The 72,089-nt window shown below is 41.6% G+C and overlaps 3 long non-coding RNA genes across 4 annotated transcripts; all 3 read left to right on the plus strand.

Annotated features, from left to right (window-relative positions):
- The first annotated feature begins 3,960 nt into the window (after window positions 1-3,960).
- Window positions 3,961-19,566, plus strand: LOC101135242 (uncharacterized). Of its 2 annotated transcripts, none has more exons than XR_008674470.2 (3): window positions 3,961-4,853; window positions 11,627-11,759; window positions 18,994-19,566. It is a non-coding gene; the product is annotated as an uncharacterized lncRNA (long non-coding RNA). The 2 variants fall into 2 exon arrangements; XR_008674468.2 differs by lacking the exon at window positions 18,994-19,566 and adding an exon at window positions 12,100-15,736.
- A 1,827-nt stretch (window positions 19,567-21,393) lies between these two features.
- On the plus strand, window positions 21,394-35,975 carry LOC134758779 (uncharacterized). Its single transcript, XR_010134389.1, has 4 exons — window positions 21,394-21,610; window positions 30,278-30,516; window positions 31,160-31,285; window positions 35,184-35,975. It is a non-coding gene; the product is annotated as an uncharacterized lncRNA (long non-coding RNA).
- Window positions 35,976-51,770: 15,795 nt separating this feature from the next.
- Window positions 51,771-58,514, plus strand: LOC134758325 (uncharacterized). The gene is made up of 3 exons (XR_010133385.1): window positions 51,771-51,890; window positions 56,143-56,257; window positions 58,023-58,514. It is a non-coding gene; the product is annotated as an uncharacterized lncRNA (long non-coding RNA).
- Window positions 58,515-72,089: the final 13,575 nt, after the last annotated feature.

A 72,089-nucleotide genomic window follows, 5' to 3' on the forward strand; every position in this document is an offset into this window, starting at 1 on the left:
TCATCAGAGCTGCCAATGACTTCCCTGTGACCATCTCCAAGAGGTTCTTAGCGCTCTAATCCTTTCTGAGTCATCTGCCACTTTGGATATCACTCCTTGGCATCTTTTTCTCACTTTGACTCTTAAAGAAATATCCTGTACCTACTGAACTTCTTTCCCTATGTTTTTATTTTATGTGTTTGCTCTCTGCCTCCCCACATCCCCAACTCCCTACTCCACACTGGAAGAGTCAGTACTTGGCACATCGTAGATGCTCAATAAATGTTTGTGAACTGATTTGAGCTGTGTTGTTGAAGTAGTTCCTCAACTCTGTCCCTTTGTATCATTTTCTTGATATTTGAGCCCTTGCTGCTCTGCCTGGAATCTCTGCTATGATGAAGCAAACCCTTCAACGTCTTCTCACTTATAGTTCATCTTTTTCTCTTTTTGAGCCTTGAAATTCATTTTATTTTATTTTGTATATTTTTTGAGACAGGATCCCACTCTGTTGCCCAGGCTGGAGTGCAGTGGTGCAATCATGGCTCCCTGCGGCTTCGACCTCCCAGGCTCAGGTGATCCTCCTGCCTCAGCCTCCCCGAGTAGCTGGGACTACAGGTATGCACCAACACACCTAGCTGATTTTATGTATGTTTTGTAGAGACAGGAGTTTGTCATGTTGCCCAGGCTGGTCTTGAACTCCTGGGCTCAAGCGATCCACCTACCTCAGCCTTCCAAAGTTTTGGGATTATAGGCATGAGCCAACACATCCAGCCTGAAATTCTTTGTAATTAAATTAACCTGTCCCAAGTTTCCAATTTTGGGAGGGAGGTATATTTTTAAGGTCTAAATTTCATTTTATTCAGGAAACAGGAATTAAGCCCCACCACACATCAAAACTACATACTATTATCCTAAAAATAACTCCTCTTCAGGCATGTAAGATGCATGTTAACAAGGGAATCATATTCTCTGAGTGGCAGAACCCAACATTTTAATATGCATTTTATGGGTGTGGTGGCACATGCGTGTAGTCCCAGCTACTCAGGAGGCCGAGGTAGGAGGATCACTTGAGCCCAAGAGTTCAAGGCTGTCGTGAACTATGATGGCACCTCTGCACTCTAGCCTGGGCAACAGAGCAAGATGCTGTCTCTTAAAAAATAAAAAATAAAGTTGATTTCTTTTTTTTCTTTTTTGAGATGGAGTCTTGCTCTTTCGCCCAGGCTGGAGTGCAATGGTACAATCTTGGCTCACTGCAACCTCCGCCTCCCGAGTTCAAGCAATTCTCCTGCCTCAGCCTCCTGAGTAGCTGGGATTACAGGCATGTGTCACCACGCCTGGCTAATTTTTGTATTTTTAGTAGAGACGAGGTTTCACCATGTTGGTCAGGCTGGTCTTGAACTCCTGACGTTGTGATCCACCCGCCTCAGCCTCCCAAAGTGCTGGGATTACAGGCATGAGCCATCGCGCCCCACCCAAAATTGATTTCTTAAAGACAGTGAAGTATGATAACTGTTGGTTTGATCTTGCCCTGAAGCCGAATTAAGATTTGACCTATGAGAATCAAGGACAATTAAAATATTAGCTTATAGCATAAAAAGAGAAGCAGACTTCCCCTTACATGCACACACATACACACACTCTCTTTCTGAAGTCAACTATACATAATTTTTAAGACATTACACATTGGATTGTTCCCACTATCACGCAATCTTGTAATGATCAGGACTGTCTTCTTTGTTACGTGTAGTAGGGATCAAGATACTTTTAGGGCCTCATGAAAATGTTTGATTTTAATTTATTTTAAAATCAGGGCCGGGTGCAGTGGCACACACCTGTAATCCCAGCACTTTGGGAGGCCAAGGTGGGAGGATTGCTTGAGTCCAGGAGTTCAAGACCAATTTGTGCAACATGGCAAAACTGCGTCTCTACAAAAAAAAAAAAAAAAAAAAAATTTGCATAGTGGTGCATGCCTGTAGTCCCAACTACTTGGGAGGCTGAGGTGGGAGGATCACTTGAGCCTGGGAAGTGGAGGTCACAGTTAGTCAAGATAGCTCCACTGCCCTCCAGCCTGGGTGACAGAGTGAGACCCTGTCTCAAAAAATAAATAAAATCAGAACAAAAAATATAATAATCACAAGTACATAAGAACAAATTCATATACTTTTCAATTTTATTTTTAATGAGGAAAGGAGCCCACAAAGACAAAAATACCCTCAGCATTTCCAGGCACCACAAGAGTCACGATGAGGCCCTAGTAAGGACGCCGATTCAGTTGAAGTTCATGTATTCATACTGAGTACTCCTGGAAATTTTCATATTTTAAATTTATATATTGCGCAAGACTTAGTCTTTGATTTTCTAGTTTTTTCTATTTATACTAACACCTCAGAGACCTAATACATTTCACGGCCTTTGTTTACTGTCTCTATTGTAATGACTTCCAAGTCCCTCTCTTCTCTATTCTTGTGTTGGAGTTCTAATTTTGTACTTCTAAGTGCCTGTTGGGTATTTCCACCTGTGTATCTCATCGCTGGCTCAGCCAACAAACACATCACTGAGCTCACCATCTTCCCCTGCTCTTCGGTTTTCTCTCTTCAATTTTCCTGTCTATTAGAGTTCCTGCTAACTCTGTAGTCATTAAAGAACCAACCACAAGCTTGTCTCCTTCTTCATCCCCTTATCTGAGGACCTGATTGAGCCTCTGGTCCCATGCCCACTGCCATCCCTATTGAAGTCTCACTGCCAGTCCCTCAGCCAAGCATCCTTACTTCTCATCGAGTTCCACATGCAGACTCCTGACTGACTTCTCTGCATTCCAGCTTCCTTGTGCGATACATTCCTGACCCTCCCCGAATTGATCTTTGTACTGCTTTCATCATTTTCCTCCTCTGCTCCATAATTCCTCCACACTTCAACCCAAACTCCTCACCCAGTTTAGAAAGCTCTGCTCACGTGGTTCCTCCCACTGTGGCCAATGCATCTCCCAACACATTAACACCCACCAGAGGTGATGATTAAGGAGTCCCTTCACTCACGAACTAGACTTGCTGTCTTAGTCTTTTGTTTCTGCTCTTTCATTCATTCATTTACTCCATTTTTGGGGTAATTACTCTGTCCCAGGCACAGACACCTTAAATGTTCCTCTATTACCTATTCCAACCCTGTACACCTTTCAAAGCTCAGGTCAACTTCCAATCCATGAAGCCCAGGTCTCCCTTCTATCACAAGTCTTTTTCCTCTGAACTCCTGGGAAGTTTAGAGACATTGTCAAACATTTAGGACTTAAACATGTGACGTGAGATTTCCTGACTGTGTCACGCATGCTCTCCAGTCTGACTTGTTTGAGTTTCTGCAAAGATCTTTACAGAAGATCTGTCTTCTTACCACTCAGCTGCAGCTGGCATCAAGCCCTGGCTGGACTAGTCATGCTAACCCCTTGGTTATTAATCATCGCCATGATTTTTCATGTGTTTACTATAGTATGATCCAGGCATTGACTATACTAGGCACTTTATGAGGTTGTTATTATCCTCCATTTTTTACAGATGAGGAAAGTGAGGCTCAGAGGGGTTAAGTGACTTCTACAGTTTTACATAGTTTGGAAGTGGCTGACTGAGAATTTGAATATAGGTCCGACATAATTCAAATATTGTGCTCTTGACCACTTAGCTAAATTAACTCTACTTTCTGATTGATTCACATATGTTGAAATCTACTCATTCTCCTCCTAGTGTCATTATGTTTTTTTTTTCTCTCCTTTATATTTTTAAGGCCTGCTGGTCTATCCTTTCCAGGATCTACAATTATGCTGGACCCACTAAGCTGTCCTAGAACATCATAGTAAATGTTCACCAGATATTAATTATTTGAGTGAGAATGGTTGTGAGCATTGGGTACTCCCCCAGCCAGTACCCTTCTCTCTTGCAGTAGTATATTTTGTAGATTAAATAAAACTCAAGATAAAAAAAATTAATAAATGATCAATGGAAACAGAAATTTGGAACATAAAAGTATTATTTCAAAATGAACACATTATATGTAAAAGCTCACAACCAGGAATTTCTTCAGTTGGGTTTGCAGCAATGTTATGTCACTAATACTATATTTCTCTCTATATGGCCAAACCTGTAAGGCCTTAATATCTGATTATGGAGCACATCTAGACTGTTAAAAAGCTTTCTATAATATTAATAAAAATCAAATAATAAATACAAATTAAATTGACTAATCATAGCAATTTCATTTTGAGAATGTTTTGTAGGCTGAAGGCAAATCCTTGAGATATTTTTGCAGAAGTGTCATTGCAAAACAGAATCTGCAGTAGAACTATGTCATCTTCTGGTTCTAAGTGTGCCCTCTCATTGCTGGCAGATGGCAAGTATTTATTTGCTTGCTAGCTCTTTAGTGGAACTGGTCTTCTGTTTCCACTGTTGCCTCCTGTGACACAAACTGCCACCTGTCTCCCAAGGTTCTTTCTTTGTAACAGAACCCTAGTTTTTGGCTGGACTCATTTCCCCAGTGGTAGAGGCTGCTGGCTGGTCATGTCATGAGCCCAGGTCTTCTTCTTGGGCACAACCAGATGCCATTTCTCAGCCTCCCTTGCAGTTATATGCAGCTGTGTGTTTGAGTTCTGGCCATTAGTGAGTGGAAGTGATGTGTCCCTTCTACTCACACTTCAGTAGTCCTGGCCTACAGAAACTCACGATGATTCTCTATACTCTTTATCTTTCCACAGCTTAATGCAGATAAGTAACAAGATCTTGGAAGACAAGTGTTGAAGGTGAAAGAGGCACAAGATAGAAGAAACCTGGGTCCTTAGATCCTTGCTTGGAGGAAAACCACCTGCCAATCCAGAACATCATTTTGGACTTCATGTGAGTGAGAAGTAATCCTGTATCATGTTTGAGCCATTAAGCGTATTTTAGTTGCTTGTTCTGATAGCTGTAAGTATCTTACTGACGTAGACATCATAAGTGAGAGACCATGTTTCCTCACCTCCCCTGCTAAGTGTAACCATGTAACTAAATTCTGGCCAATGAGATGTAAGCAGAAGTGTTTTGTATGACTTTGAAACAGGATGCTTCAAGGAAGCTGATTTGGACGGGATGGGAACACTTCTGTTGTCTTTTGTTCCCTTTCTTTTATAGTTCAGAACTCAGACAAAATGTCAGGAATTGCTCTGGCCATCTTGCACTTCTGTGAATGGAAGCCATTTTCTAGGACAATGGGGTAGGGTGATAGAGAAGACTAGGTTTCTGATGGATGTGGAGCTGTTGGGCCCATCTGGGACCCTTAACCCCATCCACAGTGCTTTTATATTGGAGGAATCTCTTGTTTAAGCCTCTATTTCATTTCTCATAGAGACACACGTTCTTTCTATAGGAGCAAAAGTGACCATTTTAAGATTTGAATCAAGTTATGCCACTTCTTGGCTATGAATCCCTTCATGACTTCCAGTTTACTTTAGAATTGAATTTATATTTCTACCATGGTTTATGAAGCCCTGCTTGATTTGTCTCCTGCCTACCCCAATGACCCCACCACAATTACACTGGCCTGCCTTCTGTTCTGCTGTAGTGACTGATCATTCACGTCCATGAGGCCCTCCTGAAGATGTTACCTTTTCAGGGAGGTTCTCTGACCTCCCATCTACAATGGGCTCTCCCAGCTTTCGTCTGTCTCACCACCGTGTTTACTTCCTACATGGCTCTGATCACAGTCTTTAATCATCTGGTTGATGTATTTATTCATTTGTTTGTCACTATCTCCCCAACTAAAATGTAAGCTCCGTGAGGCAAAGATGGTCTCCAGTACAACACAGTGCCTGCTGCATAGGAAGCACTCATTACATTATGAAAAATACAGCAAACATGTATGTACATTTGAATATATATAAACACTAGATGTATGTGCATGTGTACACATATATAGTTGACCTGTGACTAGTGCAGGAGTTGGGGGCGCTGACCCTCCATGCAGTCGAAAATCTGACTTTTAATATAACTTGGTTTTTGGATTTATAGTGTGTGGATTTCTTTTTAAAAACCTGGCCCTGATTATAAAGAGAGAAAAAGTGGAATTAAATTTAGCCATTATTAAGAATCCAACAAATCAAATATAAGTCACAGTGAATAATAAAATTTTGAGGTGAAAAAGAAAATTAGAACTGGAGATAGACATTATAGTGCCATCCCAGAAAATGGCAGTATCTAGCCCATGAGAGAGTTTCTTTCATATTTTTTTCATTACATGTACTAAACATAGTGATTGTTTTTTATCTTTTTAAAAAAATCTAGGCCAGGCACGGTGGCTCACGCCTGTAATCCCAGCACTTTGGGAGGCCAAAGTGGGCAGATCACAAGGTCATGAGATGGAGACCATCCTGGCTAACACGGTGAAACCCCATCTCTACTAAAAATACAAAAAATTAGACGGGCACGGTGGCAGGCACCTGTAGTTCCAGCTACTCAGGAGGTTGAGGCAGCACAATGGCGTGAACCCGGGAGGTGGAACTTGCAGTGAGCCGAGATCACGCCACTGCACTCCAGCCTAGACAATAGAACAAGACTCTGTCTCAAAAAAAGAGAGAGAAAAAATATCTAAATGATTATTTGCTCTCTGTTCAAAAATCACTCAGCCAAATAGAATTTCCTGCTGAAGGAAATTATGACATAAAAATTTTAAAATTACCCCACCACTTTTTTTTGTTTGTTTTTTATCTCTGTCAGTTTGTTACCTTTATTCCTGAAAGAAGGACTCAAGACTCATGTAATACTCTAAAATAGATATTAACAGGAAATGTTCCTAGACAATGTGGGTTTGCAAGAGAAACAAAGAATTTATTGTTGACTTGATTACTAGCTCAAAGTAATCAGAAATTCCATGAAAGACACTGCAAGTTGACCTCTTTTAAAACTACTTTCAAAAGCGGAGGTTGATTTGTATTTCTTAATCAGCATCTCAGAACAATGTACATTCTTTTTGTATAGTGTCATGGGCATCTGGGACTTTGGCTTGATCAACATCCACTTCCTCCTGTGATACCAAGACCCTAGTTTTCTTTTAAAGAACCACCCCTCCCTGACTCTCAGTCTTTGTTTTCTGGTGGGGTTGACTCTTACCCCTAACCCCAGGGGTGGGGCATGTGGTCCAAGTCTGGCCAATGAGAATTTTAACCATGCTGGTGATTCAAGAATGAGTATATGTTACATGCTGAGCTTATCAGAACCAACATTGTCAGCCACAGGGGTTATGCTAGAAGTATTGGAAAGGATAAATTCTCTTCTGGGGTGGTTAAACCTATAGAAAATTAGCCTGGAGCTTCTGGTGGACATCTTGTCAAAAAAATAGTGATTGCCTGCTTGAGAATGAAATCAAGAGAGAAGAAGGCAAAGCTAAAGCCTGGAGAATATTCCTGAAGACATTTTTCAAGGATCTGGAACCACCCTTGAACTTTTTTTTTTCTTTTTTTTAGAGACAGGGTCTTGTTCTGTTGCCTAAGCTAGAGTGCATTGGTGCAATCATGGCTGACTGCAGCCTCAACTCCTAGGCTCAAATGATTCTCCTGCCTCAGCCTCCCAAGTAGCTGGGACTACAGGCATGTGCCACTGTGCCCAGGGATTTTTTTTTTTTTTTTTTTTTTGTAGAGATGAGGTCATGTTATGTTGCCCAGGCTGGTCTTGAACTTCTGGCCTCAAGTGATCTTCCCACCTTGGTCTCCCAAAGTAAATGAATTACACGCATGAGCCACTGTGTTTAGCCTGAGCATTTTCAGGTACATAAACAAATATATTGCCCTTATTTGAGTTTCATTTCTCTCACTTGAAACTAAGAATCTTGACTATACACTTAATTTGTTACTAAATGAATTAGGATATAAAGATTTTTTTAAATTAGTTTGCTACAAAATTTTCTGTAATTGGAAGAAAGATGGCCATTCCTCCCCAAAGGAGCTCTTACAACTTGAATTCTTTTATCAGAAAATGCAGTTTCCTTTTGCCTATACACAATCTAAAGATTTTTTAGTATACTTCTTTAGTTGCCTAAATGTTCTTTATATGTTTGTCTTGTCCTTGCAGTTCATATTAGATATTATGTTACCAATGAGCAGGGACTATGATGAATGTGTCTTTAGAACACCCAATGAAGTGCCACTTGCCACAAGAAGCTAAGTCACAATCTGATGGCCAGAAAAGGCAATCATTCTTCCTACAGTTTTGTGCATAAACCTTCCTGCCTCTGTGCTGGGGACCACCTATGGGGAAAGGAAAACTTCTCTCTCGTGGCTCTCCTTTCCCAGGAAAACTTTAGCTCCTGTTGAGACCAACACCTTCCCTGGAGAATGCAGAGTGAAGGGATTAGGCCCATCACAATTTTCCATTCATGATGTTGGGTCAAGCAAGGCATCACACAGAATGAATAGAAACAGAAACAGCCCCACATGTGAAGTAGGAGCCATGCTGGAATGAACAAGGGCCGCGGTATGGGTGAGTTACACGGTACAGAGCACAGGGGCTGACTGCTTTGTGCTCTTCCAGGTGGGATCATTACTTGCCAGCCTTCCAGCTGATGCCAGTGGCAACAGCACGACAGGCTGAACTGGATTCTTTATGACTATGTATTCATTAGGGGGAAAAAGCACTTCCAATGCAAATGATTGAAATGGAAACAAGATGTGCACTCTGCTGCCTAAATGAAAGCTCTACCAGGTAGGCCATTCAAACTCAATTAAGAGTAGCAAAACAGGATCTATCAGGACAGTGGCTGTAACCCCTGTCACAGAGAATGGACAGTGAGCAGTCCAAATGGATTGGGGGGCACGAATGGCACCTGACTTACAGCAGGAGCTCAGCACTTTTACTCTCTTTGCCGCTTCACTGGAACAAGGAGAAAAAGACATTAGGATGAAGGATAATGTGTGATACACACATAAAGATGAAAGCGAGAGGGACACATGCAATGTCACTTATTGGAAGGACCACTTTAGGCTGCTCTGTCCTCTCTCCCCTGAAAACATGTTCCACATTGTTTTAACCATCTGTGGCCCACTCTGGAGCTCAAGGAACCCTGGCCTTTCTGCTTTATTGTGAGCACAGCCATATGAAACTGCAATCTGGCAGCTGAAGGGGAAAGTACTTTTACTGTCTCTGCTGAGAAAGGGTTTGGATGACTCGAATCCCCTGTTATGCGTGGAATTGTACCCTCTAGAAAGCTCTGTTGATGACCCAACCCACGGTACCTGTGAATGTGACCTTATTTGAAAATATGGTCTTATAAATGTAATCAAGCAAAGATGAGGTGATACTGAATTAGGGTGGGCCTCCGCCAACATGACTGGTGTCCTCATGAGAAGCAAGGAAGAGACATAAGGAGAACATGGTGTGACAATTGAGACAGAGATTGGAGTGATGCATCTACAAGCCAAAAAATGTCAAGGGCCGTGAGCCACACCAGAAGCTAAGAGAAAGGCATGGGACTGACCCTCCCCTAGAGCCATCAGAAAGAGCCTGACCCTGGCGGCACTTTGCTTTTGGACTTCTAGACTCCAGAATTATGAGAATAAATTTGTGTTGCTTTAAGCCACTCAGTTTGTGGTAATTTGTTATGACAGTTCTAAGAAACTAATCCACCCTGTTAAGAGTAAATGTCTGATGCAAAACTCACTACATGGATGAAAAGGCTGAGATATTCCGAAGAGTCATAATGAACTGTGCCGTCATCTACAAAGGAAGTGCAGCACGGCAACAACTCAAGATAGATCCTGGAGACGTGGCAGGACAGATGTGCCTACCAGACTAGGAGCACTTTCAGGACAGCGTCATGCCTTGTTCTCCTCCACATCCCTCCCTCTGTGCCTGAAAACCAGAAATGCTCAATTAAATGTTGAAAATGTCAATAAATTCATAGGAAAACTATCTCAGATAAGTCAATAACGTTATGTTATTTTATTTTTTTTTGAAACGGAGTCTTGCTTTGTCACCCAGGCTGGAGTGTAGTGGCACGATCTCAGCTCACGGCAACCTCTGCCTCCCAGGTTCAAGCGATTCTCCTGCCTCGCCCCCCTGAGTAGCTAGGATTATAGGCATGCACCACCACGTCCAGCTAATTTTTGTATTTTTAGTGGAGACAGAGTTTCACCATGTTGGTCAGGCTGGTCTCGAACTCCTGACCTCGTGATCCACCCACCTCAGCTTCCCAAATTGCTGGGATTACAGGTGTGAGCCACCGCACCCAGCCATGATTAACCTTATTTTATGATGTCATGTAAGTCCTTACCATCACCTTCCATGAAGACGTAACTGACAAAGACATCTGATTTGATGCTTTCATTGGAGAAACCCAGCCTTGGCCATTGAAGAGCACAACTTTGGGTTTCTTTGAGATTTAATCTGGTCCTTGGATTCCCAAATGGCAGACGTGACCAGTAACAGCTTTTTACAAATCTTCAAATCCCACTGACACTGGGATTCTGCCCCTCAGATGTGGCTGTGGTTTTTTCACTGGCAGGGCAGGATATGTTACTCTCCATTTAACATCGGCCCACCCAAAGTGTTAGTTAGCCTGCTGTTTCATACATGAATCCATCTGAAATGCCTCCGAGTCTCCAGGTGAAGGGTGCTGCCATCAGCAGCAGCCAATAAATGAAATAATACCAAATATAAAATCAGCCACATTGGTCTCCTGGAGGTAAATAGAGCACAGGGGCGTTTCATTTACTGAAAGGCCAGAATTGCGATACCTGTAAATGTTGAATGTGAATGTGTTTTATAAAGTGTAAAGGGCTGTAAAGAAGTCAGTTATTATGTTTATTATTGCTCCTGCTCTGTACACTTGATCAAATGACAAACCCAAAGGCTCACCTCTCTGGGCTCCGGTTTCCTTACTCAAATGAGGGAATTATGTTTAATATCCCAAGCTCCCAACTAAATCTTTTTTTTTTCCTTTGACTCTATGAATCTATCAGCAGGAACTTCCATCCAAATTCCTGAAATGTGGGAATATATTTGATGATGCTGTTTACATATAATATTAAATTATTTTGCATAAATTTTTCAGAATATGTTTTGTATAACATAGAAGATGAAGGGGGAAAAAGTAAAGTAAGATGGGAAAGTAGGCCATAAGGAAGGATAAGGAGAAACGCTTAAGAAAATCCACCTATTATAATAATTAAAATTCAGCTTACCTGGAAAGGGGAGGAGAGCATTTATGATTAACATGAATGTAGTCTGTGCTTATTGCAAAGTAAATTTTCGGAAAAAAAGGGCAAAATCTGATTATTTTAATCATCAGATTAAATGCAATTAGAAATCCCACCTACCTTTTAAAGTAAACACCAAACTTAGTATTTTACTACATAAAAGAAACAATTGAAATAATCCTAACTTCAGGTTATCGTTGCATGTAACAGAACACTATATTTGAAAATGATCCTCATTGAGTTTTTTGGATTCAACAACTTTTTCTGTGGCTAAAAATGTCCCTTGAGTTTCTGAAATCTGCTAGAATGCTGGGAAGAGCTGTGCAGAAATACCTCCAAAGGGTCAGAAAGTAATTTAGGATTTTTAATTCAATGGAATCAATCTTTCTTGTGTATGTTTACTTACTTTTTTAGACAATAGGCCAATGATTGTAGGGTTTGTTCTAGCCTTGAAACCAACTCTCTGCAGAGCAATTCCTGTTTCCACAAAGGGTGCATCAGGATGCATGGGACCCCCGGATCACAGGCCCCACGTGTGAACGAAGCAACACAGACCGTGGATAACGGAGACCTCTCTAGGGTGAGTTCTCTTGAGATGCAGGGCACGATCAACAGGACGAACAAGCCTAAAGATGACAAATGGGTATACTGGCCTGGGCTGGACGAAAGGAGGCAATAGGGCTAAAAACACAGAACCAAACGTGTCATTTCTCTCCACAACTTCCTTTTGATCTCAAATATCGTGTGTTCTCACTTATAAGTGGGAGCTAAACAATGGGTACACTTGGGCATGAAGATGGAGATCATAGACACTGTGGATTCCAAAGTAGGGGAGAATGGGAGAGGGGCAAGGGTTCAAAAATTACCTGTTAGGTACTATGTTCACTATCTTTTTTTTCTTCTTCTTCTTCTTTTTTGAGACGGAGTCTCGCTTTGTCGCCCAGCCTGGAGTGCAATGGCGCGATCCCGGCTCACTGCAACCTCTGCCCACCAGGTTCAAGTGATTCTCCTGCCTCAGCCTCCTCAGTAGCTGGGACTACAGGCCTGCGCCACCACGCCTGGCTAATTTTTGTATTTTTAGTAGAGACAGGGTTTCGCCATGTTGGGCAGGCTGATCTCAAACTCCTGACCTCAAGTGATCCGCCCACCTCGGCCTCCCAAAGTGCTGGGATTACACATGAGAGCCACCGCACCTGGCCTATGTTCACCATCTGGGTAACAAGTACACTAGAAGCCCAATCCCACTGTTATGCAATATGCCCATGCCTATGTACATGTACCCCCTGAAAACATGCATATGTACCCCCGAATCTAAAATAAAATAAAATAGAGATGTAGAAAAGAATAATTTAAAAAATATTTTGAGAAATGTATAACAAGAGCCATAAAAGTGTTTATATTCCCTTGTCCTAGTAATTCTGCTTGTGGATATTTATCTTAACAAAATCATCAGAAATGTGTAGAATGATTAATGGATAAGCATGTTCACTGAAGCATTCCTTAGACTATAGGAAAATTTGGGAAAAAAAACCCAATATACAAAAAATGAGGAAACACTTAAATTAATCATAGTCCATTCAGATGATGGAATGCTGTGTAGATATGTAAAAATCATATTTTCAGAGATGGCTGTTGATCAATGAAAATGCCCAATCTATAACATTCCATGAAAAAGACAGATATACAGCCATATATTCCATACAATTATAATTTTAAATATGTATGAATGTGTGTGTATATATAATATATGTGAAAAAATTGGAAAGAAATACACTAAAATGTTAACTCATTATCTCTAAGTGGCAGGATTATGAGATTACAGGTGATTGTTTCTGGTTCTTTGTATTTTTTAGTATTTTTTTTATTTTTTTGAGATGGATTCTCACTCTGTTGCCCAGGCTGGAGTGCAGTGGCATGATCTCAGCTCACTGCAACCTCTGCCTCCCAGGTTCAAGCGATTCTCCTGCCTCAACCTCCCGAGTAGCTGGGACTACAGGTGCGCACCACCGTGCCCAGATAATTTTGCTATTTTTAGTGGAGATGGGTTTCATCATGTTGGCCAGGATGGTCTCGATCTCTTGACCTCATGATCCACCCTGCTTGGCCTCCCAAACTGTTGGGATTACAGGCATGAGCCACCGCGCCTGGCCTATATTTTAGTGTTCTAAGATTTTTCTACAATGACTCTGTATTGCTTTTAATGTCAAAAATCTCAATAATTTTGAAGGTTATGGTATTTATGTACTTTTTTTAAAAATGATGAATGTTCTCCCTAAATCAGAAATGTGGACACTGTGTTTTGGCTTTAGTGTAGTGAGGTGGAGTATTATGATTAAATACTGTGTTTTCAAGCATTAATGACTCAAAGAGCAGGTACTTACAGAGCACCTATTATTTCCATCAACCAATGTTATTGAGCACTTACTCAATAAGTGTTGGCCTCTGACTTTACGCCTAAGAGTCAGGAGACCACAAAAAAGCAACAATGTCAGGTCTGCAAGGTGAAGGCAAGAAGCTCATGTTCTAGGTACTTGTGACTGTCCTGTAATGCTAAAGAATGAACCATTACCAAAGATTTGGCAAACTCACCCAAGCTTATTCCTAAGGAGTCTAACCTTTGCCCAAGTATCTAGGACTCAGGCCCACCTGCTTAGCCTGGTCTCACTGAAGTGTGGAGGCGAAGCATTTGCAGCTTCATCATCTTCCATTTTGTCTCATAAGGAAATTGTGTTAGTCCAAGAGGCTTGGTGTGTTACAGGGTTGTACAGCTTAGTGCTTTCTTAGCATTCTGTTTAAGTGCTGACAACTTGATATTTTCGTCAATGGTTGCTATATTTCTCCAATGTTAGGTTGACAGGCTAATAATTTCAGAAGTCAATTTCTCCTCTCTCTCTCTTCTCCCAGTTTACATATTTCTATTTTCCAATTCCTTTATCTGCATTTTGTACATACCTCAAAATAGTGGAAGGCAAGGCCTCTAGGATCACTTGGCCCAATCCCCATATAATTGGATCCTTAGGGCTTGCTATATCTTTAAAGAAATTGAGGTCACCTTTTGTCACCAAGAATTAAGCACCTGTTGTGTGACTGATGGAGATCTGTACACAGAGCACATTGCCCAGGGCAGGGGTGATTTGGTTACAGGCAGCCTCTCGATGTATGATAAAAGTTGGGATCAGGTTGTAAACATTTTGCTCACTGTAGCAGAAAGCTCTCTGTGAACGGAGAGCTGTCTAAACAGGGTGGTTGGCCACAGAAGCTGCCCAGGGATGCACCTCCTTTCCACATTAGCCCATGGCCTTTCCAGCCCTGAAATCTGAGTTGCATGTGAGTCACTTAGACAGGCCATCTGTCAATTATTAAGCGACATCAGTGGGCCCAGCAATTCCATTCTGCGTAGTGCAAAGGTCCTCCACGCATTCCAGGTCTATACCATCAAAGTGGCTATTTTTCTCAACCTATCCCTGCCCTTTAAGAAAATGGGGGTCATTTATTTCCAGGGATCACTATTTACACCCCATTGGCAGGTAGTGGAGCCCAGTGGTTAATAAACAACCTTGTTTTAAATCCCATCTCTGTTGTTTGCAAGCTGTGTGTCTTTCAGAAACTTTACTTAAATTTCTTGAGCATCAGTTTCCTCACAAGGGTGTGGTCAAGTGATAATCAAGTATTTGTACTTTAACCCTGTACCTGGCTGATAGCAAGCCCTCAGAGAAGAATTAACTAAGAGTTTTTATACATTCCCTCCAGTACAATGTTCCTAACATACAAGGGGCATATGTGTGTATTATGAGTGGGAAGAAGGAAGGAAGGATGCAATTGATAAGGCTTGCATTCAACATTGCTGTAGTCAAACTCTCTTTCCTTAGGAAGATCTGGATGTGCCAACATTTCTTATATATCATATGTGGAGGTGACTTAGGTTTTTCTTTCAGTATTTCATGATTTGAAAGAGCATTTGGTGATAATGAGCAGGTTTTGAAGTCTGTGAACTAAACTAAAAGTAAAAATAAATGGGACGTTGAAATTTTGTTTGTGCCTTAAGGGAACTCCCTTTTACCCTCCCACTATGTTGATGATGTCATGTTTGTTCTAACATATCATCTAACAATTCCCTCCATTCATTTTTTTCTCCTTATTTCTTTTCCTTTCAAGTGACAGTATCTTCAACAATCGTTCGGCTGTTCAGAAACTTAAAAATCATGAGACGATTCTTAAAGGATAGGAACTAACATTGATCACACAGCGTGTAATCCCACATCTATATACTGGCAAATGGTGGCACAAACACCATAAAATCTCAGCTTGCTTTGTAGCCATTCTGGATTGCTGAGTTCTAGGCAAGTAAGAGCTGGTTGTTCAAAGCACCAAAAGAAAGAAAGGAAGGAAGGAAAGAAGGGAGGTGGGCAGAGAGGGAGGGAAGAAGGAAGGAGAAGGAGGGAGGGAGAGAGAGAGAAATAAAAAGAAAGAAAGAAAGAAAGAAAGAAACAAGAAACAAAGAAAGAAAGAAGAAAGAAAGAAGAAAAAGAGAGAAAGAAAGAAAAAGAAAGAGAAAAAAGAGGGGGAGAGAGAAGGAGGGAGGGAGGGAGAAAGGAAGGAAGGAAGGGAAGGAAAGAAAGAAAGAGAAAAAGGGAGAGTGAGAGAGGGAGGAAGGAAGGAAGGGAGGGAGGGAGGGAGGGAGGAAAAGAAAGAAAGAAAGAAAAGAAAAAGAAAGAAAGAAAAGGAATGGAGGGAGGAAGGGAAGAAAGAAGGAACAAAAGAAAAGATTTTGGCAGAACACTTTCTAAAATGTAATTCAACCACCCCTGCTTTCTTAAAGAGTGGAGGAACTTTATTTAACTTATTTTTTTCTTTTTTTGGTTGTAACGTTATCACAAAAAGAACGATTTCACTGCTATCAGATAAAAAATAATAGGTTTAGGCCATGGTTGGGGGGAGAGAGAAAGAGAAGTGAGAGAGAAAGACACACACACACACACACACACACACACACACACACACACACAGAGAGAGAGAAAGAGAGAGAGAGAGATATTTGCCTGCACACCTGAGAGGTCCCAAATTACTGTGCCTTTTGGAATTCTTGTGCCTGTCTGTTTTTTACATTTTTTTTTCTGTTGCTCTCTTCTTTGGGCCATCAGCAGTTACTTCTTGTTAGTGTGCAAGACTATGCAAAGCCTTCTCCCTAATGCTGATTTTCTATTTCTAAATTGCTGTGGGCATAGAGAAACTCACACTGGTTAAGGATATGTGTGCAATAAACATAAATGCTTTTCAAGTCAGGAACTGAGGGCTGGTTCTTCTCTGAGAAAAGCATAAGAAAAGCGTCTCTCAAGTGTTGTTTTATTTTTTAAAAAATTCATTGTTTCTAAGCTATTTTCTAGATATGTGAGGCTAGCAATGGCTCAGTTCTATGTAAATAAAAATATATATTAAGTATTGTCAACCTACCCGCCCCACCCCTGGCAGAGATTGCTTACTCAAATGCTTACATTCAGATGATATATATCTTTCTTGCCCTGAAGTTTCGAAAATTTTAATAGCTCCATGGATTGAACTGACATGAGAGAAAAATGTTTCAAGTCTCTTTTAGAATTTTTATGCTCATAAAAATGTTCCCAGTGTATCAAAGGCAAGTTTGATCTCAGAGAAGTCATATCCTCCAAAATCTATCTCAGGTGCTACCTCCCTATTGATGACACTTTCCTCTTTTCCCAATTGGTTTATAAAACTCATTTTCCAAGTGGGCAAAGGACATGAATAGACACATCTCAAAAGAATACATGCAAGTGGCCAACACACATATGAGAAAATACTCAATATCACTAATCATCAGAGAAATGCAAATTAAAACCACAATGAGATACCATCTCACACCAGTGAGAATGGCTATTAAAAAGTCAATAGGCTGGGGGTGGTGCCTCAAGCCTGTAATCCCAGCACTTCGGGAGGCCAAGGTGGGCGGATCACGAGATCAGGAGTTCAAGACCAGCCTGACCAATATGGTGAAACCCCGTCTCTACTAAAAATACAAAAATTAGCCAGGCCTGGTGGCGTGTGCCTGTAGTCCCAACCACTCGGGAGGCCGAGGCAGAAGAATCACTTGAACCTGGGAGGTGGAGGTTGCAGTGAGCTGAGATCACACCACTGCACTGCAGCCTGGGAGACAGAGCGAGACTACGTCTCAAAAGAAAAAAAAAATCAATAAATTTCAGCTCCTGGCAAGGATGTGGAGAGAAAGGAATGCTTATACACTGTTATTGGGAATGTAAATTAGTTCAACCCCTATGGAAAACAGTATGGAGATTTCTCAAATAACTAAAAATAGAACTACCATTTGACCCAGCAACCCCACTACTGGGTAACTACCCAAAGGAACAGAAATCGTTAAGTCAAAAAGATACCTGCACTCAGATGTTTATAGTTGCACTAGTCACAATAGCAAAGAGGATGGAATCAACCTAAATGCCCATTCCTGGTGGGCTGGATAAAGAAAATGTGGTACCATGGAATATTATGCAGCCCTAAAAAAGAATAAAATCATGTCCTTTGCAACAATATGGATGCAGCTGGATGCCATTATCCTAAGTGAATTAACATAGAAACAGAAAACCAAATGTCATGTTCTCACTTAGAAATGAGAGCTAAACAATAGGCATACGTGGACATAGAGACAGAAACAGTAGACACTGGGGATTCCAGAAGGGGAGACAAAGGGAGTGGGGTAAGGGCTGAAAAACTACCTATTGGGTACTATGTTCACTATTGGGGTGATGGATTCAATAGCAGCCCAAACCCCAGCATTATGCAATATACCCTTCTAACATACCTGCACAAGTATACCCTGAGTCTAAAATTTTTTTTCAGTTAATTTTTAAAAAACTCATTTTCCATGACTGGTCATTTCTGTTTAAGATTCTGTTGGTCAAAACTGCTATCTAGGCAGTTGCCAGTCCTTCAGGATTTCCAAGCAGAAACCATAATGAGTATTAAAAATCAGTGGGCTGGGAGCTCTAAGTCCCCAAACACATTCACAGTTAACCATGTGATGTTCCTCATTGACAACACACAAGCAGAGGCAAGCTGCGGGGTGCCGCCCGACCAGAGCAGATTGCAGCCAGGCTGGCCTTCCTGAAAGATACACACACTGGTCCCTGGACCCTGGGACGCCCCCGCTCCCCCGACTGTTTATGTTTGCTGTCACACACTGAACAATCACGCGGTACACTTCACAGTCAGCAAGTTTATCTTGAGTTAAAGTTTGACCAGTAGAAACCAAGTTGTGTTTACCCCCATTCTACAGCAAGTCATGTGCAAATAGCACCTGTGAACATTTTTCAGCACACATTCTGTACCCCCTCCATGGTTCTCATGGCAATGAATGTTGCGGGGAAAGCCAGTAAGTGTCAAAGCTTTGGCAAATGTTAAAATCCTCTGCGGAAATTGTTCACAATCACTGACATCAGGGTGCATGGGTCATGACCATCTTCGTCGTTAGAGCACATTCCCTCTTCCCCAAAATGCAAACTCAACCCAATAACCCTTCTACTAAACAGACTAGAAACTCTGAATGCTGTGACAAATATTTTCTCACTGTAATAAGAATACTCTACACTTACATGTTTTTTTAATTGTTAGAATTTAAAAGGATTTTATAGACTGGATTTCACAATACTTTCCAACTGTTGTATTTCATATTTATGCATTGGTCACAATGTGTTAAGCACTATTCTAAGTGCTTTCAAATATTATTAATTCATTTATTCCTCCTAACAACTTTGTAAGATAAGTACTATTATTACCCCATTTTACAGATCTGCAAACTGAGGCACAAAGAGATTCAGTAATTTGTCCAAGGTTACATGCATTGCTAGTAAGTGGTAGAGCCAGTGAGCTGAACCCAGGCCCAGACAAAAGCAAGTATATACCCATTTTCCACGCTGCCTTACTACGTAAATGTAAGTATTGGTAATACTGTCTCTTTTTTTCCAAATAAATTGAAGAGAAGCTGATTTTTTAAATATTTACTATATTAGTTTGCTAGGGCTACTATAACAGAGTACCCTAGACTCAGTGGCTTAAACAATAGAAACTTATTTTCTCACAATTCTGGCGGCTAGATGTCTGAGATCAAGGTGCCATCAGGGTTGGTTTCTCTTGAGGCCTTTCTCTTTGCCTTATAGATGGCCACCTTCACCAGTTCACCTTACACGGATTTCACCCTGAGTGCATCTGTATCCTAATTTCCTCTCCTTAAAAAACACCAGTCATATAGGATTAGCGCTCACAGCAATGACCTCATTTGAACTTAATTACCTCTTTAAGACCCTGTCTCCAAATAGAGTCCCATTCTGAGGTTAGTGGGGTTAGGGGTTCAACATATGAATTTTGGGGGACACAATTCACTATAACATCTACTACATGGTCATAATGTGCTAGCTACTATATGAAATGTCAAAATGTTGAGCTCCAAGTTCTTTAAGAAGGCACAGTATTCATTGTGGACATTTATTTGAATGACAAAGTTGACACGGCTCTTGTTTCTTTCTAGAAGGTTGACTTGTCCATGCTCTCCAATTTGAAGTGGGTACTATGACCGAGGCATAGTGCTTGCCATTGTTTTACCTTGACTTCCTCACTTCGTACACCAAGGGTGAGAAACTATTCATCTCTCTCTATCGTCTGTGTTTCATCTCTCTCTCTCTTTATCATCTGTCTTTCATCCATGTAGCTATTTATGTATCTACTGATCTGTCTAACTATCTATATGTCAATTAGTCATCTCAATGGACCACAAATTAAGGAATGAAGTAGTCGTCTTGTTAGTATGTGTGTCTTGGGCATGTCTTTAACAAGACTCCATTTTAGCTTTCTCATTATAAAATGTGTCTCTTAAGCCAACTGTAGAAAGTAAGACTTAGTATAAAGGGAAGGAGCTTTATGGCAGGAAATCTAAGGTAAGCCATCTTTTATGACTAGAAGTAAATCCCTGGGTACAGGGAAAAATCAGAGATGTGGAAATAATAGGCGTGTGTATATGTAAGTATGAGATATTCATCTCACAGCGCCTGTCATGTAGGAGGTGATTTAAAATTATTAAAGGAAGGAAAACAGTATCCTGTCCCAGTTTTTTCCAACAAATGTCATAAACAGATACCTGCAATGATTTAGGTCCCTACAATGATTAAGCACATGTAACACTATAATTTTACTTCTCATATAAAAGCAAATATTATCCTGCCTCTCCTACTTCTAATTCCCCAAGGAGAGCATGTCCTTCTTAACTGTGTTCATCACTTCTGCAATTACTGTGAATGTGGAAGTGCTATTTAAATAAATTTTAGAGCATTATACGAGTGTTACCATGAATGTTAGCCACTCCTTTCCCTTCTTTTGGTTTTGAATCCCAGGAAACTAAAAACAAAATTGGACACTAGTGAAATGAAGTTGCCAGGATAATGCTGAGTAAACTATGGCAATCCTTTGTTAACCCTAGTGTTGTAATAATGAGGTTCAGCATTTGTTTTTTAAAATTTCAAAATCTGTGATCTTTTAGCAGATGTTGGGCTCAGTTCAGTATCCTTCACAGTGATGACTTTCCTTTCCTGTAGGTTATGCATGCCATGATTGAGGAACTGCCTGTGTTCTACCCTTCAATGAATGGATAGAAATGTAGATCCAGAAAAAAAATGTGCCCTTAAGTTCCTCAATATTTTGGGAAGTTGCCAAGTGGTTACTGTAGTAGATTACGGCATTGTTTGCAATTATTTGTCCTTTCTCCTTTAAAAGGGTTATATATCCCTGCCTTAGACCCCTTATAAGTAAGTGTACTTCCCTGTCCCTATCAGGCTTGCTCATGTGGTTTTCATTGGCCAATGACATATGAGTATACAAGGTATATGCCACTTAGGAGCAGAAGCTTTAAATGTGATCATGTGGTTCCACTTGGTCTCTTGCTCTTCTGCCCTGTTCCAAGAGAAAAGCATTTTCCAGATAGGAGCTGCTCCTTCAGCTGCATCCTGGGATGAGAAAACACATGGGACAGAGCCATAGCAGACTCATAGCCTACGTGTATCATGAGCAAGAAATACATTGATGATGTAACAACTGAGATTTTGGGGGATTGTTTGTTATGCAGTGAAGCTGACTAATACAGTTACACAAGATTTTGCTGAGATTTGCACAAATAAAACAAGGGAGGATGTGAGTGCAAGAAGATGTTATACTTCACAGTAAGGGCTGGTTTCTAAACATGAAAGAACACATAGCTTATGTAACATGACATTTGTTGGAGAATATGCCCTAGAAAATCATGATATCACAGATATATACTAAATATCTGAAGGAGATTATGGAGAAAACATTTCCAGCAGAGGAGTTCTTTAATATAGACAGAGCTTGTTTCAGAATTGGTATCTTCCTGAATATTTGGTTTGTGTATATATTTTTACATATATATGTGTAATTACTCAAACATAGTATCATTTAAAATTTTTATTCTCTAAACCCCATTTTTAATGAGTTCTTGATCTTGCCAACTAAGGTTCTGTTAATATTTTTCAGAAGTGTACGATAGGTTACAGATTATAGCTCTGCACGCCAGTAGGTTTAGTAATAAGTGTTTATTGAATGTAAATACTACGAGGAGAAAACTGGAGCACCATGATAAAACTTGAGCTTAGAATAGTACCTGGTATAGAGTAGATGCTAAAAAATACTTATTGATTGACTGAGTAAATTACAATACTGTAGAGTTTAGGTAAGATAAGGGGTAACTTTGTCCTGAGGTTTGTTTGCTGTTTATTTAATTATGAATTCTCTCCCTTCTCATTCCATAAACACTCTGGGTCAACTCACTCTGGAGGATGTGCCTCATACAAGTCACTTTCTTTTTCTTTGTTTTCCTACACAGAAAGTGGGAATCGTAAGAGTGAGAAGAAAATGTTTAAAATGTTTGGAGAACTTTTGCGCTTTATAACTGTATTCCCTTGCCCCTTTTCCCCGCTTGTTGAGTATTTGTGGCTTATTGCTGTTGTCTCTGTGATTGATTCAGAGTCCACTCTGATGGCTCCTGTTCTGCTCTCTACCTTATGCTGTGCTGGGCATGCCTATGAGTGGAAGACCCCAATTCATGGTCTCGAAAGCTGTGTTGGAGGACAATGAATGGGGAGAATGTAGTCTTGGAAATTTGGAAATAGGTGGGATCCAAAGAGCACCCCAATATAGCATTTGCTTATTGTTCATAAAAATAGTTGTTGAATGCATGATTATATACTTTTTGAGACTGTAGAGATGCTTGTAGGAAGAGCAGCTGAACACCTGGCGAGGATAGCGATTATTTGCATGTGTCCAGCTGTGTGCCTGTGCCAGGGCTAAGTCTCCTAGGAAACCAGAGTATCACCACATTGTGAACCTGATGTCATGACGGTGGCAAACAGTTTAGTTTCCTGCCTCCACCAGAGTGAGGGCATACTTGGTGTTAGTACATTTCATAAATGTAACATTTTAGGTATTAAATAGATTTTAATTAAATAAATTATATATTTCTGAAATTAAATAATTAACAATAATAAACCTCCTCATTTACCCTCAAATATTGAGGTAGTAAGAGAAGAGTAATCATTTAGGTTTATGCCTTTCTGGGTATCAGTATTTAAGAGCACCCAGGAATAGCTGAAGTTGTCTTTTCTCTGTCTGAACCCCCTCCAGTAACTTGCGTGCCCTGCAAAGGCAGAAATTACACATGCCTGGTTCACTGCTGGGTCCTCAGTTACTACCTGGGTTCCTTCTTGTTACAGGCACTAATACAGACTCGATGACTGCTTGATGAGCTGTACTGAGAGGGCCCAAAGCCATGACAGGCCCAGCCCACATCACTGCTTGGCAGGAGCCGCTCCTAAGTCAGTGCTGCCCTGGGGAATCTGAGAAAACACCTAAGTGGATAAATTAGTACATTTCCGGCCAAAGGGCCTCTCTGAAATCTCACATAAATTAGTTGCAGAAAAAGAGCACTTAAGGTGACTCATGCCTGTAATCCCAACACCTTGGGAGGCCGAGCCAGGTGGATCTCTTGAGGTCAGGAGTTCAAGACCAGCCTGGCCAACATGGCAAAACCCTGTCTCTACTAAAAATACAAAAATTAGCCAGGCGTGGTGATGTGCGCCTGTAGTCCCAGCTACTTGGGAGGCTGAGACAGGAGAATCACTTGAGCCCAGGAGGTGGAGGTTGTGGTGAGCAGAGATCACACCACTGCACTCTAGCCTGGGTGACAGAGCAAGATTCTGTCTCAAAAAAAAAAGAGAACATTTGATATTTAATGTTAAACATGGACAGATATCTATAATATTAATAAGACCTTCCATTTGTTGAGCAATACTATGTTTTAAACACTGACATTGATTCATTTAATGCTCACAGCCACTCTATGAGGTCTTGTGGTAGGCTGTCTCTGCGATGGCCCCTGTTGATCCTCACCTCCTAGCATTCACTTCCTTGTATAATCTCTTCTCCTTGAGTGTGGACTGGATTCATATACTTGTCTTGAATGAGTAGAGTATGTCAAAATAATAGGATGTCCCCTTCAAGATCAGATTGTAAAAAGTCTGTGGCTTCTGTCTTTGGTGCTCCAGCTGCCATGCCATGAGCCACCCTGTAGAGAGGTCTATATGACAAAGCACTGAGGGAGACCCCCAGCCAACAGCCAGGGAGAAAGTGGAACCCTCAGTCCGACCGACTCCATTGGATGCAATCCTGTTGGCAACCACGTGCATGGACTTGGAAGAGGATCCTGCCCCAGTCACACCTTCAGATGGGACTGTAGCCTCAGACAGTAGTTGGACTGCAACCTCATGAGATATTTTGAGCCACAAGCTCCTGGCTGAGTCGTGCTTGGCTTCATAACCCACAGAAGTCGTGGCTAATACATGTTTACTGGTTCAAGCTGCTAAGTTTTGGGATAATTTATCATACAGCAATAGATAACGAATATAGGTAGGTACAGGTATTATTTGCATTTTACAGAAGAGGAAACTGAGGTTTAGAGAGGATGGAAATGATGGAGCCAGGATGTGGACCTTCAAATATGACTCCAAGGACTGCACAATTGATAACAAGAATCAGTTTTGGATAACGTTAAGCATATTACTGTTGTTCAGTCCAGGTTGGTACTGTGCAGAAACTACATGCTTCCAGACTCTAGAAAAGCTAATATGAGCAGAAAAAAGGATGGTTTCCTCCCAAGCCAGGTAAAGATTTTAAAAGATACACAAGAAAAAAATTATAGATCATACAGGCAACAACAGAGCATTAACATTCCATTTCTAACAAAGATGATCTTAGTATTAGAGTTCTCCAGAGAGACAAGACCAATAGGAGATAGATGGATGGATAGATGGATGGATGGATAGATGATAGATAGATAGATAGATAGATAGATAGATAGATAGATAGATAGATAAAGAGAGGATTATTAGGGGAATTGGCTCATATGATTATGGAGGCAGAGAAGTCCCATGACAAGCCGCCCACAAACTGCATGCCTGTAGTATGGCTCAGTCCAAAAGCCTCAGAACCAGAGAAGCCAATGGTGCAACTCTGAGTCTGAGGCCAAAGGCCTGAGAACCCAGGGTGTCCTGGAGTCTAAAGGCTGAAAAGCCTGGAGTTCTGATATCCAAGGGCAACAGAAACAGGGTGTCCCAGGTCCAGGAGAAAGAAAGAAAGATTTCTCCTTTCCTCTGCCTTGTTGTTCTATGTGGGCCCCCAGCTGATTGGATGGTGCCCGCCTACATTGAGGGCAGATCTTTCCCACTCGGTCCACTGACTCACATGCCAGTCTCCTCTGGAAACACCCTCACAGACACACCCAGATTTGAGGCTTTACCAGCTCTCTAGGTATTCCTTAATCCAGTTAAGACCTAAAATTAACTATCACAGCTTCCCTGCCTTCCAGTCCACCACTCAAAAATAACCATTCTCAGCAGTTCCTTCTGTTCTCTATTGCCTCAAAATTATGCAAAACACAGCAAATGTGGATGTACATTTGCATATATAAAAATATTATGTGTGTGTGTGTGTGTGTGTGTACGCATATACATGTACAGTTGACTCTAGAGCAACATGAGGGTTAGGGGCACCAATCCCCCAACACAGTTGAAAATCTGCATATAACTCTTGACTCCCCTAAAACATAACTACCAAAAGCCTATTGTTGATCAGAAGCCTTACCAATAACACAGTCAAGCAACACCTATTTTGTATGTTATATGTCTTAGATTCTGTATTCTTAGAAAAAAGTAAGCTAGAGAAAAGAAAATGTTATTAAGAAAATCATAAGGAAGAGAAAATATACTTACTATGTGTCAAGTGGAAGTGGATCATCCTAAAGGTCCTCATCCTCATTGTGTTCATGTTGAGCAGGCTGAGCAGTGGGGAGGAAGAGGAGGGATTGATCTTGCTGTCTCAGGGGTAGCAGAGGTAGAAGAAAATCTGTGTATAGTGGACCTGCACAGTTCAAGCCCATGTTGTTCAAGGGCCAATTGTGTACACAACACCACACACACGCGCACACACACACACACACGAATGTGCACAAAAATTTGGGATCATGGTTATTTCTATTATTTATTGCTGCATAACAAATCACCCCCAAACATAGTGGTCTAAAACAGTAGCAAGTGTTTCCCGGCTAATTTTTTTGTATTTTTAGTAGAGACGGGGTTTCACCATGTTAACCGGGATGGTCTCGATCTCCTGACCTGGTGATCTGCCTGCCTCCACCTCCCAAAGTGCTGGGATGTGTTTTGGTATAATTTTGTCAAGGTAGTAGTAGTCTAAATTCAAGCAGTGGAATTCCTGGATCAAAGGGAACATACATTGAAAATTACAATTGCTATTGTTAAATTGCTCTCAGATGAGTCTATTAGTATTAGCAACATGACCACCAGTTAACAGTCCCCATAACAATATTTGTGAGTTCCTTTCTCCATATATCTTCACAGGCACTAATTATTTTTGCCAATTAGGTGAACACTTTATAATTTTTGCCAATTAGGTGAACAATGGCATCCTGTTACGATTTGGATATGCATTCTTAATTTGAAGTAAATGTGCTTATCACACATTTGTGTGACTTTCCTTATAAGCTGCCCATTCATATTCTTTGCCCAATTTTTAATTTATTGATTCGTGCCAGCTTGTCTTTATTGGTTTGTACCAGCTTTTTATAATTTAAGAAAATTAACCCTGTGTTTCTCATATATGTTGCAAGTATTTGCCCTGATTGTCACATTTTTAAAGGTAATTTTGTCATACAAAAGTATGTATACTTTTATGGCATTAAATTTATAATTTTTTAAATCTGTGGCTTCTACACTAGAAAGGACTTTGCTATACAGAGATGATCAATAAACACACCCGTGATTTTTTAAATCTTATGGTTTCAAATTTTACCTTTAAATTTTTTATACACATGGAATTTATTGGGGGAAAGAGTATGGTAAGAACGAGCTTAATTTATTTTTTTAAGTGGCTAGCCACTGGTTCCAACACCGTTTGTTGAATAGCCCTTCTTTTCACCTCTTACAAGCAGCCTTTACTACTTTCACCTGATCCACACTCATCAAGTGTCTACTGCCTACCCCTTTGGGTAGATGATGACAATGACCTAGAATTAGGGCAGAAGCTACTGTTCCTGTAAAGAGAAGGCCCTTTATATAACTTCTTACCACAAGCATGTACATGCCCTACCTTAGAGGCTAAGCTGATCTGTCCACTCACCCCCACCCCCAGCCTCTCTCAGATAATTTTCCTTATGCATATTTGGCAATTCTTGCCCATTTGTCTTGTTTTTTTTTTTTTTTTTTTTGAGACAGAGTCTTGCTCTGTTGCCCAGGCTGGAGTGCAATTGCGATAGCACGATCTCGACTTACTGCAACCTCTGGCTCCCGGGTTCAAGCAATTCTCCTGCCTTGGCCTCCCAAGTTGCTGGGATTACAGGTGCCTGCCACCATGCCCGTCTAATTTTTTTTGTAATTTTAGTAGAGACAGAGTTTTGCCATCTTAGCCAGGCTGGTCTCAAACTCCTGACCTTAGGTGATCTGCCTGCCTTGGCCTCTCAAAGTGCTAGAATTACAGGCATGAGCCACAGCACCCGGCCAGCATGATCATTTTTGGGTCAGTGCTCTAGGCACAACCACTCTGTAAGTCACTTTCACAAAGTGTTCTTCAAGATTATTCATTTTCTCCTCAATAGATGCAGAAAAAGCACTTGACAGTGTTCAACATTCTTTCTTGATTAAAAAGTCTCAACGCTTTAGGTATAGAAGGAAATTTCCTCAACATAATAAAGGCTGTTTATGAAAATCCTAGAGATAGCAACATAAGCAGTGGGAAAAATGGAAAGCTTTTCCTCTAAGATCCAGTACAAGGCAAGGATGCCCGTTCTTGCCACTTCTATTCAACATAGTATTGAAAGTACTACCCAGAGCAGTCAGATAAGAAAAAAATATGAAGGGCATCTAAATCAGAAAAGAAGTAAAATTATCCCTTTTTATCGGTGACATGATCCTATATGTAGAAAACCCTAACAACTTCAAACACACACAAAAAACCTGTTTAAACTAATAAACGAATTCAGTAAAGTTGGAGAATACAAAATCAACATACAAAAATCAGTACCTTTCTTCACAACAATAATGACTTATCCAAAAAATAAAGAAAACAATTTCACTAATAACATTAAAAAGAATAAAATAATTAGGAATAAATTTAACCAAGTAGCTGAAAGACCTGTACACTGAAAATTATAAAACATTGATAAAAGAAATTTAAGATGACACAAATAATGGAAAGAGATCCCATATTCATGGACAGAAAGAATTAATATTGTTAAAATGTTCATAGTACACAAAGCAGTATGAAGATTCAAAGCCATCCTTGTCAATATTCCAATGACATTTTTTACAGAACTAGAGAAATCAGTTCTAAAATCTGTATGGAATCACAGAAGACCCCAATAGCCAAAGTTATTAAGAAAGAAAAACAAAGTTGAAGGCATCATACTTGGTGATTTTTAAATTTTACTACAAATCTATAGTAATCAAAACAGTATGGTATTGACATAAAAACAGACATATAAACCAACAGAACAGAATAGACAGTCCAGAAATAAACCCAAACATATTCAATCAACTAATTTTTGACAAGAGCACCAAGAAGGTACCATGGAGAAATCAGTCTCTTTAGTAAATCGTGTTGGGAATGCAAGATATCCACATGAGAATGAATGAAATTAGACCTTATCTTACAATAGACACAAAAATCAACTTAAAATAGATTAAGATGTAAGTTAAGACCTGAAACCATGCAACTCCTAGAAGAAAACAGGAGGAAAGTTCCTTGGCATTGGCCTTGGCAATGATTTTTTTTAATATTACATCAAAACCTCAGGCAACAAAAGCAAAAATAAATAAGTGGGACTATATCAAATAAAAATTTTTCCACACAGCAAGGAAAACAATCAACAAAATGAAAAGAATAGAGCCTATGGATTGTGAGAGAATATTTGTGTACCATATATTAGTAATTGCGGTTTTTGCCATTACTTTTAATGGCAAAAGCCACAATTCCTTTTGCACCAACATGATATTTGATACAGGGTTAATACACAAAATATATAAGGAACTCACACAACTCAAAAGCAACAACAAGAACAAATAACCCAGTTAAAACATGGGCAAAGCACCTGAACAGACATTTCTCCAAAGAAGACACAAAAATGGCCAGCAGGTGTATGAAAAGGTGCTCAGCATCACTAATTATTGGAGTAATGCAAATCAAAACCACAATGTGATATCACCTGACATCCATCAAGATGACTATTACCAAAAAGAAGAGATGACAAGTGTTGGAGAGGGTGCGGAGAAAAGGGAACCCTTATACATTGTTGGTAGGAATATAAATCGGGACAGTCATTATGGAAAAAATTGCAGGGGTTTCTCAAAAAAAAACTAAAAATAGAGCTACCTATCATATGACTCAGCAATCTCTGTGCTGGATATATGCGCAAAGGAAATTAAATCAGTACCTTACAGAGATACCTGCTCTCCCATGTTCACAATAGCCAAGATATTGAAGCAACCTAAGTGTCCATCAACTGACGGATGGATAAAGAAATTGTTCATCACAGGGATTTGGTAAAAGCAGCTTCCCCGTGTTAGCACAACTTATTGAGGGATTGTAAAGGTCAGCCAAAGGAAAGGATACAATCATGGTCTAACTCAGACCACAGACCAGTATGGCTTGAACATTTTCCTTAATCAGTATGCTTTTATGCACATACATACACACACACACACACATATGCACATATATATACATATAGTGGAATATTACACAGCCTTTAAAAAGTAGATATTGCCATTTTTGACAACATGGATGAACCTGGAGGACATTATGTTAAATGAAATAAGCCAGCCACAGAAAGAAAAATACTGTGATTCATCTTATATGTGGAATCTAAAAAAGAAGTTAAATAAGTAGAAAAGAGACAGTAGAATGGCTGTTACTGGGGATGGGAGAGGGAGAAATGGGGAGAGGTCAAAGGGTGCAAATGTAGGATAAATAAATCTAAAGGTATGGTGTACAGCATAGTTAATAATATTATATTGTATACTGGAAATTCGTGAAGAGAGTAGATTTTAGGTGTTCTTATCATACACACACAAAAAATAACTATGCGAGATGATGAATATGTTAATTTGCTTGACTGTAGTAACGATTTCACTCTGTATATATATGTCAAAACATCATGTTGTATGCCTTAAATATAGACAATTTTGTTAAAAAGGGAAAAACTACCAATGAATAAAATGGAATTTTTAAAACACCATTTGTCTCTGTAGAGTTGAATCGCTGTAGGAGTTGTTATTGACGTGACCCTTCTCTTTGTGAAGGCACATGGCACTTTGCACTGTGTCATGAATCCTTTTGGTTTGGTGGAGTGGGTACCCCCAACCTCTATTTATGTGACAAAAGTTAGGATTATACTGAAGGTCCCTTTACCTCATGGTTGTTTTTGTTTTTTTCAATTGCCTAATCTAGGCTGCTTGGAAAAAGTTACGTTGGTGCCGGGATTCAGCCCTTGCCTGGACAGAGGTGGCCGCTAGAGTCATTAGCATGGACACTGGCACCAGTGACTACATAGGTCCCAGGATCGTAGCCAGCGACCTGGGGTGCCTCCGGAGACCACTTGAGAGGTGCAGAGACTGTGGGCCAGCCCCTCATTCTTGTCTGAGACAGTAATGCCCTCCCCACTCAGTAATTATGCACAGCTAGCAGAGGTGGGAGCTGGGTTCTCCCACACCCTGCAGCAAATCGGAAATCCCAGGGTGAGGACAGGAGGATAGAGTTGTTGTGCCAGCTCAGCACCCACTCCTCTTGTGTGCCCAGGCAGGCTGCTGAGAACCTCCAGCATTCTGGGCTGGGTAAGAACTCAGATTTCCACCTGAGGTTGGAGAAGCTTCAGAGTTCAGCCCCTGACCAGCAGAGTCCTGGGAGAGAGGGCAGTGCTTGCAGATAAAATCTCAGCCAATGGGGCTGTGCAGGTGGCCCCAAGGCCTCTGGCTCCACAGATAAGAATCAGAAGCACAGCCACCTCAATTAGAAAGCAATTTGAGTTATCACGCTAATTAAAGGGGTCTGCAGGCACAAGACCTGACTAGATCTAGATCCCTAACGTTAACAAAAATCAGATGGTTGAGAATAAGAATTTCACATAAATAGAAATATGAAAGTATGATGTGCAACTGAGAAGTTGCCATGATTTTTTCTTTTCAGGCTGTGGATAATTTCCATCATCAGATACATTATTTCTGACGGGGGAGGGGTGGGGGTGTGTGAATAGGGCCACTGACTTTTTTGTTCATTTAAAATCACTATAATTTGCTGAAGAAGGTTGAATGACTCCTACATTTTTTAAGGCAGCTCTGAAATGAATGGCTTCATTTAATCACAAAAGAAGGAATACCAGCAAGACCACCCAGGCCCCAGCTCCGGTTTTGCCTGAAGAATTTGGCCGCATCTCCCTTTTTGAAGGCAGAGTTTCATCTTGTAAGTATAAGATTCCTTTGTTTCTTTAATGATCCTAAAGCACTGGTGTCATCTGAGGGAAATAAACTTTTGGGTAACAACAGCAGCCATCACTGGGGGCTTTCCGTGTAAGAGGACCACACTGAAGTCACAGGCTATGAAACTGTCCTATAAGAGGCAGGTGAGGCTCCCTGGGCAGGTAACAGGTGGGGAAGAGGCATCCAGGCACATGTCATGCTGTGGTTCACAAAAGGTGCGACCACCACTATCTACAAGAGGCTGACAAAAACTATTTTGCAAAAAGAGAACCATGACTGTTTGGATCTTGAAAAGTTTGAGGTCCTCCTCCCCTCCCCAGGCGGCCATGAGCATCTGAGGCCGGCGCCTGTGGCAAGACGTAGCAATGAGCCACCAGGTCCCTAAGGTACTACGTTGCATTTCTCAATCTACTTTGTTTAGTTTGGGGAAAACATTTTTTCGGTCCTGAAAAAAAAATCACTGTGGTTTCTCTCCTACTCCCGCCCTCTGTAATCGCCACTTGCAAGAGTTTCACCATTTTCCCAGAAAACCAAAAAAATGAGGATGCTGGGCAGACATTCTTTGTTTCTTTTCTTCCATCTCCCTCTGCCCCAGGCCGTCTCGTCTGCCCACTGTCCCTACACCTCCTTCCTTCACGCTGGGCTCGCCTCTTTCTCCTTACCAGATTTCCTTTTCGGAATCCAGCTCAACCCTCACCTTGGTAAATAACGCCTCACTAGACTTAGAGGTAGCCCGGGTCCTTCTGCCCATTCGGTGCCAGCACACCCTTGGCCCCATCACAGGCTCAGGCTCAGCCAGCTGCGGGCAGTTCACTGCTTCCTCTCTGCAGCACCCCCTGGTCATCCTGCTTGATGTTTCCCTTCTCCCTGTGGGCACTTGTAGCTTATCAACTCACTCATCAACCAACAGCTCCTGAGCTCCCACTAAGGATCAATTGCACTGTGCAATATTATTTTGTACCCGCCCTTTTGGAAGCCTTCTAACGTCATTTCACATGCATAGGCACGCAGGCTTCTCTCCTCCACCACATGTTGTCAACTGACCTATTCCTGTCCTTTCTACTCCCTTTACCAGGGTGGTGTCAGGAGTGAGTAGCACATTAGTCAAAGCCCCTGGATTCTCTTAAACAGTTCTGCTACTGACTCACTATGTGAGTGTAGACAAGTCACTTCCCTTTCTCAGCCCTAACTTCTCCAGCCATAACATGCTCTCTGTAGTCTGGAAAGAACACAGCTAGAATGAATGGGATGTCCTCTATACACAGGGCAACTCCATAATTCATTGTCCAGCTTTCACTTTCGAGAACAACAGGGGGTGTTTTCATGTGTATAACAGGACAGGCTTAAACAGGTTTGTACCTGGCAAACCCAGGGTGTACGGGGCATGCCAGTTTCTGGGATCTCAGGTAAAAATGGGGATAGGAGCAGGCATTCCTCAGCTTATCACCTCCTAGTTCACAGAGATAGAACATCAGCAGCTTGCTGTAGTCTGAGCTATTAGGTTTGCTCTAGGGAAGGAGGCAAGAAATTCAGTCTATCTTTCATACATTTCCAACCTGTGTGCAAAAACAATCAGACATAACTCTCCAACACCCACAGGGTGATCTGAGACATGGTGGGTAAAGATGAGCAAAACTGTTAGAGCAACAAAGAAGGCTCTTATCTGTGCATTATAAGTCCCAGCCTCAAACATGCCATGCCATGCCATGCCCCTCTGAAATTTAAACCACCCTGATACCAAGCACTTGCCTATTTCGGGTGTCTAAAATAACACCTGGCCAAGTCAATTAAGTTGGGCCCAGAGGAAGAGCTAACAGGACCCCAGCATGGCTCTAAGGGGTCTTAGTAACTTCTGAGAATTCAGAAGTGGAAGTGTTTGCATATAAGAGCTACATCTGGGCCTGCAGCTCTCAGGGCCCTTGACTTAATTCCTTCTGGGGAGGAATATCCAGGCAGGAATAGAGAACCAGGATGTAGCATGCAACCACAATGAGGAATCAGCAGAAACAGAGCCACCCATGCTTGGCTCAGAAACCAGATACCAGGCGCTAGGCAGGAATTCGCCCCTGGGAAGCTGTTGCTTAATCCTCTAGTTCCTCAGGCTCCTGGCCTCCTTGACAAAGGCCAAGCCAAACAGGGATCCCAGGTGAGGCCAGGCGGCCCAGCCAGTGCCAGCTCATTCAGGATTAGACTAGGGCTGGGAGGAGCCCAGGCAAACCTTCAGGATGTCAGGCACTGAACAGAATCCCAGAGGTAGGCAAGTTTCTGCAGCTCCAATAATCCAGTGGAAAAGTGCTAATTTCCCAAAGGCCTTTCATCACAAGGCCCAAGTAGTCTTTGGCCCGAGTCTAGCTAGAACCACTGGGATCTGGGATGAAACTGAGCAATTGCAGGTCTTGCTGGTTAGTGAAGAGAGGTTTGGCTACAACTGGGTCCCAGTTGACCGGGTCACAAGGATCAGCCAGTTTCTAGGTGCAGAGTTGGGATCCACGGCCTTTGCCCCTAAGCAGCCCCACTGATACCTCCAAGGAACTGTTTTAGTATAAAAGGGAGGGGGAAGGGAAAAGTTTATTCCATTATCGAAGGTGGAGGGTAGGGAGAAGAAGAACAGGAGATGGTTGTCTGAGTGTATTTATTTTCTTCTAAAATGTAAACTGAACTGGAAATGCCTACAGAAACACACAGGCACTTTGATCATCAGCCCACTGGGTGGGCAACATGTCTAATCTCTGCTCTGCCCTGCACATTGCAGGCACTTGACAGCTGTATAACAACATCTCCACCGTGGTGGTGGCCACATTTATTGGCTTTGTGACATTCATCAGGGCTTCCTTCTTATTAAAAATGCATGGGCTGCAGCTATTTGGAAGGACACCAGATATATTGACTCTAGGTAGAAAATATTTCTCCTTTCTCCAGGAACCCAAATGGAGCACCCCAGATCTTGGGGAATACAGAGAAGTGAGTGGGCAGAGAGTCTGTGGTGGCAGAGGTGGGACACAGAGCCGAGCTGTCCCCAGGTTAGGTGTCTCAGATGAAGGAAGTCCCCCAGACTGCATTTCCTCCTGGAGTGATTCTGCCGTTATTGACTGTGATGGTAAAGAACTGACTGTGTATTTTCCATTTATTTACTCCTATATATTCTCCACTTCAATGCAGGGAGGTAAGATTAGGGAGTTGGCCCATTTCGTCCCTTTGATTTCTTGTCACTCAGCCCCAAATGCAGAAGCTCAGTGGACAAGCTGCTCCCAGGGAATGACAAACAGCTTGAACATTTCAACGGACTAAAAGTTGATGGTGGCAGGTGAGAGAGGCCAGTGGGGGAGGAAAGAACCGGTCCTGAGGAGGCTCCTCCTCAATTCTGTTCAGTTTTTAAAACTGGAGTTTTTTCCTCTTAGTTCCTTCCCTTGGCCTTGAGGCTGTCCCAGTAGACACAGGGAGGTTGGGGCAGGGCTGGAGCCCTGCGGATGCTCTGATGAGTGAGAATGAGTCACCCGCTCAGGCCTCTTTCTGCTTAAGCAGAGGTAAAGGCCCAGCTTTGTAGTAGCCGGAGTGTGAGGATCCCTCGCACTGATCTGCGTACAATGGGCCGCCGGCAGGCCCAGAGACCCTCAAGTCTCATCCCCAGTGGTCTACCGAGCTGTGCACGGCCAGCTTCCCTGAATTCACTCCAAAGTCCCAGCCAAGCCCCCTCTATGTATTACAGGTAGTTAGGCATGAAAGGGGCAGGAGAGAGGTCTCTCCATCACCCACTAGAAATCTCGGGTGATGATTCGGCAATGATCGCATCGCCTCTCTAAAAATGACAATTCCACCGCACCAGAAGAGACCATTTCCTGATGGTCCGCACCTGTTAACATCAAAATGTTAATCGAATGCAGGCCCCAGGGAGAAGCAACTTCCTGGGCATGCGTGTTAAGAGACAAAAAAATGATGACGTTTGATGACCACTCCACCAGAAAAGAGAAGAAAGCCTGAGGGGCCTGCGTGGACCTCCCTAAACACACTGCGCATGCCCCATTCCAAATGGTATGGCGAGCACTGCGCATGCGGGAAACCCACCCTGTAAGGGAAGAATCCTGGGAAAGAGGCAAGCCTATGAAGTCCCTGGATCAAGGTTAAAGACCCTCTTTTTTACTGTCTTCTTGTGCTCTCTTTTCTCTCTTGGACCTTCAGGCGCCTGCTTGGGTCTCTTTCAAGCGAATTTTGCTTTCTTTCCTGTTCTAAAGCCTTTTAACTAAACTTCCACTCCTGCTCTGAAACTTGCTCTCTTTTTCTGCCTTAACGCCCCTCAGTCGAATTCTTTCTTCTAAGGAGGCAAGGACTGAAGCTGCTGTGGACCCATAGGGATTCGCCGTTGGTAACTCGGGGTAACTCGGGTCTCTTCCACTGCTGACATATGTAGCAAGTCCTGTCTTCAGGTTGGCAGGCACCACGGCTGACACCACATGCGCAGAGAGAGGGGAAAGACCAAGAAGTGACTCATGACATCACCCTCGTCTCTGGAAGACAAGATGTTGGTCTCCTCAGGTGCCCTGCAGTCTTCAGTGTTGGCTGCAGCCACAGCCCCTGCAATGCAGACCAGGATGAGGGAAAGCCGCTGGAAGAGGCCTACAGCATTTTTTATTAGTAAATCCAGAGAACGTGTTATATAAAGTGTAAGACAACCACCATTGCATGCATTTATTCATTCACTCATTCAGTAAGGAATTTTCCATTTCTTTATAAATGAGTAAAAGGTACAGGCTGGGTGGCCTTGGCCAGTATCCGATTAATGAAAGACAGATTTGAATAAAAATGTGTAAGGTCTCAAATACCAGGTTACTTACTGCTTTAGATGGTATTCAGAGGGGAGCCATTGAAAGTTTATAATGAGAAGGAAAACAAACATGATTTTCTGGTTCCTAATACTTTCCCATGGACAGTAACAATTTGCCTACAGATTGAGCAAACCATGGTGTTCTGTAAGATGCCTGGATTGTTCTGAGCACCAGGACGCTGGCTGCAAGGTGCGGGGCCCTTCGTCCACCGGGGTCTGTCCTGGTTCCTGGGCGAGCTGTGGCAGGGTCTTTCTGGCGGTCCACCCAGTGCCCTGTGGCAGGCGATCAGGAAGCAGAGGCAGAGCAGCTGGGGGAGGACTGGGATGACTGAACCTCTCCTGCTTAGGTTCAGGGGCCCTCCCTTCAAGGTGCGGCCTGTGTGAGACACGGATCCACAGCCTGGTAACCAAAACTGGCACACCCAGCACAGTCACCTCCGCGGCAGCACATGACCTACATCAGCCAGTCAGCAGCTCTTACTGGGGAGCTCCTAGGTCCAAGTGCATGTGCAGCATGACGGGGAGGGGGGCTTACCTACATTGAATTAGCAAAGTGAGATATACACACATGAGAAGTTCCAGAAGTAGCAAAGGATCATGGATGGTTGCAGAAGCTGAGTGGGGTGGAAGGAAGGACTTGGAGAGGAGATGGCACTGGAGCTGGGGGTTGAGGGAGAACTAGAGTGAAATTAGGAAACACGAAGAGGAGAGGGTGTTTTGGGCACGGTGATAAAAAAGGAGTGGGAGAACACATGTGAGGTATGCTCCGGAGAAGTGAACACTCACTATGGCAGAGCCCATTTTGGGGGCGGGTGCCGTTCATTTGCCATTAAGGTGGCAAAGCTAGGTTTAAACCAGCCTTTCGATGTTTCTGAAAGTGAGGCTGAAGGTTTGGACAGTCTTCAGAGAAGAACCATGGAAAGTTTTTGGCAAAGAAACCAGATTCAGTGAGACGGTGTGGATGGAGAATTCAGTCTGTGCCAGGGATTGTGTTAGGGACTGGGGGTTCGACCGTGTTAAGACACGGTCTCTGTCTTTAGAGAGTATCTAACTGGGGGAATATGACACATAAGAAACAGATATTTTTGGTTTAACGTGATAAGGGCTGTGGTAAAAATATTCAGAGCAAGTCGTTGCAGCTTATGAGAAGGGCAGGACACCTGGTTGTGTGGAACACAGGGAGGGAAGAGGAGGGAGTCAAGTGTGAAAGTCAGTGTACACAATGGGAGGGTTTGTACCTTCTGAGGGCGAGAGACGGGGAAGAGATGTGGACCAGATTTGGACTCCAGCCTGGGCAGTGGCAGGGAGGATGCCGGAGCGATTCAGGAGGTGGATGAACCAGGTGAGGGTGGGAGAGAGTGGGAAGTGGTCGTTAATAGAGGTGGAGGAGTCCAGCAGCCCTCTGACGAGTGGACAGGAAGGTACTAGAAGGTAAAGACACCCATCAGGAATGAAGGAACCTGGTACAAAGTGAGAAAAGCTGGAATGGAGAAGGAACAAGACAAATAGGCTCTTGGAATGGTTCAGCTGCCTTGCTGAGAGTGGTCTGTGAAAGCGGGGATCTTACTGCAGTGAGGTTTCTCTTTTAAATAAGTCTGCTTCTTCTTTCTGTTACATCAAAAGAAGAAGAAAATTCCTCAAAACCTCCCAAAGACCACCACTGCTAACACTTTGGAAATATTTCCTTCAGATCATTTTTCCTACATCGATTTGTGTTTGGTTTTAACATGGTTCTAATCACACTGTGGATCCTGCTGCCTTTAACATCCTAGCGTGTATATTTCTCTGCATGTTAAATTTATCCTGGCTATGACAGATGTTCATGTTTTCATGTAGATTTACGTGAAGATGCTCACTTTGCCACTTTTTGTTTCTTGCTTCACAGTAAACTTTGAAAATGTTGCTCCGTTCCCTTCCTTCCCTCCCATATCCCCCTCACTCACTCACCTCACTCACTCACCTCACTCACCTCACTCACCTCACTCATCTCATTCACTCACCTCACTCATCTCATTCACTCACCTACCTCATTCACTCACCTCGCTCACTCACCTCATTCACCCACCTCATTCACCCACTTCACTCACCTCACTCACCTCACTCACTCACCTCACTCACCTCAGTGACTCACCCCATTCACTCACTCACCTCGCTCACTCACCTCATTCACCCACCTCATTCACCCACCTCACTCACCTCACTCACCTCGCTCACTCACCTTGCTCGCTCGCTCACTCACCTCACTCACCTTGCTCACTCACTCACCTTGCTCACTCACCTCACTCGCTTGCTCACTCACCTCACTCGCCTCACTCGCTTGCTCACTCACCTCACTCACTCACCTCACTCACCTCACTCACTCACCTCACCTCAGTGACTCACCCCATTCACTCACTCACCTCGCTCACTCACCTCATTCACCCACCTCACTCACCTCACTCACCTCACTCACCTCACTCACCTCAGTGACTCACCCCACTCACTCACCTCGCTCACTCACCTTGCTCGCTCGCTCACTCACCTCACTCACCTTGCTCACTCACTCACCTCACTCGCTTGCTCACTCACCTCACTCACCTCACTCGCTTGCTCACTCACCTCACTCACTCACCTCACCTCACTCACTCACCTCACTCACCTCGCTCACTCACCTCACTCACCTCACTCACCTCGCTCACTCACCTCACTCGCTAGCTCGCTCACTCACTCGCCCCTGAACTTCTTTCTTTCCTTCCTTCTTCTTTTTTTTTTTTTTTTTGGAGATGGAGTTTCGCTCTTGTCACCCAGGCTGAAAAGCAGTGGCGCAATCTCTGCTCACTGCAACCCCCGCCTCCCAGGTTCAAGCGATTCTCCTGCCTCAGCCTCCCGTGTAGCTGGGATTAGAGGCGCCCACCACCACGCCTGGCTAATTTTTGTATTTCTAGTAGAGACGGGGTTTCACCATGTTGGCAGGCTGGTCTCGAACCCCTGACCTCAGGTGATCTGCCCGCCTCGGCCTCCCAAAGTGCTACAGGCATGAGCCACCGCACCCGGCCTCTTTCCTTCTTTCTTATAGTTCCGAGTTCTCTTCTTACTGCCTTCCTTCATTTCCAGGGTCATGAATAGACATTTTCTTTCAAATCAGCAAGTTTCTTTTTAAGACATACACCAGAGAATATCTCTAAGGCCTAAACTCTCAGAGGTTTCAAGTCACCTGCTGGGCAGAGGAAGGATTTCTGGTGATGGAGGCCTCACTCCAAGGGGCGAGGGACTGGCGGCTGATGACTCCAAGGCAGGGACACTTGTCAAGATGAAGAGGAGGGGAAGGTGAGACTGGGCCCAGGCAGATAAAGGTGTTTCCTGGATTTTTCAAGGCCATAGAGCTCAGAAAGAGGGGACTATAGCACATTCCATTTAGAGGGGGAAAAAATGTATGGTGTATCAACTAACCCACTGGCCCACATTTGGGAGGAGTTTTAATATTAAAGAGCAGGGCCGGGCGCGGTGGCTCATGCCTGTAGCACTTTGGGAGGCTGATGCCTGTAATCCCAGCACTTTGGGAGGCCGAGGAGGGCGGATCACGAGGTCAGGAGATCGAGCCCATCTTGGCCAACATGGTGAAACCCTGTCTCTACTAAAAATACAAAAATTAGCCAGGCATGGTGGCGGGTGCTAATCACAGCTACTTGGGAGGCTGAGGCAGGAGAATCGCTTGAAACTGGGAGGCGGAGGTTGCAGTGAGCTGAGATTGTGCCACTGCACTCCAGCCTGGTGACATAGCAAGACTCTGTCTCAAAAAAATAAAATAAAATAAAATAATATTAAAAAGCAGGAGTTCCCAACCCTGCTCTAAAATACCTGTAGGTCCATGGCCTGTTAGGAACAAAGCCACATAGCAGGAGGTGAACGGCAGGCAAGCAAGCAAAGCTTCATCTGTATTTACAGCCGCTCCCCATCACTCCCATTACTGCCTGAGCTCTGCCTCCTGTCAGAACTGCTGCAGCATTAGATTCTCATAGGAGCTTGAACCCTGTCGTGAACTGCACATGCGAGGGATCTAGGTTGCTCCTTATGAGAATCTAATGCCTGACGATCTGTCACTGTCTCCCATCACCCCCAGATGGGACCATCTAGTTCCAGGAAAACAAGCTGAGTGAGGATTCCCACTGATTCTATACTATGGTGAGCTGTATAATTATCTCCTTATATATTACAATGTAATAATAATAGAAATAAAGTGCACAATAAATGTAATGCACTTGAATCATCCCGAAACCATTCCACCCCCCAACCGTGGAAAAATTATTTTCCACGAAACCAGTCCCTGGTGCCAAAAAGGTGGGGACCACTGGGATGGAGTGTTTCCAGTGACGCTTCCTAAGAACCAGTTTGTTCTTCCTTTGCTTCCTACCTAATAGGTACACACAGCCTATCTCTCTCTCTCTCCCCCACAACCCTGTGTCTCTCTCTCTGTCTCTCTCTCACACACACATACTTTCTTTTTCTTTATCTCTGTGTGTGTGTCTCTCTCTCTGTTTCTCTCTCTCCTTGGCTCTCTTTCTCTCTTAACCCAGTGAAATTTCCAAAGGAGCCTTTGTTCAGTACACATGATAACAGGTTTCCTTTGTCCCATATGCCTGCCACTGTGCCCAGCCCTTGTATGTGTATTTCTCACAACACTTCCAGGAGGAAGATACCATCATTATGCACAGAAAGGATACCTCGCTTGTCCACAGTCACACAACCAGTCAGTGTCAGAGGCTGGATTAGAACTCAGATCATCCGCCTCCAAAGTCCATTCTTTTAACCACTGTGCCATACTATGATCTCGCTATATTATATTCTTTCAACTTCATAGTTTTCAAAGAGAAGATAGAATCACAGTGGGATTTTATTGCAGAGACAAACATTATGTTCAAAGTTCTTTTGACCTGAATGTAGATGATGTACCAAAGACTGACAATTTCTTGCAGTTCAGTCATTGAGTGACTGCTTTATCCAGCCAGGCAAGGAGTAACCCAGGAAAACGTTTTGCCTTTTCCTAAGCTGTCTGGAGAACAGCTAGGCCTTTGCCTTAACAGTGTAGCCTGGCCTTAGTGATGTTGAGGCTTTGTGTTCATCTGACCTCCATGACCAAGGGCCTCAGAGTGAGGACAATGTGTTCCACTGGCTTGATCTAATGAGAATATCATTGCCTGTGCCTGGTGTGTTGGGGCAGTCCACCCCCTCATCCCCCAGTGTCCCCATTCCTGTCTCTGTACTGACTAGCAGAGTAAGGAATCTATAGAGTACAGAACTCTAGCTGGAAGACGAAATCGCCAGTGTTGATTTCTAAAGCTCCCTTTTGTGCAGCTTGCTTCTGTGAGGATCTTGAAAGACTTTCACTCTGCAGCAGCCAGGACTGGAGTCCACTCACCCCCACTAGCCACATGCTTCCTGCCCCAAATGTCAAGGTTTTCATTTGACCATGGTATAATGAGCTGTATAAAATTAAAAACAGCTAAATACCACCTTATTTACAGTAATTTTCTATTTTCTGTGCTCATCACCGAAACCTCTCCTCAACAACGCCAACCTCCATATCATACCAATCACCACTGAGAAGCCCAATCACTACAACCACTAACCACAACATAAATCAACGTGAGGACCTGAGAGCTCGCTTGCTCCCACTCTGTCCCTAGCCCAGCCTGGTTTTTCCATCACATGCTTCTTAGGCAGCAGGGAGCTGAGGCAGGGGGAACATTTAGTTCCTTTTTCAAAGACTGGGGACACTTAAAAATATCTCCAAGTAAGCAACCAGCATTCAGAGGATGCTTATTTACACTTTGTAGGAGCCTGGTGTTGGGACTCTGGCTCCTGGATGGCCTCAAACCTGCCCTTGGGCTTGGCTGAGGCTGGTCTGGGAGTACCATTTGCAAATGGCTCTTGCTTCACGGTTGCATCTCCATCTGGGTAAACAACCTAGAGACAGCCCTGGCTCTTCTTAAGGCTGTCTGTTATGGACTGAACTGTGTCCCCCTCAGATTTGCTTGTTAAATTCCTGACCCCAGTACACCTCAGAATGTGACTGTATATAGAAATACGGCATGTAAAGCAGTCATGACGGTTAAATAAAGTCATATGAATTGGCTCTAGTTCAAATGTGACTGGTATCCTTCTAAGAAAAGGAAGAGACACCAGAGCTCACTCTCTTTCCACGCACACAATGGCCATGTGAGCACACTGTGAGAAGATGCCATCTGCAAGCCAAGAAGAGAGGCCTTGGGAGAAACCAAACCTGCTGACACCTTGATCTTGGACTTCCAGCCTCAAGAACTGTGAGAAAATAAATTTCTGCTGTTTATTCCACCCAATTTGTGGCATTTTGTTATGGCAGCCCAAGCCAACTAAGATGCCATCCATGTAATTTCTTCTTGTATGGCAAGGTCTTAACATGAGACATGAATGAATCAATGGCCATTTCTATGCAGAAATTTAAAAGCATTCTTGAGTTCTCATGGGGAGATTTAAATTCTCCATATATGAACCCCTCTAGCCTGTACTTTCTTATAGGAAAATTCTCTGTGAGATTGGAATATTCCAGAAGTTAACCAAAAGGATCTTAATTTACACTCTATCTCCTATTCCTCACATTCCTAGTACTGTTAATTACTCTCCTTCTTCAACCTCTGCTCCATCCCTTTGGCAAGCCCATGCATTTAGTAGATGTTTATTGAGTGCTTCTCTAGGCCAGCTTAGGCTTTAGGCACTGGAGGTACGGGAATGAAGAAAACAGATAAGGCATGTGCTCTCATGTGGCTTCCATCCTAGCAGAGGAAAACAGAAATAAAAATCAATCAATCAATCAATAAATAAGGACTATGTCAGATAGTGAAAAGCTATTCAGGAATTTTAAATACAGCAATGCAAGAATGACTGAGAGCCTGCTTTGGTTAGGCAGACAGGAACTCTGTCCTTTCCAAATAAAAACCATTCTACTCCCTCTTCTCTTCTTTCCATCACCATAACTACCCCTTGAGTGCAAGCTCCTGGGCTGGGCTCCTGCAAAAGCATTCTAATTGACCTCTCTGCCACCTCCTTTGCACCACTGCAGTTCATTTTCCACATAGCAGCTAGGGAAATACGTAAAAAACAAAGCTGGTTTTCATTATTCACAATAGCTGTTGCTTCAAACCCTGAATTCTGGAATACTGAAGCATTGCTCCTAGGGGAAACACAGGGTTAGGTTCCTATGAGCCTCTGATCACCCATCAGTACATAACTTTGTTTTATGTGTATTTCTGTGTAAAGACACCTCATTTAATATGTATTGTTGACTCATTAACATTGAATTCATGGCTAACAGCACAATAACTCATGCCTGAGCAAAACTTATCTGACATACATATTTTCTACATAAGGCATTTTCTGGCCTTCCCGTGCTTATGAACACTAGACAGCACTTCAGCACTAGTCTGCAGTGGGGGCAGGAAAAGTGGACATTTTAAGCAACAAAATCACCAACAAAGAGCCAAGAAAAATGTAAAATAAGATGGCACTAAATAGACCACAAAAAGGTCACTTGTTTATAGTATGAGAGCTGAAACAAGAAGAGAGCATGTCACTTTGACCTCAGCTAGCAACCCACAGGTTAGGTGACTCACATTTTTTGCTTTGCTCATGTCTGTGAATGACTGCAAACTTGTCACCCAGTATTGGTCTTGGGGTAATATACAGGTATTCCTATGGTTTAAATGTATCCCTTCTAAAATTCAGGTGTTGCCAATGTGACAGTATTGAGAGATGAGGGCTCTAAGAGGTGATTAGGACATGCAGGCTCCTCCCTCTTGAATGGGATTAAGGTCCTTATAAAATAAGCTTCACACAGTGTTAGCTCACTTGCCCTTCAGCCTTCTGCCATGTGAAGACACAGCATTCCTTCCCTCTGGAGGACACAGCAACAAGGCACCATCTTGGAAACAGAGAGAAGCCTTTGCCAGACAACCAAACCCGTTGGTGCTTTTATCTTGGACTTCCCAGCCTCCAGAACTGTGAGAAAATAGCTTTCTTTTCTTTATAAGCTAGCTACTCGGTCTCAGCCATTTTGTTTTAGTAGCACAAACGGACTATTTTTGGTATTATCTCAGGAATATTTCTCTGTATTCCATCAGCGAGCTACACATGCTTCATGGGAGTTGATACGCATAGGAATAATAGACTCACGGTAGCAAACATTCAGTATCTGTTAAGTAAATGACTGAATGCATTAGTAAAATTTCAAGTGCTGCTTTTCTTTAAGTTAGGAACTGTTTCATTACATTGAAATCTCCAGCGACTAGCACAATACCTATTGTAGATATCTAAGTTATGTTTGATGAATGAATGAATGGTCATAAATTTTGAATATTAAATTAGACATAATAAGAACAGTTTATGAACTCTAAAGCTTTTGAAAGTGCCCAGATAGTCTCTTCAGAATCACCACAAAATTATTTATCAACCTCTTAATCCATAATTAAACGTGCTATACCTCTATTTTTTGAAAAATTACTTCTTCAATATTTTTTGTTTTTTTATTACTGTGACTATGAAAAGATTACTCAACTCTATTGATTGCCAATATAGAATAGTTCAGCTACATGATGATTTAATAAGGCTTTTATAGACTGGGAACTCAATTCTCATCTATTTACGATACTGTGTTCATGAGAAAAATGGATTCCAAGGTCTAAAACAGACTTTATCTAATGCTTTCTGAAAATACAATTCATTTAATAATATAGACACTTCAATGGATTTTATTTATTCTCAAATACATGGCATAACCTCAAATCTCAAAAAAGGTCATGGGGTGTCAGACTTCAGTATGATTTTCTGTCATATTTAAGTCAAGTGGCTTTTCTTCTTCCAAATTGCTCACCCCTACAACCATTCTTTTATACTTGTTGAATATAGATTTAATTATTGTCATATGCAGTGAGTCTCTGCTTTTTATCAAGTTTCCCATTCCCGGAAAGTTTATGACACAGTGAATTGACTCAAAGTAGATTATATTTTACCTTAAGAACAACAATAGAATTGAAGAGTTTTGTTCTTGATTTAACATCAAATAAATTTTAGATACAGCCATAATATGTCACAAAGGCAAAAACACAACAGTTTTAAACCTCTATAATCAATTACAAGAGTAAAATTAATGTCCAAGACATTTAAAATGGGGTTGATTATATGTTTTATAATAAAAAGGGCTCTGTGTCTATGTGTGTGTGTGTGTCTATAAAATACAAATTTTCCTTGTTTTTCCACCTCTTCCTTGACGGTCCATTCTATACACTGGCACCAGATTAATCTTAACAGGTGAGACTCTAAGTTCACAAACCTTCCCCAGCTCACCTTCATTCACAGGGCCAAGTTGGAACCCTTAGCATAAAAGTTCCCCTCACAAGAGCCTCAGCTCCCTCCACACTTCTCTAACTCCTTCTAAATCCTCGCCTGCTGCTTAGCAAACTAGTTAACAGCTCCTGGCCCTTCACATGCATCCCCTCTCTTTCCCTGCCTTGATTCCTTGGTTCTCCTATCTGCTCAACCCCTGACCACCTCTCCACCACAGCAAATCCTGCTCATCCTTCAAGACCCTGCCCAAGTCCTCTTAGGCTTCGCACACCATCCCTCTAGGCAAAAGGACTCCCCCTGTCCGACCCTAGAACACAGATTCAGCAGGGCATCATGGCTTGTGCTACCCAGGCTGGCTGGCTGAATCCCTCTGCCAGCGTACTTCAGGAAGAAAGGGAGAGAAAACAAATTTACTGAGGACCTCCTATGTGTCAGGTACCCAGCCGAGCATTTTTATAAATGTTCTCTCACTCCTTACCAGGTAGGTATTGGCATTTTCATTTTGACAGCTGGGAACACAGAATAAATAACTTGTTGAAGTAACTCAGCTGAGAAGTGATAGGACCAGAATATAAGCCTGGAAAGGACACGGGAAGGATATAAAACTAAAAATCAGGAGATCTCCAATTTAATTAACCTTTCTGAATCTCATTTTTTTTTTCTCATTAACGGAAATGGCTAACAACACCTACCTCACGGAAATGTGCAAATTAACTGAGGACATTATTTTGAAAGGCTTTATCAGCTGTGGAGGTTTCTTTTCTCTTGGTGCCTAGCACACTCCAATGCTTAATAAATATTTGTTACTAGATTGATTTCTACGTCTTCTCTTAAAAGCTGCACTATCTGTTAGTCTCCCATGCCACGTCTCCCTGCTCTTAGCTGGTTACGATAATATTCGTGTACCCAACTTTGAAAAAGAAATCATGCCATGATTTGCTGAGAACCATTTCCAGGTCCAGCATGATGAGAGAGTCAACACTTACCTGCACACATTTGCAAATATTACGTAATGTGCTCAGGAGAGAGAATTCCTCCCAGTATTTTTGTAACCTGTGTTCGGTGGTGCTAACGAATTCTAATGTGTAACATCAGTTTGCTTCTCCCCCTTGAAAGATAGCAACTGTCAATAATCATCACCGTGTCTCCCACTTGCAGAGCTCACTTAAACCGTCTAAAAACCCTTGATAGGGAGTGATATCAGCCTTTTCCCTCTGGACCAAGCTACCTAAGGAAAGCAGTATTGGTCTCATGCTAAGTCATTTGTTTTTGCTAAGAGTTCTATTGTTCCTTCACACGATAGTGATAACTGAGTTTTGGCTTCTAACTTATCTTTCCATGCCTTCTGAGTATTTGCACACTATATTTGGCATATTTCATGGTCTGTGCTTCTGTTCTTTATTTCGATTTTCAGTTTCCTCCTTCGCTCCTCCTTCTTTTTGTGATTACCCAGCTGAGCTCCATGCAAACATGTCTTCTATTTATTCACATCACAATATCATTTTGACCCTCAGCTTTCCTATTTTATGTTTCAGAAATTTCCCCAAACAGTACTCCCTTGCCCTGGTATAATTAGAGCTCCTATCTCTGAACCTCTAGACTTACAACTTGCCCTGATCCACAGTTTCTTTCCTGCTTGTAAATTTCCTTTCCTCTAAGTAGTAAAATTAGTAACTCTTTGCATTTCTTAATTGTAGTTTCAACAGCTTGGATTCTTTTTGTAGGAAACTTGCTTACTCTTTGGAGCTCCTTTTCCACCACAACTAGGCCGTACAAAACCAAAGTTATTTTTAAGATGGAGTGGTCCTCAAAAATAGGCACCAACCAGTGCTTTTGTACATAAAGTCAATAACTTCTAGATATAGATTTTCTTTCTCTACCGTACGCCCCTGCTCTATACAATTACCCAGTGATCAAAACAGAAACCTTAGCCAAACAAACGCATCCTATGGTATGCAATGCTTTTCCTTTCTTATCCAATATACAAGGCTTTTTCACTCTGCCTAGTTCATAAATATTAATCGGTCCCATTGATTCATCTTTCCATTTTACAGCCATTAATAGACACCTCTCTGGATGGACATCACATAGTTTATCCACTTTAACCAGGCTGATCGATTCTCTTTTCTGAAGAACGCTTGCTTTAGAGAAGTCAGGGAAACCAATTTCTCTTGCTTTCTTTTACCAGTCTTCTGAAGAAGAGCCAAAGGTGAGAGGCGCTCTAACCCATGAGGCTTTTTTTCCCCTTCCTTTCTGTCCTCACTCACAGCACCTCTTTCTTTGCCCCAAAGTGCTCCCGCCACATCTGTGCCCCAATACCACTTGTTACTTAGCATCCATGCCGGCTGGCTGCTGTGGCCACACTTACAGGTGGTGTGGGTGGGCACTGTTCTCGGTCCACACATCCTCCCCAAGAACCCTGTTGAGTGGAGATGTGACAGGGCCAGGGGTCACTTAAAGATTGCTCACAGGCTGCTAACAGGCTGGGGGAACAGTGGGTCCGAGTCAGAGCTGCTCTTGCCGTGGGTGATGGCTGGTCTCCTTTGCTTAAGCTGACCCAGCACTGCTCAGCCAAGTCTCTCATGGTCAAGTGTTCTTTCTTCCAGGCAGTGGCCCAAACAAACATTCTGGGAGGGCCACCTTCCTTTGTTAACTTTATTAACAGATAAGTCTCTAGTACGAAAGAGTTCTGGGGCCACCTGAGGCATAGGGACAGTTTCTGTGCTGCTTGAGAATAATCCCTTTGGGAGATCGTTCGCTTAGCGGCCAGAGCCTTGTGTGAGCCTGAGAGGTAATTCGGTTATAGGTGCCGAGCAGATCCACTTGTACCAGCTGTTCTGGAAGAGAAAGCAGATGTGTGAATGGAAGAAAGAGATGCATTCGAGGTTATAGAATGAAGGTCAGCGGGAAAGATGAGAATTCAGGATTCTCACTGGTAGTTAGAGGTTTGTTTGTTTTTAATTCCCAGAAGAATCATGAATAATGGATAGTAATAATAATACTTGACCCATGCACACTCTTTCATGTACTAGACACTGTTCTAGTGGTTTAAATGTATTCACTTATTTGATCTTTGTACCACCCATAAAAGTCCCCATTTAACAGATGAGGGAAAAGGACACCCACAAGTTCAGTAAGGTGGCCAGGGTCACACAGGGAGAAGGATGTAGGACCAGGACTCAAACCCTGGCAGTCGGGACCCATAGCCTTAACTGTGTGTGTGTGCACACATGTGTGTGAGAGAAAGAGAAAGACAGTGGGGTATGTTTCAAAGACAGACATGGAGGTGGTGATAAGCATATGGTTCATATGAGTCCCCTCCAAAGACTATTTCCAGACTAAATAATGGCTCCAAAAGCTGACATTTACTGAGCGCCTATTAAATCTTCTCAAATTCTTACAATAATTCAGCAAGAATTTTCAGTTTTGAGGTGAGAAAACAGAGATTCAGAGAAGCAAAGTGAATTGGCCAAGATTACCCAGATAGTAAGGCAGATGGCGGACCAAGACTTGAGTCCAGAGGCCAAGCTCTTTGTGGCCCACCTTGTCTGGAGAGGGCCCCCTCACCTTGTCAAGTGTATGAGTCAATCAGACTATGAAGTAGCTCACAGAACTCTTTCATAAATTTGTTTGCATTTTCATTACACATATTATCCAAAAGAATCTTGTATCCTATGTCACCTGGCTGATAAATTTCTGATCTCACTCTATGGATCACTGGAAGAAGAGAATGGACTCCTCCTTGCTGATCATTTTTATGTGGAATATCAAACCAATATTGTGGATTCATTGACATGCATATACTTCAGAACTAAAGAGAGAGCACAGTGATAGTCCCTGAATGCTTGCCCTAAGGAAGGAGCTTCCCCAAAATACAAGGCAAGAAGATGCTACACGGGTCTTTCCGCTCCACAATTTAACTTAGGATCTGATTGTTTTTGCATTTTCCCTTTCAAAGAATTTTGTAACTAGCCAGAAGGTAAAAATGTCACCTCCGTCCTAATCTGGACATGAGCTAGGATCTAAACTTAATGGGCAAACTCATGTGTGGCTTCGGGCAGCATCATTTTGCATGGGGTTTTGTCTGAAGGTGGATGAAGATGCAGGTAGCTGAGGGGGACACTAACATGGGGAGGCCAGTGTGGTGTCTGTTAGAAACTGGTCTGTAGCCCAGTGTGGTCCCCAGGCCAGAGGATCTGCAGGCAAGACTGTAGGTGCTGATTTATGAGGGGCTCTGGGAGAAGGGGCCAGGAGCAGTTCTGCTTTGGAGGAGTTGCACAGGGTGGAAGAGAGGTCTATTACCCCAAATCAGGGAGGACCTAGATGTTCTCACTGAGGAGTAGGGGCCAACTGTAGCCATCAGCTGGGTGGGGACCGGGCAGCTGAGCAGAACAAAGGAAGGACTGTTTGTGAGTACCTGTGAGACACCCCTCAGGGTCCACAGAAAGTCTTGGAGAGGGGTGCCCTCCTGTACTGGGAGTGCTGCAGAGATCAGAGCCTGTGAAATCTGGATCGTTGCTATTAGTGTGACTCATTAGTATCCACAGACTCCCAGCCGTGGGGATATATGGTTTATAAGAGCAACACCCATAAGAGTGGGGAGTGGGGTGGTCCATGAATACAGGTGTGATGGGTTCTGTACTACCAGGCAGCCTGTGAAAAGGAGGTAGGGTCGTATTTGTGCTTGGGGTATAGGCATGTGATAAGTGAATAGATAAATAGTTCTCTTGAAAAGATCTCTCAGGTAGGGCCTTGAGTTTCAGGGTCACAAATATGATCCAAGTTGCAAGATCTCAGAGTATGGAATTCTGAGACTCTTGGACTTAGAAACAAAAACACATAAACAGGAAGCTCTGGAAGCAGTGGAAGAACCTGGAAAAGCCCATCTGTCCAGAGGCTGTCAACAGTGGACACAGCAAAGGGCACGTTCACATTGGCAGGTGCACAGCATGGACTGAGCCCAGGGAGTTTCCGGAGGTGTGGGGTGCCTAGGTATCCAGGCATGTTCACAGGCAACCACATACAGACCCATTTCGAGGGCAGGTGGGGCTCAGTCTCCAGGATTTCCAACTTACCTGACACTATCCCCCAATTCCCAAGCAGGTGTTTGAGCCAGACCCCCATGCAAGCAGGGACAGGACCCCCCCTGTGCCTTCACTAGTTTTGGGAGACCACCAGCAGTGCTGGGTGCAGTCCACATATCTGCTGAGTCTTTCATCTTCATATTGTGTCTCGGTACTTTTAATTAAAGGATCCCAGAAAGCCGACTCCTAAAGGAGGCTGGTGTTGAGCCAGGCCCTTATATAACACACCTACTTGCTATAAACAAGAGCACCAGAGAAAGGTTTCCAACTGGATTGAAAGTGTTCCCCCTTTTGTCTGCAGTTTGGACAACTTCAAGGCTGTAAAGATGAGACTACCCCACATGTATTATTGTCCTTACATGTTCTCTCCCTTTTTGTTCTCTCCCTTCTAACTCAACCTTCAACTCCCTATCGTGGAAGGAAATATAGTTGTTGTGTGTGTGCATGTGTGTGTGTGCCTGCGTGCATGCATGTATGTGTGAATGTGTGCGTGTGCGTGTGTGTTTCTCAGCATAATCCGCTTTAGCAGGCTGCTAGATCTGACCAGTAGCAGCAGCTGTGGCAGCTGCAGCAGTGGCTGATTGCTCTGGAAGGGCATGGATAAGCCTGTTTGATGGAACGAAGAAGGAAGGCATTTAAAACCTTCATGTCTTTCTACTGCTCTTTGCAAGCCCTCATTAGCTTCACTAGAGGGAAAACTTATCTTGTAGGGTTCAGTCGCTGTCTTCCTCTGGGCACACAGCACAATCAGGAGGGATTCCATTCAAAATAAAGGAGGTGGAGTTGGATTTTTAAAAAGAGAGAAAGAGAGAAGAGCATACTCTCTCTCATCTGCTGAAACTCACTGAGCCAGGTGACCTCCTGAAAAGGTAGGAAGACATTGGTTTTGTCTCCTACTCCCTCTTGGCCCTCTTGACTCTGAGACCCACAGGCGGTCCCAGTCAGTAAACGGGGTTTCTGGTCCTGTATGAGTGCGCTTTGTTTTCCGAGGGAGTCTGAATACTACCCATCCAACCTTCTATATCGTCTTTTTCCCTCACGTGGAAAGATTACAGTTCCCAGATAGATGGCTGGAAATTGCTTCGGGGAGAGGGTAGAGTGGTGACTGGTGGGAATAAAGGATTCTGGATGGGAAGCCCCAGAGGAAGCCACTGACCGCAGTGCATGCTGGGGTTTGTAGTTCTCGTGTACTCCACGGGTCAACAAGTCACAGAAGCAGGCAGAGGAACCAGCTCAGTAAAACCCGAGCTATGTGAGATGAATGCTTGCTGGATCCCGGGATTTAGGCTAAAGTGGGCCAGCCGAGCCTGCCTGCTGAAGACATAAGAAAGGTATTCAGTCTCCTTATCCACGTTTATATTTTGCCACTTGATCTGTTAAGAAATGAGTTGAATGTTTTAAAGTTTCCCATCGCTTTTTTTTCCCTGTCAATCCCTTACACTTTGAACAAGTTTTCCTTTATATATGACCTGGCTACATTATTCAGGGCTTAATATGTATGATGGAAGATCATATCCTTTGTCAACAAAATATTACCTTCTCTGACCCACGAATTCTTCCAGTCTTGAATTTTAATTGGACTGACAATCATTTCGTGGTATTTTTCTTTTTGCTGTGTTTTCTGGGTCAGTCTTTTAATTTTTATGAGTTAGTATGCCTCTTGTAGACAGCATAAAGTTGAATTTTCTAGGAAAACATAAATTAACTCAATAAGTAGATTCCCTGATAAATCAGTAAGTATAGAAGATATTAAATAAGTGGTCAAAGGCTGCATTCAATAAAGTCAGGCGGCTCAGATGGGTGTGTAGTTTGTTTATGCGTGAGTTTTTTCAAACCTTCAACAAAAAGTTAATTCCCATTCTAAACAAATTATTGCAGAACACAGCAATATATGTAAATCTTTCCAAATCTACTTATAAATTCCAAATTAACTTATAAACTTGTAATCTTGTTAACAAGTCTGATGAACCTAGGACAAAGGAGGCAACTGACACCAATATAGCTTACAAGTATGGAGAAAAAGCTTTAAAATGTTTTAGCAAATCAAATCCAGCAATATATTAGAAGAAGACTATATCATACCAAGGATATTTGATTACTAAAATGCAAGGATGGATCAATGTGAGAAAACTAATAATACAAAGTATCACACAGAAAGGTTTGAGAAAGGAAAAATGATTATCGCAATAAATACTAAAAAGGCATGTGGTAAAATTCAACATTCATTCCCAATAAGACCTATTAATTAACAAATACCCACCATCATAGTTAACAATGAAATAATAAAGATGTTCTCATTAAAATCAGGAAACAGTTGAGGATGTTAATTACCACAAATGTTGGTAAACATTTTCCTAGAAATTCCCATTATAAGACATACAGAAAAACAGTAAAAACATCAAAAAGGATAAAATTATTACTTGTAAGTTATATGATTAGTCTGTCCAAAGAAACTTGAGTATAACCTAATCACTTTATATGCATCCTATGAAGCAAGTATTGTATCACCCCCATTGTACAAATGAGGACACCAAGGCCCAATGTCATACACCTAGTAATAGGACTGGCATTTGAATCCAGGTAATCTGACTCCAAAACCCTTTCTCCTAACCACCTGTGTTACACTGTCTTTCCTTGTTTCACTCTATAAAGTTTAGCTATCATTATTATAGCAATATAAGAAATACTTTTCCTATACACCACTAATAACCAACTAACAACACATTTAAAAGAGTATTTAAATTTAAAATAACAAAACAATATAAAATTCATACAAATAAACCTAACAAGAAAAGTGCACCCAAAGAAAAGTTAAAAATTTAATGAGGGGCAGAAAAGAATATTTGAACAAATAAAAAGATGTATAATTTCCTGGATAGGAGGACAAATAATGGGAAGACGTAAACTTTTTGGAGATAATTTACACATTTAATGCAATTCCAATTCAAAATCTGAAGAGATTTTATTTGTTTGGAATTCAGTGAAATGATACATATATTTTATTTGCAAGAAAAAATGAGAACAACCAGAATTGTTTGGAAAAGCAGAATAAGGAAAAATGACTCACGTTGAAAAAAATCAAAATGCTTTATAGAGCTATAATAATTTAAATTGTACAATTCTATACCTAGCCATATCAATGGAATAAAATATAAAGTCCAGAAATAGATACAAATATATATAGTATACAATAGAGACATTACCTCAAAAAAAGGAAGGGAAGATAAGTCATTTAATAAAAAGTGTTCTAAAAATAAATGCAAAGAAGGTATCACAAAATAAACAAATGATTGATTTGCCTCTGCACATATTTTAAAATACGTCAAAAAATATCAACAAGTTAAGAAAAAAAGATAAACTGGGAAAATACTTTCACAACATATTCCAAAGATATCCTTAAAATATAAAGAATTGTTAAAATTAACAAGAATAACTAGGAAGAACAAGAAGAAGAAGCAGAAGCAGCAGTAGCAGCAATTAAAAGGTAAAAATTAATGTGGTCAATAAACACATGGAAATGTGCTCACTTTATCAGTAATCAAAGACAAGCTGATTAAAATATTTTATATGTAAAATGACAACTATATACATATATTTTAATCACCGGGTATTTTATCAGCAAGAACCAGTTTAAAAATATGGTGGAAAATTTACTCTCAATAGCAACTAAAGCCATAAATTACCAAGTTACAATACTATAAAAATACATTCTTTGAATTTTCTAACACATGCACAGATTTGATTAAATGAAGATCTATATCATGATTCTGAATGGGAATGTTGAACATTGTAAAGATGTAAATTCTACAAATTATTGCAAGAAATGTATCTTAACATTGTGGACGCATCTTACAAGCATAAGGCCAGCAAAACAATCCAGTAACTAAAGTTTCCACTTTTTGCAAGTTGCCATTTATATAAAGTTTAAGACCAAGCAAAACGAATCTGTGGCAATTGGCGCCATGAGATTGTGACCTCTGGAGCAGAATCAATGTCCAAGATAGGGACACAGGGTAGATGCTGGGTGGGGTCACCTTCATTGCTTCCCTTGGGTGGTGGATACCTGGGTGTGCTCAGTAAATCCAATGAGATGTCTGCTTATGATTTGGGCACTTTTCTGTATAAATGTTACATTTCAATAAAAGGTTACTTTAAAAAAAGGAAAAAGCATAAACTTAGGTTCTTATGCCATACTTTATAATTATAAAACTTCTAGCAAAAGGTAAGTGTTAAACATAAACATTAAGTAATAAAATATGAGAGTATGTGCTCTGTGAGAGCAAGCTCTTTTTTAAAACAGTTTGCTCACTGTTTTATTCCCAGCCCGTGGAATAAAACCTGGTTCCAACAGTGCTTAATATTTATTGAGTGGATGAATTAGAAGAAAATGCCAGTGAAAAGTTAACTGGCATTGGGTTGAGAAAGGGCATTCTAAATATAAACATAATGGGAAATAAAGCATATATTAAAACACTGGCATACTTAGCTGCCAAACATTTAAAACTTCTGTAAGTAAAATACATAAAGAGCATAAACAAAATTAAGGTCGAAAAACAAACTGGCAAAATATTTTTAATAAATATGACACGGAAAATTAATATTTTTAACAGGTTAAGCACTTAATGGTTAATAAGGAAAACACTAACATTCCTAGGGAAAATGGGTAAAAGCAAACGGACAATTTGCAAAAAAAAATACAAATGGCCAACAAACACATGAAAAGATGTTTGAGATGATTAATAACCAAAGAAATGCAAATTAAAACAGCAAAATGCCAAAGTTTTTGGTTTGCCTATCACATTTTTCCTTCACTTACTCAACAAATATATTTTTGAGTGGCTATTACATCAGGCATGCCTGGGGATTCCATAGAAAAAGAAATCCGCTATGCCCCCACCCTTCAGGGAGCTTATATTTTGGAGAGGAACATAATAGACAATAAACAAATTATTGGACACATATTTAGTGTGTCAGGTGGTGATAATTACTATGGGGTTGGAAGGGGGAGTGTAAGTTCACGGATTGTAACAAATATACCACTCTGGAGTGTGGGATGTTGACAGTGGGGGAGGCTGTGTGTGGGGGGGGGGCATATGGGAATTCTATACTTTCCCCTCAGTTTTACCATAAACCTAAAACTGTTCTAAAAACAGTCTATTAAGGAAAGAAGCAAGAAAGAAATAGGAAGTGAGCGAGAGGGAGAGAAAAGAAAAAGAAAGAGAGAGGAAGGAAGGAAGGATGGAAGGAGAAAGAAAGAGAAGAAAGGAAAAAGGAAAGGAAGGAAGAAGGGAGGGAAGGAAGGAGAAAAAAAAGAAGGAAAGATAGGAAGAAAGAAAAAAGGAAGGAAAGAGAAAGACAAAAGAGAGAAAAAGAAAGTGAAAGAGGGAGGGAAGGAAGAAAGAAGAAAAAGGAAAGACAGAAGGAAAGAAAGAAAGGAAAGACAGAAAAAAGAAAGAGGAAACAGGCAAGCAGAGTAAGAGCGATAGGGATGTGGGGCTGGCGGTTGGGAGATAGGGATGCGGGGCTGGCGGTTGGGAGACAGGGATGCGGGGCTGGCGGTGATGGTTGCTACTTTTTATGGAGGGTTTTTGAAGGCGTCTGTCATAAGATGGCATTTGAGCAGAGACCTGAGGAAGTGAAAGATGGAGGGCTGAAGCTTCCAGGTAGAGGAACAAGCAAAGACCCCGAGCAGGATCAGGTTTGATGTCTTCAAGTAATATCCAGGATGGGATGAGGCTGCAGGGGAGTGAGCAAGGTGTAGACAGGTAGAAGTAGAGGTTGGAGGAGTGGATGGACGGGGAGGAATCATCCCACAGGGCCTTGTACGCACTGCAAAAACTTTAGTCTTCTGCTCTAAGAAATTAAGTCCGTTAATTAAAAACAAATGAACAGAAACAACTTTGGCTTTTACTCTGAATGAGAATCCACTTAGGGGTTTTGAGCAGAGGTGAGACATGATCTAACTTACATTGCAAGATGGTCTCTCTGGCCGCTGTGTTGTGAACAGACTGTAGGGGCAAGCGTGGGCACTTGGAGGGCAGGGAGGGGGCCACCACTGTAGTCACCCAGGCAGAGAGGTGGTGACAGACGAGGTGTCAATCGTGGAGGTGCTAAGAAGTAGTCACTTCATCTGTATATACAAAGGAGAGCCAAATAGATTTATAGAGCATAGCAGGGAAGAATCAAGAGTGACTCCAAGGTTTGGGGCAGGGGCATAGGGTAGAACCAATGGATTGTTGGGGATCATCCTACTGGAGACAAAGAATGGTTGGAGTACTGGGGAGTGAGTTAAAAAGAGAAGAGGCAGTGGCTGGAGAACGGGAGGCTTGACGTTGAGATTATAGAGGAGATGCAACTACTGGGAATGATAACACCAAGGGTGGAACCCTGCGAGTAGGTAGTTGTGTGGGGTGGAGTCAGTGGTGGGGTGGAGAGCAACGGCATTGGAGAAGAGGGCAAGGAACTGGGAGTCCAGAGAGGGAACAAGTGAAGACTCTGTGTGGGTATTGATGTCACCAAGAATTATGACATGAGTTGTGTTAGAGACAGGGAACATGAGCCATACACTGAAATCCTTAATAAATGAAGAGAGGTGTCACAGGGAGAAGTAGATGATTGAAGCCAGGAGGGTAGCCCATGTTCTGCAACAGGAGTTTCAAAGTTAGGGGTATTTAGAGAGGGTGGAGGGAGAATGGTTTGGAAGCATCGATGGGGAAGAGGAAGCATACATCCACCACTCCAGATCAAGTAATTCAAGATACGTGGAGAAAAATGAGCTATGATGTTAAAACACTGCAGGGAACATGGTGTCATCAGGGGAGAGCCAAGTTCTAATTAGAGCAAGAAGTTGAGAGGAGTGACCAAGTAGGAGGTTGAGGATATAGGGGATTCAGCTGATGACTGACTAGAAGTCTTCAAAAGTGGGGAGGAGTAGACGGTGCATCCAGGTTGGATGAGTTGTGTGGGAATGTGTCTGGGTGAGGTGAGATAATCTGGGAGTTTGTGGTGAAGGGTGAGATGGGAGTGGTTCTGCGGGTCAATAAGGCAGATTGCAGTGATGGATTGTTGGCCAGAGGTTTGGGGTGCTGGGAAGGGGGAGTTATGAGGGCCTTTCCAGAAGCACTCAGATCTCTGCCATTCCTCCTTGCTCCTGCTCATGTATTTGTGGAAGAAACACATGGGGAAACACACGGAGCACTGCCCTGCATCAACCCTGTGGGAGAGGGGTGGACGATGGGGAGGGTCAACCTTACCTGGAGCCTACAGAGCTCTGGGGCTCCTCTTCTCTAGCGGAGGAACCAAGAAACTCGAGCAATGCTGGGAAGGGTTCAGGAAATCCAGCCCTCCCATCCACAACTTGTGGGAGTGTAACTTGGGAGTTTGTTTTTGGAAAAAAAAATTAAAATATTTAATGAGAACCTTAAAATTGTGCTGATCCTTTGTTTTTATAATTTCTCTTCTAGGAAAGTGTGGTAGAGACATAATCAAAGATTCAGACAAAGATATAACTACAGAATGCACATGACGGTTTTGTTAATACGCCAAAATGAAAAAATTTAAATAATGGACTCGCCCAATAAATTGTGACCATCTATAGTTTGGAATAACATGAAGATTGTTAAAAACTATGTTTACAAGAATGGCAATAACAGAGAAACACTTGCTATATAATTTTCACAAAAACAAGGTGTAGAAATACTATATATATATATATAATAAAATTCAAATTTTTAAGAGAAATTAAAATGTATAGAAAACATTGGAAAAGGATACACTTAATAATCTTTTTTTCAGCATGGTAGAATTGTGGGTGATTTTTGTTCCCTTTATATTTTTTAATACTTTGTACTTTTTAATGACAAATGTATATACTACCATTTAATGATAAAAATATATTTTTAAAATACTGGATAAGAATTATTCAAATAAATGCCTTATTTAAAAGTTAAATTGCAGACCAAGTGCAGTGGTTCACGTCTGTAATCCCAACACTCTGAGAGGCCAAGGTAGGAGGACTGTTTGAGGCCAGGAATTTGAGACCACCTTGGGCAACAGAGCAAGACCCTGTCTTAGCTGGGCGTGGTAGTATGAGCCTCCAGTCCTGGCTACTCAGGAGGTTGAGGCAGGGGGATTGATTGAGCCCAGGAGGTCAAGGGTGCAGTGAGCTATGATTGTGCCACTTGCACCCCAGCCTGGGCAACAGAGCAAGACCGTCTCTACAAATAAATAAGTAAATAAATAAGATACAATAAAAATTAAATTGCAAATGAAAAGTTACACTCTATCTCATCCTATTGTATACTAGAAATTATAATTTTCCTCCAATTCATTACTTTGATTATTCTACAAAATCAAGACTAAACTGGAATTCAAATCAGAAAGGCTAAGAAGCAAAGAATAACAATGGTGAACTTCAAGATAAATATCCCACATTATTTTCAAGGCAGAGGCCAGTGTTGCCTTCTGCATCTGTTTTGGGAAGAGTGCCCAAAGCCTTCAGAGGAGACAACCTTTTGTGCTGTGTCCCCTACTCCCCCCCATTCTTACCCTGAATGGCATTCTTTCCAAAAAAGAATAAAGAATACTCAAGGAAAACTATTAAAATGCTTGGCAAAACTACACAGACAGACACAGAGGCCAATTAAGTATAAATATTTCATACCAGAACTGTCTTTTTGACCCAGCCACTAATATCTACCCGGCCACAGATCTAAATGTTTGGATGAAAACGACAGAGCAGAGGAGGGCTGGTCAGCCAGCTGCAGAGGGGCGCCCCTTCGGAGCGTTCGCATCTGCCTGAAGAATATGTGTAGTACGTTTTCCTAGAAGCATGGAGGGGCATGCGGGTTTGACCATCTTCCTAAACCTGGAGAAGGTCACTGTTTTCCTTCAGGGATTATTCTGTCTCACCGCTTTTGTTTTTTGGTTTCCCTTGATCTAAAACAAAAGGGTCTACTTTCTTCTTTGGATTTTGAAGCTGTGGGTGCCTTTCTTCTCAGTTAATTTTTTTTTGTTTTCATCTTTTAAGACTTAGCTAGTTTAGGTTTTGAAAATGAACACACTGACAGCCATTGTGAGAAGATAGCCTGGCCTTTTGGAGGACAAATGCTGTGGGGTGGGGTAACCTTGAGGCTCAAGTCCTGGCACTGGCATTTAGTGTGTGAGTCATGCTGTATTGCTTCACCTCCTGGGCTTCAGTCTCTCCATCTGTGAATGTAGAATGACAATACCTGCTGTGCTGTAAGGTCACTGTGAAGATTAAATGAGATAATGCTTTGTAACCTGTTGGCCTCTGTGCAGTTTAAAATGATGTTTTTCATTACTTGGCTAAGTGCTGTACATCCACTACTCTGTAGGCAAAATTCAAACAAAAAGCTTTGTAATGCTCCCACCCATTGAAAACATTACTATGTTAGCCTCTATATACACAAATTATTATAACAACACCTGGAAGGTAGGAAACACACTTTGAATTATGTTGTTTCTAAGAGTGAGGATAAGGATTACTTTCATTCATTTATACTTTTTGGGCACCAATAATATGTATTTGTAAGAATGATATTTGATAAAGAGATGGCCACTTTATAGATTGCATCTTGTATATTAAGAAACAATTAAATCTATTTTAAGAGCACAGCTAAAAACCTCCATTTCCCGAAATAGCGTGGATTAGATTACCTAAAATCTTTCCTACTACAAAACATCTAGAAATGTTAAAAACCTGTAATATTCTTTTAAATTCATTATTTGAATTCCAAGGAAGTAAGAAATATCCCTAGGGTAAAAAATGGAGATGGATCTGAACACCAAAATGTAAGCACAAGCCAATGTTGCAACAGCCTGGGTGGGGAGAGGGGAGTGAGAAAGTATGAAGTTTCCAATCTTATTAGGCAAGAGGATCTGCCTCTCTCAATCTCTCTCTCTCTTTTTAAAAAATTAAATTAAAAAATTTCAAGCACTCACATAGAATACTATATGACACCTCCAAATACCTGTCACCTAGATTCATTACCAAAATCTTGCAACATTTTATCTTTTTTGTTTGTATTTTTATCTTTGCTGAACTTTTTACATTGAATCCTAGACATCATGCCATTTCACTCCACATATTCTTATATGCATATCTATTTAAACAGCACAGGAAAAGAAGTATGAGTATAAAATCAAAGAATTCAAACAGAGGCCTTATAATGTTAAACTTGAATTGGAAATATTAGCATGAACTCTCTCTTAAGAGAGAGTTTTATCTCTTAAGAGAAAAGGCCTGGCAAAAATGAAAACTCAGTAGCAAGAGGTCTTTGATGACTTCCTTTTTTCTGACACTGAAAGATGCCCCAGGATCATCTTGGACATTTCTTGTCCCAAATCTGTAATTATTCATTTTTCCAAGGAAGCCTGGTCTTCTTAGTAAGAAATGACACTTAATGACCAATCCAGGACTGACACAGATCCTAGAATAAGCAAACAAGGACCTTGAAGCAATTACCATAACTGTATTCAATATGTTCAAAAAGTTAAGGAAGACATGGAACATAAATTTTTACAATTAGACTTCTAGAGATGAAAACTACAATGTGTGAGATGAAAACACACTGAACGGGATGAGGGGATTAACAGTAGATTTGACATTTTTTAAAAAGATTAATGAACAGGAGGACATAAGCAATAAAAAACATTCAAAATAAAAAATATAGAAAAAATAAGTTTAAAAGATGAAAAAAGCATCAGTGAGCTGTGGCACAACCTCAAGTTTTTAATATAATAGGGGATCCTAAAGAAGGGGGGAAATAGAAAAATATCTGATGAATAATGATCAAAATTTTCCCCCTGATTTGATGGAAACTGTAAAACTACAATCCAAAAAGTTCAATGAATCTCAAGCACAAAAATTATGAAGAAAACTACACCAAGATACATCATAATAAAAATACTCAAAGCCAGTGATAAGAGAAAATTTTCAAAGCAGTACATTTATCTACAGAGGAACACATGTAAGGGTGATAGCAGACTTCTCATAGGAAACAATGCGAGTGAAAAGACAATGGTGCAACATCTAAAAAAAGCACTGAGCACTAAGTGAAAGAAAAACTCTGTAAACCTAGTATTCTATACCTAGTAAAATATCTTTCAAAAATAAGGTAAAAATAAAAACTACTTTCAAACATATGAAAGCTGAAAGAATTAATCACCAGCAGACATACACAATTAAACATTTAAGGAAGAAATATCAATTTTACAAAACTCTTAGAAAATTGAAGAGGAAGAAATGTTTTTCAACTTTTCTTATCTTTTCTTTTTTTTTTTTTTTTCAGACAGTGTCACTCTGTCATCCAGGCTGGAGTCCAGCGGCATGATCTCGGCTCACTGCAACCTCTGCCTCCCAGGTTTACATGATTCTCCTGCCTCAGACTCCCCAGTAGCTGGGATTACAGGCATGTGCCACCACACCCGGCTAATTTTTGTATTTTTATTAGAGACAGGGTTTCACCATGTTGGCCAGGCTGGTCTCAAACTCCTGACCTCAAGCGATCTGCCTGCGTCGACCTCCCAAAGTGCTGGAATTACAAGTGTGAGCCAATGTGCCCAGTCGTCTTGTTTTTCAACTTCTTATGAGACAAGCATTACTGATACCAAAACCAGGAAAAGATGAAAAAAAAATCTACATATTAATATCCCTCAGGAGCAAAGGTGCAAAATTTCTAACCAAATTTTAGCAAATCAAATCTAACAATATGTAAAAAAGATAATATATGAGTTTCATATGGAGTTTATTCCAGGAAAGGAGGGTTGGTTTCATGTTGGAAAATTAATGTCATTTGTCATATTAATTAAAAATGAAAACCATATTATCATCTTGATATAAACAGGAAAAAATACGATAAAATCAAATGTCTATTCCTGATTATTCCAACATCTCAACAAACTATAAATAGAGGAAAATGTTCCCAATCCGACAAAAATCATCTAAGAAAAATCTACAACTAACATCATACTTAACAGGAACAAGTCAAGAATGTTGGCTCTTACCACTTCTATTAAACATTTTGCTAGAAATCCTTGCCAGTGCAACCAGGGGAGAAAAAGAAATAAAAGGAATCCAGATTTTAAGGAAAGAAGTAAAACTGTCTTTATTCTTCATGACATGATTATCCATGTGGAAAATAGGATGGATTCTACAAAAAGGCTACTGCAATGATATAAGATCAATATACAATAATCAATTGTACTTCCATACACTATCAACAAACAGAAATTTAAATTTCAAAAAATACCTCTTACAGTTGCATCAACAATATGAAGTCCTTGTCTGACAAAAGATGTGCAAGCTGTAAACACTGAAAACTATAAAACATTGTGAGAGAATTTTTTAAAGACCTGAATAATGGAGAGCTATGCTCCATGAGCTATGCTCATGGGTCAGAAAATTCATATTGTGATGTCATTTTTCCTCAGATTGATCTATAGATTCAATATCCTTCCAATCAAAACCTGAGGGGGTTCTTTTGTGGAAATTGACAAGTTGATTCTAGGCTCTATATGGAAATGGAAAGAACCTAGAATAGCCAAAACAACTTTAAGTGAGAAGAACAAAATGGTAAGACTAATGCTACCTAATTTCAAGACTTACTATAAAGCTACAATAATCAACACAGTGTATTTGTGACAGAAAGATAGATTAAAAGCCCTGAAATAGATACACACATACTTAGACTACTGATTGTCAACTAAGGTTGATCCACTTTAAGTTAATTTTTCATATATTTTAAAAATTGCAAATATTTTTTGCAAGGCAATTTGGTAGTGAAAGGATAGTGTTTTCAACAAATGGTGCTGGAACAATTGGATATACATATGCAAATAAAAGGAGCTTTGATTCCTATTTTATGCTATATAAAAAATTAAAGTGGATCATATACCTAAATGTAAAACCTAAAACTATAAATATTCTAGAAGAAAATATAGGAAAAGAAATCTCTGTAACTTTGGTTTAGGCAAAGATTTCTTAGATACAGCACCAAAAACACAATTTATAAAAGAAAAACAAATTGATAAACTGAACTTCATCAAAATTAGAAATTCTCTGCTCTTCATAAGAGACTGTTAAAGAAGTAAAAAGGTAAGCCTCAGATTGGAAGAAAATATTTGCAAAGCATATACTGGATAAAGCAAAACTCAATAATTTTTAAAAACCCACACAATGTAAAAATAGACAAAAGATTGGGACACTTTTCCAAAGAAGACATACAGATGGGAAATAAGCACATGAAAAAATGTCTAGTAACATTGGTTATTAGGGAAATGCAAATTACAATGGCCCTCCTTTATCTAGGGGGGAATATGCTCTGAGACCTCCAATGGATGCCTGAAACAGCAGATAGTACCAAACCCTATGTATACTGTGATTTCCCTATACATACACACCTATGATAAAGTTTAATTTATAAATTAGGCACAGTAAGAGATTACCAACAACTAATAATAAAATATTATATAATAAAATATTATTATAATAAAAATAATTATAACAATATACTATAATAAAAGTTATGTGAATGTGGTCTTTCTTTCTCAAAATATCTTTTTGTACTGTACTCACCTAATTTTTGGCCCATGGTTGACTGTGGGTAACTGAAACTGCAGAAACTGAATCAGCATGCTGGGCGCGGTGGCTCATGCCTGTAATCCCAGCACTTTGGGAGGCCAAGGTGGGCGGATCACCTGAGGTTAGGAGTTCAAGACCAGCCTGCCTAACAGCCTGTCTACTAAAAATACAAAAATTGGCAGGGTGTGGTGGCACGTGTCTGTAAGCCTAGCTACTTAGGAGGCTGAGGCAGAAGAATTGCTTGAACCCAGGAGGACAGGTTGCGGTGAGCCGGGATCACGCCATTGCACTCCAGACTGGGCGACAAGAACGAGACTCCGTCTCAAAACAAACAAACAAACAAACAACAAAAAAGTGAAACAGCAGAGAAAGGGAGACTACTGTAAAACCACGATTAAGTACATGTACACAGTGTCACAGTTCTTTTTGTGCTGCCATAACAAAATACAGAAGACTGGGTAATTTATCAAAGAACAAAAATGTATTTCTCATAGTTTCTGGAGGCTGCAAGGTCCAAGATCAAGATGCTGGCAGGTTCCTTTGTCTATTGAGGACTGCCCTCTGCTTCCCAGATGGCACCCAGTTGTGGTGTCCTCTGGAGGGGAGGAACACTGTGTCCTCACATGGTGAAAGGTGAAAGGGCAAGGGAGGCAAAAGCTGCACGAAATCTCTTAATCCCATTCATGAGTGAGGAGTACTCAGGACCTAACCACCTCTTAAAGGTCCTATCTCTTGATACTATCACATTGGCCATTAAATGTCAACACCTGAATTTAGGAGGGGACACATTCAAACCATAATATACTCCTATTAAAATGGATAAAATTATAAGGTCTGACCATACTAAATATTGGAGAGAATGGGGAAGAATTGAAATTCTCATGCTCAGGAGAAATGTGCAATAGCACTTCTATGGAAAACACATTTGCAGTTTTTTTTGAAAAGTTAAGTATATACCCTACTATCTGATGTAGCCTTTCCACTAGTAGGTATTTATCCCATAGAAATAAAATCTATGTCTGCACAAAGATTTATATAAAAATGTTCTTAGCAGCTTTATTTGTAGTAACCCCAAACTGGAAACGACCCAAATGTTCATCAATGGCTAAACAATTGTGACATAGTCATACAATAGCATACCACTTGACAATTAAAAGTATTGATACAGACAATATGTTGAATCTCAAAATAATTATGCTGAGTAAAAGCAGTCAGACACAAAGAGTACATACTAAATAATGCCATTTGTATAAATTTCTCGAAAATTCCAACATAAAGTAAATCAGAGTTCACCTGGGGATATAGTATGGAGGAGGAGCAGGAGGTTAAAAAAGGCACAAGGATATTTTAGATTACAATAGATATGTTTGCTACATCGATTATGCTTTTGTGACTGTATAGTATCACCAAACTTTACAAAGTGTGCCATTTAAACATATGCAGTTTATTGAATATAAGCTGTTTAAGAGATCCTAAAGAGAGAGAGAAAAGAGAATAATGATGGCAATTAATTCAACCTCATCAAATATATAAAAATTTATGGGCTGGGCACAGTGGCTCATGCCTGTAACCTCAGCAATTTGGGAGGCTGAGGTGGGCAGGTCACGAGGTCAAGAGATCGAGACCATCCTGGCCAATATGGTGAAACCCTGTCTCTACTAAAACTACAAAAATTAGCTGGGCGTGGTGGTGTGCACCTGTAGTCCCAGCTACTTGGGAGGCTGAGGCAGGAGAATTGCTTGAACCCAGGAGGCGGAGGTTGCAGTGAGCAGAGATCACACCACTGCACTCTAGCCTGGTGACAGAGCAAGACTCTGTCTCAAAAAAAAAAAAAAAAAGTATATAATGATGAGAAAAACATATTGGTCTCCACTAGAAATAATTATTGGTAACTTTTATCACTATTCTGAAAATTGATAAGGAAGAAGGAATGTCAAGTCTTGATAGTGATTTTGTTTGTTTTGTAAGTTACATTTTGAAGAATCCCAGCTAATGTATATAGAAGGAACCACAGAATTAGAAAATCATTTTGCAAACCTTGATAAATCCAGGCAGTGATTATCCAAAGATACTGAAACCACTAGGTAAAAAGTAGATGGTGACTTCTTTTGTAATGATGGAATAAGGTCAGACACCACCTGGACCCCTTGACCAATCTCAGAATTACTAAAGAGACAACCACACATGATGTGCCTCCCTCCTAAATGTGGTGCAGTAGGAAGTAGACAGAATGACCTACGAAGTATTCTTTCAAAAAAATGGAACCTAAATCTGTATTTCATAATTTGATTTAGGGACATAGAGGAATCAGTTAAGCAACTAAATCTTAGGACACTCATCTTAACTCACAAGACACTGATGCTACTATATTAATTTATATTGCTTAGACCTGCTCGGATGTTTTTAAATAAATGGAATATTCATGTATTTTCTTTTGGGGAAAGCTTCTTTGTGCCTTTTCTGGCAACTGGGTATCTATAAAAGTCTCAGGCTTCAGAATGTTACTCAGTGAGTATTAAACCAGGGAACAGAGAGTGGGTGTTCGTGAGAGTATTTGACCTTGGATGCAACAGAGGTTTGTCAATTAATTTTACTTCACTCCAGAGAACTCCATTTGAACGTTGGACTATCCAGAAGAGCCGTACCCTTAAATTATGTTTCGCATTTGTATATACCCTTAAAATATGTATATGTCTATGTATTCTTAACTTACATAAATGTTAGATATTTATTTAGTATATATATTTTTATTGACAACAAGTAAAACAATTTACTGAAGGCCTACTCTGTATCAAGCACTTTTGTAGCTGCTAGAGACATGATCATCTTGTGCATGTGTTTTGAATTTATATAAATGACACTCTACTATATATCTCAATCCATGTCTTACTGTCATCAGCCAACAGTATCTTATTCAGATTTCTCCATGCTGAGTGTACATCTGTTTTATTATTCTGACTACTGCACACTATTCATCAAACGCTCATATCAACCCTCCTTGTGGTAGAAACTTATATTGCCTCCAACTCATCACTACCACCAATAATACTGCAATAAACATACCCTTGGGCCTAGTCTGTTATAATCAGAGTTTGTCCAAGTTATATGCCCAGGTGTGGGATTGCTAAATACTGCCAGATTGCTCTCTGGAGTGTCTACACTCATTTAGACTTCTAGAAACGTTTCATGGAAGGCTATTTCCACAATCCTCAACAACAATTCACATTATTCAATTTAGTATTTTTCCTCCAATCTGACAGACACAAGATGCTGTCTCACGGTTGTCTTAATTGCTATTTCTTTGGTGATATGTATTACCTTATATTTGGATTGCATCTTCATAGCCACTGCCCACTTTTCTGTTCCATCGCCTATATTTTTTTCTTTTTTTTTTTTATTTTTTGAGACAGAGTCTCACTCTGTCACCCAGGCTGAAGTGCAGTGGCATGATCTCAGCTCACTGCAGCCTCCATCTCTCAAGTTCAAGCGATTCTCCTGCCTCAGCCTCCCACGTAGCTGGGCTTACAGGCACCCACCACGCCCGGCTAATTTTTGTATTTTTAGTAGAGACGGGGTCTCACCATGTTGGCCAGGCTGGTCTCAAACTCCTGACCTCAAATGATCCACCTACCTCAGTCTCCCCAAGTGCTGGGATTACAGACGTGAACCGCCATGCCCGGCTTATTTTTTTCTTTTAAATATTTCAGGTCTCCCCCAAGTTAATACGATCAATGCAATTCCAGTTCGAAGCCCAGCAAGAGTCTGCTTTGTGTGTTGGAGATGTTCCATGCATCGCAATTCCCCACCTCAGAGGGGAAGCTCCTGGAGCTCAGGGCTGCTATTGCTCTTGAAGCTCCCACAGCACTCTCCCCAGAGCCTCACTTAGAGCAGGCCTCAGTGAATGCTTATTGATGGGATCTGTGTGAGTCAAGAGGCGGCAGGAAGAGGATGCTGTTGGTAAGCTGGTCCCTTTGAAAATGCAGAATCCAGGCACGGTGGCAGAGCTGGATGGCCAAGAGTAGGGACCTGTAACACCTGAGGCATTGTTGATGGGAACACTTTAGAAAATGTTCTTTCCTGAGGGACCAGGACAAATGCCCTTTGAAATCCTATTTCTAAAAATAAAAATGAAAGGACCAGAAACAACAACAAAAAAAACTATACATTTTTTAGCTAGAAATATTCCACCTAAGAGCTTCTTTTTTCCATAGCACTGAGAGCTCATGCCAAGTGCAGTCCTGAAGCTTCCATGAACTGTAGCCAGTGACTGCCTTAGACAATCTTACATTGAGTCCTGTTCTAGATGCCAAGAATGATAATATCATTCCCTGGAAACAGCAGGCCGCTTGGAGAGTATTGGGAAGAGGCTGTCCTTGCTCAGCACCTGTCACCCAGATTGCGTGCTAACTTCTCTGGAGCTCCATCTTTATTCTACATGTTGATTAGATGCACTCAGCATAATAAATTGCAGAAGGCTTCAAAGTTTCTGTAGCTAAGTACTGCTCAGAGACAGTGACTCTGTCAGTGCTGAATGAAGACACTGGATCTTGCTTAGCTACCACGCCATGCTGAATGTCTTGGACCTGGTTCCTTTTAGCAGAAGGCTGATTAAACCTACACAGTGCTGAGATGATAGCAATGACTGTAAATGGCATGTATCTGCTTGAGGGTATGTCTTGTTTTCTCGGATAGACTGCAAGCTGCCTGAGGACACAAACCACAGATTATTCCTCCGTTTTTCTAGAAGAGAGCTATGCTCATAATTCAGCACTTAATAATTATTTGTTACAATTACTAATGAGTGCATTAATTAGAATGAATAATCAAGGCTTGATGTTCAATGATCCCAGAATACATCAGTATGCCTGCTAGCCCAAGCGCCTGTATATAATACCGGAGTTTAGGTAAATAATGTATATAATACCTACCTAAACTCTGGTTTAGGTATTACAAACTCATTGAACATCAAGGCTTGATCATTCATTCTAATTAATTCACTCACTAACAACTGTATATTAGTAATTATATATATTATACTGATGTATTTTGGGATGATTGAACCAATAAGGAGCAATAAGATTTTGTTGATATAAAGAGAAAGGCAAGTGGAGGAAAAGAAAAGGAGTTAAAACTGCAAAGGTATGAATGACCCCAAATTAGTATGGACTGGTTGGGTGCACATCCTGCTGGGTTACTCAGGACTCTGGGTTGTCCTCAGTATTGAAGGATTTGGTCAACGTTTCTGCCAAGCCCAATTTCTCTTTCTAGCTTAACTTGCTCTAGGTACAGCCCTGGATAATCAGGCCCTGAAGGCTAGGGTTTATTAGTCTGGGGATGGGTAAGAGATCCGACCAGCTGGCCAGGCGCGGTGGCTCACGCCTGTAATCCCAGCAGTTTGGGAGGCCGAGGCAGGCAGATCATGAGGTCAAGAGATCGAGACCATCCTGGCCACATGGTGAAACCCCATCTCTACTAAAAATACAAAAGTTAGCTGGGCATGGTGGCGTGCGCCTGTAGTCCCAGCTACTTGGGAGGCTGAGACAGGAAAATCACTTGAACCTGGGAGGCAGAGGTTGCAGTGAGCCGAGATTGCGCCACTGCACTCCAACCTGGTGACAGAGTGAGACTCTGTCTCAAAAAAAAGAGATCCAACCAGCCAATCTATCAACTAGCTAGCAATCACAGTCCTCTCCTGGGTTTCGAGTGAAGAGACACAAGGAGAGGGAATAAGCAGCCCTGAGGAAAAGCGCTGAGTCACATGAATAGTAGCACGCTAGTAGAAAGACTGGTGAACTCTTGTGGCTTTAACTCCTGTCCCCCCTCACTCCTGATGTTCAGCTTTTCTTGAGTTTCTGCAAAACCACTTTAAACCTTAAAAATGCATACCTTTACATGTTTCCCTTATTCTTTTAAAAATTCCAGGCTGCTTTGAACAAGCTTCTGATCTTTGCCACCAAATGAGCTCTATGTCTAAAGCACTCCTCTCAATGACAATTTCATAGCTTGGGCTTTGATGGGTAACCTGCAGCCCCACTGGCCACTCCAGCAGATGGTGACCCTGTGGGTGGTAGAGAGGCTTGAAGGATCTAGTGCATCTCAGCTGAAAGTGGCTTGTCTCAAACAGATGTGAGAAGGCCCAGCGTTGAAGGGATTCAGGATCAGGGCAACCTGCTGTCCTCCAGTGGTGCAGCCGCTTGGCCTCTACTGATTTCACTGACCTAAGTGATCATACACAGTGGCCTCTGCCCCTGTGATAGCAATCAATCCAGCCAACCAGATGCACCTGCAGCAGGGCCATAGAATTCCAAACTAGAATAGACTTCAGAACTCCCTTAGTTTGTGGATCAGCTCTACAGCTTCTTTTACAAATGATCATCCCATCCTTTCTTAAATGTGACAGGGCAGCCAATATCAAGATACCCTCACAGAAAGTATGTGGCCCCTAATTTTAATCCAAAGTCTTCCTCCCTCTAAATTCTACCTTTTGATGCTAGTTCTGGACCCTTCAGATATACACAAACATAAAACTCTTTAAAGAATTTAGTCAGTCTACACATTTGGACAAAAGACTCACATCTCCTTTAAAGCTTCCTCTTTCCAGGTGAAATACGCCTAGACCCTCCAGCCATTCCTTCTGCAGCATAATTTTGAATCTCTTCATCATCATAGTCACTTTTTATCAGGCTGGGCTCTGAGTTGACTCTGGGTTTTTCTTCAAACATGTCAGCCATGTGCCCTCGGATGGCATCTGATCAGGGGGAGTAGAGCAGGCCTCTCACCTCCTTTTCCCCTATGACTGCATTCACCTCCGGGGCAATTCCTCTCTTTTAACTGCAGTTGTGTTTGAGCCCACCTTTCCAGTCAGTGGCAGAAGGCTGGCCTGGAGTGACAGCCAGGTTCTGACCTGCCTGTGCCATCTCGGGGCACCAGAGTGGTCAGTAGTGCCTTAGCCACCCTTAGAGAGAGTCAGCCCTTGTCAGCTCCACAAGGGATAGTCCCACTCTTACCACAGGCATGGGCCGGAGCCGGGCCCTGATCTCAGCTGGACCAAGGAGACCCCTGCCCTGGTCAGTTAGCTGTGAGGGGCCTCACTGGAAGGCCACTGAGACATGGAAGCTGACCTTGCCTTTTGGGATGGTCATGAGAGAGCAGCGAAGCCTCGTGTTAGTCCGTTCTCACACTGCTCTAAAGAAATACCCGAGACTGGGTAATTTATAAAGGAAAGAGGTTTCATTGACTCACAGTTCAGCATGGCTGGGAAGGCCTCAGGAAAATGACAATCATGGCAGAAGGTGAAGAGGAAGCAGACACCTTCTTCACAGGGCAGCAGGACAGAGTGAATCGCGAAAGGGGAAGAGCCCTTTATAAAATCATCACATCTCGTGAGAACTCATTCACTATCACGAGAACAGCACACTGCCCCCACGATCCAATCACCTCCTACCAGTTTCCGCCCTTGACATGTGGCGATCATAGGATTACAATTCCAGATGAGATTTGGGTGGGGAAACAGAGCCAAACCATATCACCTCATATCCACTGCAGATATGAAGAAGGCTCCCGGAAGCAAAGAAAAGAATCTGCAAGGCCCCACAGAGATAGAAACAGAGAAATTAACCAGCGACTTTTCACTTCCCAAAAGTCCCCACTAACCCTCTTTCAACTGGTTTCCATGAGGTTTCTCTGAAATAAATCCCCTTTTAAATTTAAGACTCTTTGTATGAATGTTGGTTCTGAACAAATAGTCCCTTGACTAAGCCCCTAAGCAAGTCTGTGAACCTTAGTTTTCCTTCTGGATACATTGAATTGAAGTACGGTGGGCTCCTCCCACTCTGCGATTCTATGTCACATCATCCCATGCTACACTTCTGTACTTGGGAGGGCTTTGAGAATAAAAGCCTAAGGGTATAACTTTATACAGAGCCCC

This window comes from Gorilla gorilla, chromosome 1, assembly GCF_029281585.2.
Source record: "Gorilla gorilla gorilla isolate KB3781 chromosome 1, NHGRI_mGorGor1-v2.1_pri, whole genome shotgun sequence".
NCBI classification, from domain to species: Eukaryota; Metazoa; Chordata; class Mammalia; order Primates; family Hominidae; genus Gorilla; species Gorilla gorilla.